Genomic DNA, 72,089 nt, shown 5'->3' with positions numbered 1-72,089 from the left:
CATTACCCTCCCCACACACACTCATCCCAGCCGCACACACACATTACCCTCCCCACACACACTCATCCCAGCCGCACATACACATTACACTCCCCACACACACTCATCCCAGCCGCACACACACATTACCCTCCCCACACACACTCATCCCAGCCTCACACACACATTACACTCCCCACACACACTCATCCCAGCCGCACACACACATTACCCTCCCCACACACACTCATCCCAGCCGCACGCACACATTACACTCCCCACACACACACATCCCAGCCGCACACACACATTACCCTCCCCACACACACTCATCCCAGCCGCACACACACATTACACTCCCCACACACACTCAACCCAGCCGCACACACACATTACACTCCCCACACACACTCATCCCAGCCGCACGCACACATTACACTCCCCACACACACTCATCCCAGCCGCACACACACATTACCCTCCCCACACACACTCATCCCAGCCGCACACACACATTACACTCCCCACACACACTCATCCCAGCCGCACACACACATTACACTCCCCACACACACTCATCCCAGCCGCACATACACATTACACTCCCCACACACACTCATCCCAGCCGCACATACACATTACACTCCCCACACACACTCATCCCAGCCGCACATACACATTACACTCCCCACACACACTCATCCCAGCCGCACACACACATTACCCTCCCCACACACACTCATCCCAGCCGCACATACACATTACACTCCCCACACACACTCATCCCAGCCGCACATACACATTACACTCCCCACACACACTCATCCCAGCCCCACACACACATTACACTCCCCACACACACTCAACCCAGCTGCACACACACATTACACTCCACACACACACTCATCCCAGCTGCACACACACATTACACTCCCCACACACACTCATCCCAGCCGCACGCACACATTACACTCCCCACACACACTCATCCCAGCCGCACATACACATTACTCTCCCCACACACACTCATCCCAGCCGCACATACACATTACACTCCCCACACACACTCATCCCAGCCCCACACACACATTACACTCCCCACACACACTCAACCCAGCTGCACACACACATTACACTCCCCACACACTCATCCCAGCCGCACATACACATTACACTCCCCACACACACTCATCCCAGCCGCACACACACATTACACTCCCCACACACACTCATCCCAGCCGCACATACACATTACACTCCCCACACACACTCATCCCAGCCGCACACACATTACACTCCCCACACACACTCATCCCAGCCGCACACACACATTACACTCCCCACACACACTCATCCCAGCCGCTCACACACATTACACTCCCCACACACACTCATCCCAGCCACACACACACATTACACTCCCCACACACACTCATCCCAGCCGCACACACATTACACTCCCCACACACACTCACCCTAGCCGCACACACACATTACACTCCCCACACACACTCATCCCAGCCGCTCACACACATTACACTCCCCACACACACTCATCCCAGCCTCACACACACATTACACTCCCCACACACACTCATCCCAGCCGCACACACACATTACACTCCCCACACACACTCATCCCAGCCGCACACACACATTACACTCCCCACACACACTCATCCCAGCCTCATACACGCATTACACTCCCCACACACACTCATCCCAGCCGCACACACACATTACACTCCCCACACACACTCATCCCAGCCAACACACTCCCCACACACACTCATCCCAGCCCCACACACACATTACACTCCCCACACACACTCATCCCAGCCGCACACACACATTACACTCCCCACACACACTCATCCCAGCCGCACACACACATTACACTCCCCACACACACTCATCCCAGCCGCACACACACATTACACTCCCCACACACACTCATCCCAGCCCCACACACACATTACACTCTCCACACACACTCATCCCAGCCGCACATACACATTACACTCCCCACACACACTCAGCCCAGCCAACACACTCCCCACACACACTCATCCCAGCCCCACACACACATTACACTCCCCACACACACTCAGCCCAGCCGCACACACACATTACACTCCCCACACACACTCATCCCAGCCTCACACACACATTACACTCCCCACACATACTCATCCCAGCCACACACACACATTACACTCCCCACACACACTCATCCCAGCCGTACACACACATTACACTCCACACACACACTCATCCCAGCCGCACATACACATTACTCTCCCCACACACACTCATCCCAGCCGCACACACACATTACACTGCCCAAACACACTCATCCCAGCCAACACGCACACATTACACTCCCCACACACACTCATCCCAGCCGCACACACACATTACACTCCCCACACACACTCATGCCAGCCTCACACACACATTACACTCCCCACACATACTCATCCCAGCCACACACACACATTACACTCCCCACACACACTCATCCCAGCCGTACACACACATTACACTCCACACACACACTCAGCCCAGCCGCACACACACATTACACTCCCCACACACACTCATCCCAGCCGCACACACACATTACACTCCCCACACACACTCATCTCAGCCGCACACACACATTACACTCCCCACACACACTCATCCCAGCCGCACACACACATTACACTCCCCACACACACTCATCCCAGCCGCACACACACATTACACTCCCCACACACACTCATCCCAGCCTCACACACACATTACACTCCCCATACACACTCATCTCAGCCAACAACATGGCACTGGTTGTGCTGGAGGGCACCCATACAGCTGATGGGTCGCCTGGTCAGAGGGCTGGGGGGGGGGACACCTAATCGATCCGTGGCCCTAAGTTCACAGTGAGCTGTCAGCGATGTGCGCAGCTGCGTGGCTGCCTTTCCGGCTGCGGCAATGGTGTTCTGTGCCCGTCCACCCCGACCCCACAGCCCATCTCCTGGTCGCCCCCCACTGCTCCCCCTGGCAGAAACCCCCCCGGCCAGCAAAACTGTCAGCAAACTATAGCGATGTTGGACACTTTCTGTACCCCCCCCCCCCTCTCTCTCCCTCAGCAGCCGCAACGCCGGTTTCACGATTTTTAAAAGCACAAGTGAACTACGTCGTCAGGAAGTCGGCCCATCGGAGATGGAGCATCGCGGAGGCTGGGGAGAATTCCAGGTAGGGCCCGCTAATGATATGCAAACGGTGTTTACTGTAGCTGCGTTGCGGACCGCATTGACGCCGCTGCCAAGGCGATGGAGAATTACAATTTGGCATCAAATCGGCGCCTGCCGCAATTTTGATGTCAGAACCTATTCTCCACCAAATCGCCTTACCCGATTTCGGCATCGGCCAACGGGGAATCCCACCCAAGAAGTTTGACACCATCCAAGACAAAGCAGCCCCGCTTGATTCCTCCTCCTTCCACAAACATTCAAACCCTCCACCACCACCGACGAACAGCGGCAGCCGTGTGTACCATCTACAAGATGCACTGCAGTAACTCGCCAAGGGTCCTTTGGCAGCACCTTCCAAACCCACAAACACTACCATCTGGAGGACAAGGGCAGCAGATACCTGGGGACCCCACCACCTGGAGGTTCTCCTCCAAGTCACTCACCACCCAGACCATGGATATCGCCGTTCCTTCACTGTCACTGGGTAAAAACCCTGGAACTGCCTCGCTAACAGCACTGTGGGTGTACCTACACCTCATGCACCGCAAAGATTCAAGAGTGCAGCTCACCACCACCTTCTGAAGGGCAACTAGGAATGCGCAATAAATGCTGGCCTAACCAACGACGCCCACATCCTGATAATGAATTTTAAAAAACTATTCCCTGCAGCCCACCATCACCATCCCAGAGCTGATATGTGACAAGGAATATTCACACCACAAAGTGTCAGGAAAATGGCCATAATCAACGCGACAGTATCTGATTATCACCTCGTGACATTCAACAGCGTGAGCTGGAGCATAAACACCAGCCGAGACCAACGAGGTCGAATGGTCCGTTACTGTGCTGTATACTGGGGGGGGGCGGGATTCTCTCAGCCCAGGGCCGGGCCGGAGAATCCCCGCGGCCAGCGCGAATCGCACAACGCCGCCACGCCGCCCTGACTCTGGGATGCGATTCTCCGCTCCGCGTGATTGGCGCGGTGCTGGCCTGGGCCGTTCTACCCGGCCCCCCAGCCGATTCTTGGCCGGGATGGGCTGAGCGGCTGTAACAAAAATCTCAAAGCCTGCCGGCGCCGTTCTAATCTGCTCTCAGCCGGCAGGACCTCGGTGTGGAAGGGTCCGGGGGTGGCCTGTAGGGTGGGATCGTCCCCGGGGGGCCTCCGTTGTGGCCTGGCCCGCGATCGGGACCTCCTGATCGGCGGGCCGGCCTCTCTGGCTGGGGGCCTCCTTTCTTCTGCACCAGCCCCTGTAGGGGCTGGTTTAGCACACTGAGCTAAATCGCTGGCTTTTAAAGTAGACCAAGGCAGGCCAGCAGCACGGTTCGATTCCCGTACCAGCCTCCCCGGACAGGCGCCGGAATGTGGCGACTAGGGGCTTTTCACAGTAACTTCATTTGAAGCCTACTCGTGACAATAAGCGATTTTCATTTCTGTAGCTCTACGCCATGTTGCGTCGGGGCTGGAACGGAGAAGGGAGCCACTGCACAGGCGCGGACCCGACGGCGCCCAGTTTCAGAGAATTTACAGTGCAGAAGGAGGCCACTCGGCCCATCGAGTCTGCACCGGCTCTTGGAAAGAGCACCCTACCCAAGGTCAACACCTCCACTCTTTCCCAATAACCCAGTAACCCCACCCAACACTAAGGGCAATTTTGGACACTAAGGGCAATTTATCATGGCCAATCCACCTAACCTGCACATCTTTGGACTGTGGGAGGAAACCGGAGCACCTGGAGGAAACCCACGCAGACACGGGGAGAACGTGCAGACTCCGCACAGACAGTGACCCAAGCCGGTAATTGAACCTGGGACCCTGGAGCTGTGAAGCAATTGTGCTAACCGCTATGCTACCGTGCTGCCGGGATCAGCAGCTTGAGCGGCGTGGGCCGCTCCAGTGCCGTGCTGGCCTCCTGTCGGGGCCAGAATTGCTGACCCTGAGGCCATGTTGACGCCGTCAGAGAATCCCACCCTGGATGTGAACAAAGTGAGTTTGTGTCTTTATCCTGGGCCTTGCAGCTCTGTGTAACTTGCCTTCACGCTGGGCTGCCCATTCTGCTACTGAGCCATTGAGGGGCTGCCAAAAGTCTAACGGTATTGTCAACGTTTGCGGCCTTTAGCAGGTGGAGTGACTCGGTTGTCTTGCGAGGTTCGCTGTCCCTCCTTATGTTGCCCTCGTGAGGGTGGAGCACATTTGTGGCTCCGTTTCCTCACAGACTGGGAACAGTTGCTGTGTGGTTGCCCGAGCAACCAAAACATCAAAGAGTCTAGCTAACGTGCACACAAAGCTCATAATAACACCCCTGATCCTTACCCAAAACCATTGTACACCCAAAAATAACTCCCAGCAAAAGAGAGCGATCCCACCCTCTAACCGATCCATTATTGGATGCGCGCACAAACCAGTATAAGGGCCACCAATTCTCCCCTTGAAGTGGCGTACTGTGGCGGGGAGACACTGAAGAGGTTTTGTGACCGTTTTTATCGGCCTGTCCAATGGACACACATCACAACAGGTTTAACAGCGCGCAACAAAATCTCGCACCCCAAATTGCTTTGACCTCAGCTATTTTCAGAAACCCTGAATAAGGATCCTGAGGAAAGGTGACAGAACTGAAATGTTAACTATGATTCTCTCTCCGCACATACTGCCTGGAATGTCCACAGCATTTTCAGTTTTAATTTCAGACTTCCAACATCTGCAATATTTTGCTTTTGTCCTTAGATCAGGAGACACTTTCACTTTTCGCACATAATCGCCAGGACTAAATCTTCATAAAACACTGGTTAGGCCCCAGCTAGTGTATTCCTCCCACAGTCCAAAGATGTGCCGGTTAGGTGTGGTTACGGGGGTAAAGCGGGGGAGTGGGCCTCGGTGGGGCGCTCTTTCAGAAGGTCACTGTCGACTCGAGGGGCCGAATGGCCCTTTTATGCACTGGGGAAAATAGCTTGGGCGGGATTCTCTGACCCCCTGCCGAGTCGGAGAATCCTGGGGTGGGGGGGGCGCGAATCCTGCCCCCCCACCCTGACGCCGGCTGCCGTATTCTCCGGCGCCGGTTTTCGGGCGGGGGCGGGTCCACGCCACGCCGGTCGGGGGCCATTGCAGCGCCCCCCCCCCCCCCTCGGCAATTCTCTGGGCCCCAGTGGGCCGGGCGGCCGTCGGTTTCTGGCCAGTCCCACGAGCGTGGATTAGACATGGTCCCATATGGCGGGACCTGGCAGGTAAGTCGGTGAGGGTGGTCCTCGGGGGGGCTCAGGGGGATCTGACCCCGGGGGGAGGGGGGGGGGGGCACCACGTTGGCCTGGACCGCGATCAGGACCACCGATCAGCGGGCGGGCCTGTGCAATGGGGGCACTCCTTCCCCCCCCGGCCCCTGTTGGGCTCCGCCATGGCTGGTGCGGAGAAGACACCCCCCCCCCTGAGCACGCACCAGAATTTTCTGGCGGTTCCGTGCATGCGTGGGATCACGCCGGCCCTTTGCGCATCCGCGGACTCACGCAGTCCGTTCGGTGCCGGCTGGCATGGCGCCAACCCCTCCAGCATCCACCTCGCCTCTGGAAGTGCGGAGGATTCTGCTACTTCCAGTCGGCCCGACGCCGGAGTAGTTTGCGTCGTTTTTGATGCTGGCGTCGGGCCTTTACGCCGATTCCGGAGTATCCCGCCTCACGTCTTTGGACTGTGAGAGGAAACCAGAGCACCCGGAGGAAACCCACGCAGACACGGGGAGAATGTGCAAACTCTACACAGACAGTGTCCCAAGCCGGGAATCGAACCTGGGATCCTAGCACTGTGAAGTCACAGTGCTAACCACCGTGCTACCGTGCTGCCCCGGTACTTCAGAGGGAAGCTTGCTGAAGGTGAGATGGAGAATTGCAGCAAGGAACATCAAGTAGAGCATGGTTGTGAGATGACACAGTGTTGCTTGATCCCTGTCTGAAGATGAATTGGGGCTGTGGTGGATCTGCTGGTCAGGAACATAGCCGGATAAACAGAAAGCACCAGGCTTTTCTGATCCCGAAACGGCAACCCAGCTCGAGAGCACAGATGCAGCTCTGCAGACCACTGGAGACTGAGGTTCAGGAAAAAAAACTGCAACCTAAAGAAGAGATGGTGGGTGTGGAAAGCTCAGGAGATCCAGCAGTTAGTCAACAACCATGACATGCAAGGTTTCTTTCGCACAATCAAGACCCCTGCAGCCCAAGCTCTCAAGGCCCCACCTCTCTGCTGGCCAAGAATGGACAGGTGCTCATCTGGAGCAGAGAGGCCGTTAGTACCCACTGGAAGGAGCACTTCAAAGACTTTCTTCACACAAGCCAGAATCGAACCTGGGACCCTGGAGCTGTCCACAATGCTATCGTGCTATTGTGTAATGAGAAAGGAATAATTGGCAATCTAGTTTTGTGAGACCCCTTGAGGAGGAGCGACCATAATATGATAGAATTCTTCATGAAAATGGAGAGTGACATAGTTGATTCTGAGATTAAGGTCCAGAATCTAAATAAAAGAACGACATTGGTAAGAGGCGCGAGTTGGCTATGATGGATTGTGGAACGTTACTTAAAGGGATGATGGTGGATAGGCAATGGTAAACAGAGCGCCTGAGTGAACTGCAACACTTGTTACATTCTGTCAGACCCAAAAGCAAAATGTGAAAGGTGGCCAAACCATGCCTGAGGAGGGAAATTAGAAATAGTATTAGATCCAAGGAAGAGGCATACAAATTGGCCATTTGGGAGCAGTGAGAGTAAGATTGCGGGGAACATAAATACTGACTGTAAAAGCTTCTATATGTGTGCGAAGAGAAAAAGATTGGTAAAGGCTCCCCTGCAGTTAGAAATAGGGGAATTTACAATGGAGAACAAAGAAATGGATGGCCAACTAAATACATACTTTGGATCTGTCTTCACAAAGGAAGCCACAAATAACACAGCAGAAATGTTGGGGAACATTTTAGTTTAGTGAAAGGGAGGAACAGAAGTAATTCAATATTAGTAGGGAATTGGTGTTGGGGAGATTGATAGGGTTGAAGGCCGATATATCCCCAGGGTTTGATAATCTCAGAGTATTTAAGCAAGTGGCCCGAGAATTAGTGGATACATTGCTGGTCATCTTCCAAGATTCTACAGGCAATTCCGACAGATTGGAGGACAGTTAATATAACCCCACTATTTGAAAAAGGAAGCAGAGAGAAAACGGATTTATGACCAGTCACCCTGACATTGGTAGTAGGGATAATGCTGGAGTCCATTATCAAAGATTTACCAGCAGAGCACTTAGAAAACAGTGGCAGGATCGGACAGAGTCAGCCTGGAATTCTTTGGGGATGTAACGAGTAAAGTTGATGAAGGGGGCCCAGAGGTTGTGATTTATTTCAGAAGGCTTTCACACATAATAGCGGGATTCTCCGTTTCTGAGACTAAGTGTTGACGCCAACACCAAATTTGTGGACTCTCACGACACATCAACGGGCGCCGCGCCTGGTCCGATTCAGCGGCCGTTAAGGGGCTAACACCGGTGCCATGTGGAACGCAAGCGATTCCAATGAAAAACGATGTGGGTTCGCCGGGTCTGTGATAGATACTCGGGAGGCTGACAAGCTGCAGGCTCACATACACACTTCACTACCCACACACACTCATCCCAGCCAACAGGATGGCACTGGTTGCACTGGAGCACGCCCACACAGCTGATGGGTTGGCAGGGGCCAGAGGGCAGCTGGGGGGGGGGGGGGGGGGGTGGCCTGGGGGGACACCTATACGACCCGTGGCCCTAAGTTCTTAATGGGTTGTCAGCGGTGTGCCCAGCTGCGTGGCCGCCTTGCCGGCTTGGCAATGTTGTTCTGTGCCCCTCCACCCGAACCCCACAGCCCACCGCCTAGCCACGCCGCTAGGTCCCCCCAGCACTGACAGAAGCCTCCCGGTCAGCGGCACAATTGTCAGCACACTATGGTGATATTGGACACTTTCCATGTCCCCCCCCCCCCCCCCCCCCCCCCCTCTCCCTCAGCAGCCGCCGCGCCGGTTTCACAATTTTTAGAAGCACAAGTGAACCGCGGCATTGTGAACTCGGCCCATCGGAGGCATAGAATGGCGGAGGCCCCGGGAATACCGAGTCGGGCCCGCTAGTGATATGCAAATGGTGTTTACTGTACCTGCGTTCCGGTACGCATTGACGCCGCTGGCGAGAGGATGGAGAATTGCAATGAGGCGTCAAATCAACATCTGCCGCGATCTTGGCTTCGAAACCGATTCTCCGCCCAATCGTCTTTCCCGATTTCGGAGTCGGCCAACGGAGATTCCCGTCACAGAGATTAGTGTGTAAAATTAATGCTCATGGGATTAGGGGTAGTGTATTGAGATGGATAGAAAACTGGTTGACAGACAAGAAACAAAGAATAGGAATGAAGGGGCCTTTTTTCCAAGTGGCAGGCAGTGACTAGTGGGCTTCTGCCGGGATCAATGCTCGGACCCCAGATATTCATAATGTATATTAATGATTTAGATGTGGGAGCAAAATGTAATATTTTCTAATTTGCAGATGATACAATGCTGGGTGGGTGGGTGAGCTGTGAGGAGGATGCAGAGATCCTTCAGGGTGATTTGGATAAGTTGAGTTAGTGGGCAGATGCAGTATAATGTGGATAAATGTGAGGTTATCCACTATGGTCGCAAAAACAAAAAGGCAGATTAATAACTGAATGGCTATCGATTGAGAGAGGGAAATGTGCAACGAGATCTGGGTGTCCTCGTACACCAGTCGCTGAAGGTAAGCATGCAGGTGCAGCAGGCGGTAAAGAAGGCAAATGGTATGCTGGCCTTGATAGCGAGAGGATTCGAGTACAGGAGCAGAGATGTCTTGTTGCAATTATACAGGGCCTTGGTGAGGCCACACCTGGAATATTGCGTGCAGTTTTGGTCTCCTTATCTGAGGAAGGATGTTCTTGCTATGGAGGGTAGTGAAGGTTTACCAAACTGATTCCTGGGATAGCATCCTGGGAGAGATTGAGTCAGCTAGGATTGTATTTACTGGAGCTCAGAAGGATGAGGGGGGATCGCATTGAAACTTAAAAATTCTAACAGGGTAGATGCAGGAAGGATGTTCCCGATGGTGAGAGAGACCAGAACCAGGGGTCGCAGTCTGAGGATATGGAATAGACCATTGAGGGTTGAGATGAGGAGAGAGTGGTGAGCATGTGGAATTCGTTACCAGAGAAAGCAGTTGAGACAAAAACACTGTGGGCGAGATTCTCCGCAAATGCGGAGAGTCGTAAAGGCTGCCGTGAAACTGGCCGTGTTTCACAGCAGCCTTCACGCCCGTTCCCGGGACCCGATTCTCCCCCCACCCATCGGGGCTAGGAGCGGGACCCCGGGAATCACGGCGTTGCGGCCTTTACGACAGTCGTTAAGGCTGCGCGCCAAGGTGACGCACGGCTGGCGTCTGTATGATGTCAGCCGCGCATGCGCAGGTTGGAGCCGGCTCCAACCCGCGCATGCGCGGCTGACATCATCACGCCATTGACGGAACCCGCGCATGCGCGGTTCCGCATTTCTCCACCGCCGCCCGACAGGATGTGGCGGCTTGATCTTGTTGGGCGGCGGAGGGGAAATAGTGCGTCCCTTTTGGACCCAGGCCCAATGATCGGTGGGCACCGATCGCGGGCCTGTCCCCTCCCGAGCACAACGGTGGTGCTCCCGCCCCAAACGGGCATCCAGCGCCCGTTTTTACAACGGCAGCAAGCAGGTGTGTTTGCTGCCGTGGAAAAACAGGCGTAAAGGCCCGGCCACTCGTCCCATCGGCTGCGGAGAATCGCCGCTCGATGTAAAGAACGGCGAGCGGCGATTCGTGACGTGGGTTGGGTGAGGGGGGGGGGGGGGGAATAGCGGGAGGGCGCAAAAAAATGTCGGGAGGCCCTCCCGCTATTCTCCCAACCGGCGTGGGCAGCGGAGAATCGCGCCCTGTATGTTTTCACGATGCAGTTAGATATAGCAATTGAGGCTCAAGGGATCAGGAGGAAAGGGGGAACAAGTTAATGAGTGGAAAATGTTGGAAAAGTATCCGTGAAACTGAAAGGGAAAGTCTATCAGACAGTTTGGAACTGGCCTCGTTATAAAGTGCAGAGATGAACACTATCAGAGTGGAGACTAATGAGATGCAGACGCTGAGGTGAATGTGTGGAGCAACGAGGCTGGACAGAATCGGGAACCAGCACATCAGTGACAATTGTGGGAATATTGAAGAAAGTACCTGGGAAGGGCCTGACATGATGGTCATCTGTCAAGGAGAGAGAGAGAGAGAGAGAGAGAGGAAATATGATGATGTGAGTGATGGAGATGGGAGGAAGGATAAGAGAAAGCCTGAATTCCAGCTGGAAATTGTTATTATTATGCATCTTCTTATTTAAATCCATTGCTGATATCATCAGTAAGTGCTGTGATAACATTAGTTGTTATTACCTGCGTACACTCATATTTAATTGTTGCCAGTCCTAATTATATTCAGTTATTGTTTTTTGATGTTTAATTGCTGCTCATTTTTCTGAGTCCCGGGCGGCACGGTGGCGCAGTGGTTAGCACTGCTGCCCCACGGCGCCGAGGTCCCGGGTTCGTTCCCGGCTCTGGGTCACTGTCCGTGTGGAGTTTGCACATTCTTCCCGTGTTTGCGTGGGTCTCGCCCCCCACAATCCAAAGATGTGCAGGGTAGGTGGATTGGCCATGCTAAATTGCCCCTTAATTGGAAAAAATTAATTGGGTACTCTAAATTTAAAAAAAATAATTTTTTTTGAGTCCTTGCTGTATGTTAAATATGATTATTTTATATACTATAGAGATTCTGGTTTAGCACACTGGGCTAAATAGCTGGCTTTTAAAGCAGACCAAGGCAGGCCAGCAGCGCGGTTCAATTCCCGTACCGGCCTCCCCGAACAGGCGCCGGAATGTGGCGACTAGGGGATTGTCACAGTAACTTCATTGAAGCCTACTCGTGACAATAAGCGGTTTTCATTTCGTCTCATCTTTCCGACTACCCTCTTGAGGTGACATTCCCACAGAAACCTATGGTGGCGAGAAATTTAATGCAATGGGATTGGAAAAGGAATGGGTGACAGACAGGAGGAGTAGGGAGAAGGAAGGTCAAACAGTATTGTGGCTTCCCAAGTAAAATGGGAGAAACCCAGAGATGGAGGAGATAGGAATGACTTGCGCATGAGTTGAGGCTCACTCGTATTCCCACTCCTTGCTAATCCATTGGTGCTACCACGCTGCATAACTCATTCACTTTCAACAAGGTTCCTATCTCTCTTCCCACAAAAAAGTGACATAAAGTAATCGACTCAGGCAAACCTCCTGATGATCTCAGAAGATCTGCCTGTGTGTGCCCAGTCTCGCTGCCCTTGTTGTGTGTTGGGTTCAGTCTGCACATCAGAGGGTTTCCCCCCAGGAGCCTAACAACTACAGAGTGAGGAAGTAGGGGACTTGTAGTTCCAATGCCCTGGAACAGAACAAACTGGAATAGGAGACGGGGAGATGAGACAGGAGATGTCAATGTAGTAATGGCGTGGGGAATATCAGATATTAGAGCTCAAGCAAGAACAACAACAACCTGCATTTGTACAGCACCTTTAACATAGTAAGAATTTCCAAGATGCTATAAGGCAAAGCGGGATGTATTAACATAGAATTAACATAGAATTGACAGTGCAGAAGGAGGCCATTCGGCCCATCGAGTCTGCACCAGCTCTTGGAAAGAGCACCCGACCCAAGTTCCACACCTCCACCCTATCCCCATAACCCAGTAACCCCACCCAACACTAAGGGCAATTTAGCATAGCCAATCCACCTAACGTGCACATCTTTGGACTGTGGGAGGAAACCGGAGCACCCGGAGGAAACCCACGCACACACGGGGAGGATGTGCAGACTCCGCACAGACAGTGACCCAAGCTGGAATCGAACCTGGGACCCTGGAGCTGTGAAGCAATTGTGCTATCCACAATACTACCGTGCTGCCCCACGGTAGCACAAGTTACCAAAGTTTTGGCCAAAGGGGGGCAGCATGGTGGTGCTGCCTCACAGCGCCGAGGACCCGGGTTCGATCCCGGCCCTGGGTCCCTGTCCGTGTGGAGTTTGCACATTCTCCCCGTGTCTGTGTGAGTTTTGCCCCCCACAACCCAAAGATGTGCAGGCTTGGTGGATTGGCCGCGCCAAATTGCCCCTTAATTGTACAAAATGAATTGGGTGCTCTAAAATTTTTTAAAAATAGGTTTGGTCAAAGGGAAAGATTTAAAGGAATGTCTTAAAGGAGGAGGGAGGGGCAGCACGGTGGTGCAGTGGGTTAGCCCTGCTGCCTCACGGCGCTGAGGTCCCAGGTTCGATCCCGGCTCTGGGTCACTATTCCTGTGGAGTTTGCACATTCTCCCCGTGTTTGCATGGGGTTCGCCCCCACAACCCAAAGATGTGCAGGGTAGGTCAATTGGCCATGCTAAATTGCCCCTTAATTGGAGAAAATGAATCGGGTACTGTAAATTTTTTTAAAAAGAAGAAAAAAAAAGGAGGGAGAGCTGGAGACACTAAGGGCGGAAATTCCGGTGCAAGAAGCTGAAGGTATAGCCGCCAATGATGGAGCGATGGGAATTGAGACGGGCTAGGACGGGTAAGTGGAGTTAAGAATCTAGAATCATAGTATCCTAACAGCGCAGAAGGAGGCCATTCAGCCCATCGGGTCTGCACCGAAGCTCAGATGTGATTTTATTTAATATTGTAGCAGATTCGAAAGGCTATGCAGCCTAATCCTTCCCCTATTTCTTATGTCTTTATGCAAGAGGCCGGAATTGGCAGGGCGCAGAGACCTCGGAGTGTCGTGGGACTTGGAAAAAGGAAGGACCAATAGAAACTTCCAGGCACCAATAAACATAGACAGAGTACAGAATCGTGATAGCATTGCCAAGAATGGATGTGCACGTTTTGCCTCTTTCGGGGTGAAGAATGACAGACAGACCCAATGCTTCATTGCCAATGGTCTGCCTCATGCATTCAATAATAAACACTAAGCGGTGGAGATTTCCAGCTCCAAACTTGGAGCAAAGACAAAAGCTGCCGATATTAAGTGTATATTTTTTCCAGTGTTCCAAACCTTGCTTTATTCAGTATAATTGGAAACAGCCATGTTGCCATATCTTGGAACAGGAAACCTGCTCTGCTCAGTAATTTTGCTCTACTTGCCGGTAAATATTTGGAAGCAGGACTGACCATGTCACAATTATGTGTGTGTGAGGTGTGTGCGCGTGTTATTGCTTTCACAGATTGCCTTTCCCTTTAATTCTCCTCCCTCAGGAACATTGTTGGGAGGCAGTTTCACAAAGGCTGCCTGCCCTCCCGTGCCTTGGCCAATTTTTTTCTTATTCATTAAAGGGGTGCGGGCGTCGCTGGTTCAACCCAGCATTTATTGCCCATCCCTAAATGCCCTTGAGAAGGTGGTGGTGAGCTGCCTTCTTGAACCGATGCAGTCCTTGAGGTGCAGGTGCACCCACCGTGCTGTTAGGGAGGGACCTCCAGGATGTTGTCCCAGTCACAGTGAAGGAACGGCGATACATTTCCAAGTCAGGGTGGTGAGTGACTTGGAGGGGAACCTCCAGGCGGTGGGGTTCCCAGGTATCTGCTGTTCTTGCCCTTCTAGATGGTAGAGGTCGTGGGTTTGGAAGGTGCTGTCGAAGGAGCCTTGGTGAGTTGTTGCTTGTGGGTGGCACACACGGCTGCCAACGCACATTGGTACTGGAGGGAGTGACTGTTTTATGGCTGGGATGCTAATCCAGTGGACTGCTTTGTCCTGGATGATGTCGAACGTCTTGGAGCAGCACTCATCAGATTATTCCATCAGACTGCTGACTTGTGCCTTGAGTCTGTATATGTGGTTTGTGGAACCCACCTCTTCACTCACCCGAGGAAGGAGCTGTGCTCCGAAAGCTAGTGATTCGAAACAAACCTGTTGGACTTTAACCTGGTGTTGTAAGACTTCTTATTGTGCCTTGCAGATGGCGGACAGACTTCGGGGAGTCAGGAGGTAAGTTACTCGCTGCAGGATTCTTGGCACCTGATCTGCCCTGGTAGCTACAGTATTTATATGGCTTGTCCAGTTCAGATTCTGGTCAATGGTAACCTCCAAGGTGTTGATAGTGGGAAAATCAGCGATGGTAATGCCATTGAATGTCAAAGGGCATTTTGGTTAGATCCTCTCCTGTTGGAGCTGGTCATTGCCTGGCACTTGTGTAGTGCGAAGATTATTTGCCACTTGTCAGTCCAAGCCTGGGTATGGTCCAGGTCTTGCTGCATTTGACATGAACTGCCTCTTGATGCCGGTCTTGATGTGTTAAGTTTAGACAATGAATGTAACTGGCTATTTGATTGTGGAGGCATCACAGCTGTGACTTAGTCCTGCCCTCTGCCCATGCCTGTAGTCCTGCCCTCTGCCCATGCCTGTAGTCCTGCCCTCTGCCCATGCCTGTAGTCCTGCCCTCTGCCCATGCCTGTAGTCCTGCCCTCTGCCCATGCCTGTAGTCCTGCCCTCTGCCCATGCCTGTAGTCCTGCCCTCTGCCCATGCCTGTAGCATGCACCTCCCAATGAGGGTCATTGGAAAATGGCCAGTAGACCTGGACTACTTTAACTCATGGTCAGGGAGGGAGGGGGGGGGGGGGGGGTAGTGGGTGATGCTGTGCAGAATTGTTAAGATTCCTTGTAAGTGAGGTAGCAGACAGTTGTGGCACATATGAATCCATGTCTAAGTGTGCGTTAGTTAGACTAAATGGCTAAAACATAATGGGGGGTGGGGGGGGTAATTCCCCCACCCCCACCACCACCAATGCTGTAACAGGAATCCCGACGACAAACTTCGGGATCCTTGTGCAGGTGGTTGGGCCTGTGTTCTTGAGAGTTTAGACAAATGAGCGATGACATCATTGAAGCATCCAGTATTCTCATTGGGCTCGACAGGGTCAATGCAGGATGGATGTTTCCCCTTTCCCCTGGCTGGGGACAGGGAGGGGGCGGTGGGGAGGAGGGGGAGGGGACGGGGGGTAGGGAGGGGGAGGGGTTGGGGGCTAGAACCAGGAAACAGTCTCGGAATTATAGATAGAGACTTTGGGACTGAGATGTGTGTGGGTTCCCGTGTCCGTGCCGGCCCCCGGGCAATATGGCAAAGCCCTACACGGGCCCGGCGCGGAGGAACATAGGCCCTCATGGAACCAGGCCACCCACTGATCGGTAGGCCCTGATCGTGGGCCAGGTCGCCATGGAGACGCTCGCGTGGTCGGATCCCACCACCCACCCCCCTCTAGGACGGCCCCCCGCACACTTCCCGTGTGGGACCTGAATAACCCATGCTGGTGGGACACGGCGAAACTCAGTGGCCACTCGGCCCATCGGGGCCCAGAGAAGCGCTGGGGGGGGGGGCGGTTTCAACCGCCCTCGACCGGCGGGGCACCGATCCCGCGGGCGCCGGAGAATTGGTAAGGCGGTGTCGAGGTGGCGGGGCGTGATTCTCGCGTTCCCCCCGTGGGGATTCTCTGACCCGGCACAGGGTCGGTGAATCCCGGTCAATCTGTTTAATACCATTGAGAGCAGTGAAACTCAACACTTGTGAATACGGTTCCATTGTCTGATGTCATCCAGGGAACCCGTGAGTTGAAAACCATCGGTGCAATCCTTCGATGGTAGCTTGCGATGTGGGTGACTTCACCTCAAAATGGTCCATCCATTTAGCGTGTGCGTCAATCATGAGAAAAACATTGTGCCCAGGAATGGACCAAGACAATCGATATGGATTCGTACCCAAGGCTGACCAGGCCATTCCTGAGGATGCAATGGGGCTGGAGAAGGCAATTGTTGCAGTTGGCACTATTGGCATAGCATCTCGATACCCGCATCAATACCAGGTCACCACATATAACTCCTGGCAGCCTCTCCACCTTAGAGACGGCAGGATGAGCACAACGTCATTCAGTTCGGAGCATCTCTCTCCTCGGTACAGGAACAACTATTTTTCCTCCCCAGAGTACAATGCCACCTGTTCTGTGCTGTATTTCTCTATGTTCTATGTTCTAACAAATCAATTAATTTGTTGCGGGTAAGGAATGGTTTCATTTCCTTGGAAACGGGCTCATTGACCCATTTTCTCGGTATTTTGGCCGGGATTCACCGAGCCTCCGTGCCAAAATGGCACTCGGCGTGGGGGCATGGGGCGGAGAATGGGGCGTCAGACCCACGATCGGGTCCAATGCCGGGACGCGAACCTTCGGCGACTGGAGAATCGGCGGCAGTCGCGCGGGTGCGATCGATGCGACGCCGGTCGGGGGCCATTGAAAGAGGCCCCCGTGGCGATTCTCCGCGGTCGACTGGCCAAATTCCCGCCGGCGTGCTTCACGTATGGTTGTACTCGGCGGGAGCGCGCCGTTTCGGCTACCGAGAGGGTTCTTGACACAAACCTAATGGCCTTTCAGAGCAGTTGTCCTCAGGCCGTCCCGATGACATGCGGCGTACTGTTTTGGAGGGGGCGGAGCATCGCAAAAGCGGGGCCACCCCCCCGGTTTCGGCGACAATGTGGATTCTCTGGCCGATCGCCGAACGCCATTTCGGAGACCGGAGACCGGAGAATCCCGTTCAGGGTCCATCTTGATTTTAGATTGAACAAGGAGTGAATAAGTGAATACCAGAATCACCGGGGTTAAGTTCTTCCACACTGTATACTTGTAACATCTTGGTTGATCAATTACTCAGTAACCTTGACTTAGCTCTGCACAGCTTTATCACATGTCCTCTCTGTGATGGTAGAATCACTCGGCCTCCTTAAACCACATGATTCAGGAGCGTGATTATCTCCACATCGGTAACATTCCATTTTAAGCATTACTGACTGATTGTCTACTCTGTACCTTTTTGTTTAGTTCACGGCTGATGTTACTTCCCGATTCACGGCTGCTTCAGTGGTTTCGCTGCCATGCCTGGCTGCAGGTTCCTGCCCTGACTGGTGAAAGGCACCATTTTGTGTGCTCTGCAGCCCTTGTACACTTCTCTTCAGTGCTTTCCAAGGTCAGCACTTTCTCCAGTGCTCGTTTCAAAAACGTGTCGACCTCCGCAAGCGATCTGCGTTGAACAGCATCGTTGTTCACGCCACAGACTAACCTATCCTGCAACATGTTGTTTAGGGTGGCTCCAAAATCACAATGCTGCGATAATTGCTTCCGCTTAGTGAAGTAGATCACGATCGATTCGCGTGGGACTCTCAACCTTAAATTTGAATCTCTGAAGAATGACTGGTGGTTGAGGTTGCAATTGAGCCATCACTAAACACACAAGTTCACGAAATGATTGGGAATCCGGCAGGTTTGGGGCTGTAAGACTGAGTTCCACAAACAGTTTGGAGAAGTGCTTTGCATTTTGCCTCCTCACCTGCTTTGTTTCCTTGGAAATAATATCCAAGGTGCTCATCGTATTGGGTCCAGTCCTCAGACTGTGATTGAAACAGGATGCTCACAGCTGTCGACGCAGGGGCAGTGTCAGGATAATTTATCCTCGTCGCCAGATGTAAAAATGGCCTTTCACAGACCTCAGCCGGGATTCTCCACTACCCGGCGGGGCGGGGGGTCCCGGCGTGATGGAGTGGCATGAACCACTCCGGGGTCGGGCCGCCCCAAAGGCGTGGAAGTCTCCGTACCTTTAGGGGCCAAGCCCTCACATTGAGGGGCTAGGCCCGCGCCGGAGTGGTTCCCGCTCCGCCGGCTGGCATGAACGGCCTTTGGCACCCCGCCAGCCAGGGCCGAAGGGACTTCGCCGGCCGGCAGAAGTTCGCGCATGCGCCGGAGCATCAGCGGCTGCTGACTTCATCCCTGCGCATGCGCAGGGGAGGAGGTCACTTCCGCCTCCGCCATGGTGAAGACCACGACGAAGGCGGAAGGAAAAGAGTGCCCCCACGGCACAGGCCCGCCCGCCGATCGGTGGGCCCCGATCGCGGGCCAGGCCACCGTGGGGGCACCCCCTGGGGCCAGATCGCTCTGCGCCCCCCAGGACTCTGGAGCCCGCCCGCGCTGCCTGCTCCCGCCGGTAAGGTAGGTGGTTTGATCCACGCCGGCGGGTGAAGCATGACAGCGGCGGGACTTCGGCCCATCGTGGGCCGGAGAATCGCCGGGACGGGGCACGCCGACCGGCGCAGAGCGATTCCTGCCCCCGCCGAATCTCCGGTGCGGGAGAAGAATCTCCGGTGCGGGAGAATTCGGGACATGGCGGGGGCGGGATTGACGCCGGCCCCTGGCGATTCTCCGGTCCGGCGGGGGGTCGGAGAATCCCGCCCCTCATTAGTGAACACAAAAGGTATTTATTAATAAGCATTTTACAAGGGGCAGCATGGCGGTAATTCGCTCCCAAAATATCTCTGCCTAGGAGCCTCTCTCACCATGGCGGTGATTCCACACTCTGAGTCCCGATTGGTCACCCTGGCCAGGTGACTCTTAATCTGCTGTGTTGCCCTTTGAGGGACAATCAGCAGACCATATCTCTCTTGGAGTATTGTTCTATCGGTGCCAAGGGGCCTTGAATGTAGCACTGAAGTGGCTGGTGTGGGCCTCAGTGATGTTGGCAGAAGGTTTACTAATGAGGGCATAATGGGCTCATTGGCAGGGTCAGCATTTATTCGCCGTTCCCAGATGCCTTTGAGACGGTGGCGGTCAGCTGCCTTCTCGAGCCGCTGCAGCCTTGCATTTTTATAGCACCTTTCACCACCTCAAGCTGTTCCACACCGCTTTCCAGTCAAGAGACGCCGTCGTCACTGTGAGAAACATGGCGCATTGCAAATACTCATAAACAGCAACTAGGAACCGTGGGCATAACACAGCGGCTCTGAGATTGATTGGCGTCTCACAGCTCTGACTGCTGATGGGCTAACCCCGGGACCAACCTAAATCAAACCTGAAATTCACCTCACATTTGTAGCCCGGTTATTGTCCGTGTCGTCCAACTGAGCTGATAAGTGTGTTCTCGTTTAATTCCTTCTTTAAATTTGTACAAGGTGAAGAACCTTTATGTTTAATCAAGCGGAGGAATTTGCAGCCAGTTATGTTACCCAGCCACTCACTCCCAATTATGTTTTGCTAAACTGATTGCGTGCGACAGAGGGGCATTTTACCAGCCGTCTGCGTCACCAGACAGCCACCATATCTAATCTAGGGCGAGAGGTCTGGAGGCACCAGCGAGCTCATCCCCACCATGACAACGTCTGGCGCTTTTAATAGGGAAAGAAGCTGTTCTGAAAAAATCAGCAAATGTTATTAAACAGGAAAAGCTTGGAGACAGGAGAGACACGAGATAACAGCCTGCACAACACACACATACACATCAGCAGGGCAGGCAATCTCCCCCTCGTGCAGCCTCAGTGTCGCTAGTTGTGTGTAAGGATGGCAGTAAAAAGGGAACTATTCAAAAACAACAATGTTTGAAAGTTCACCAAATGTTTCTCAGACTTTTAAAAGAGGCGTCTTTTCGGGAAGATAAGCAAAGACCCGAGAGGTTTCCACCAGCCACTGGCTAATGTGGAGCCAATCGCAGTCGCTGCCGTTTCCTGAACTGCCGATTTGCTTAAGTGCTAATTAAACCTTGGCCGGGGTCTGTGAAAAATCCTCATCTTTGCACCGAGAGTTAGCCCCCATCCCAAGCTCCGAGGTGGGGCGATTCGAGGGGGCTAAAAAAACCTGTAATTTAGACATGCTTGCCAGTGACATTTGCCCAGATGTTTTGCGAATGATGCCACCTGAATGTGCAATTAAAACTCATGCCCCCTTGACCCCCCCCCCCCCCCCCTCACCCTGAGAAAGGCGGTTCTTACTCAGGCGTTGATACCCTTACAGCCTGCAGAATTCGCACAAATTAACTGCACTTCCATAAAACAGAAAATGCTAAATATATAGAACAGATGCCTCAACATCTGTAAAACGAAATAACAGGTTAATGTTCTGGGTCTGGAACATTCAGCTGAATTCTTACTGAGGCGGTGAGAATCCCAACCCAAAATGCCGCCTCGTGCATCGCCTGCTCAGATGGACAGGGACTTGACGTACTTTCAATTTGTTTTTAAATTTCAGATTTTTTTTTGTCCAAAGTTGTGCAGGATAGGTGGACTGGCCGTGCTAAAAAAATCGCCCGTAGTGTTTTAAAAAAATTCATCATGGGACTGCTCCTACAATGTAATTCTGGTAGGACAGGCCCAAAGCCGGCTGCTGAGAGATCAGTATTGATTCCTCAGATACTGAAGCAGTTCATGTCCAAATGCAGTGAGATCTGGACAACATTCAGACCACGCTGATAAGTGGTGAGTAACATTCACGCCACACAAGTGCCAGGCAATGGCCATCTCCAACAAGAGAGGATCTAACCACCGCCCCTTGACATTCAAGACATCACTATCACTGAATCAATGCCCTGGGGGCTACCATTGACCAGAAACCCAACTGGACTAGCCATATGAATACTGTGGCTGAAAGAGCAGGTCAGAGGCTAGGGACCCTGCAGTGGGCAACTTACCTCCTGGCTCCCCAAAGGTTGTCCGCCATCTACAAGGCACAAATCAGGAGTGTGATAGAATGCTCTCCACTCTCCTCGTTATGTGCAGCTCGAACAACATTCAAGAAGTAGGGGGCAGCACGGTAGCATGGTGGTTAGCATAAATGCTTCACAGCTCCAGGGTCCCAGGTTCGATTCCCGGCTGGGTCACTGTCTGTGTGGAGTCTGCACGTCCTCCCCCTGTGTGCGTGGGTTTCCTCCGGGTGCTCCGGTTTCCTCCCACAGTCCAAAGATGTGCGGGTTAGGTGGATTGGCCATTCTAAATTGCCCGTAGTGTCCTAATAAAAGTAGGGTTAAGGGGGAGGTTGTTGGGTTACGGGTATAGGGTGGATACGTGGGTTTGAGTAGGGTGATCATGGCTCGGCACAACATTGAGGGCCGAAGGGCCTGTTCTGTGCTGTACTGTTCTATGTTCTATGTTCTAAGCTTGAACAAAGGCTGTAACGAGCCACAAACTTTCATCCCCTCCACCACCGACGCTGTGTGACAGCCGTGCGCACCATCTACAAGATACACTGCAGGGGAAATCACCAAGGTTCCTGAGAAAGCACCTTCCAAACCCACGACCACTGCCATCTAGAAGGGCCATGATGTGGAGATGCCGTCGTTGGGCTGGGTCCAGGTTCACCTGAGGAAGGAGCTGCGCTCCGAAAGCTAGTGATTCGAAACAAACCTGTTGGACTTTAACCTGGTGTTGTCAGACTTCTTACTGTCTGGAAGGGCAGCAGACACATGGGAACATCATCACCTGGAGGTTCTCCTCCAAGTCACCCATCACCCTGACTCGGAAATATATTGGCCGTTCCTTCACTGTCGCTGGGGCAAAATCCTGGAACTCCCTCCCTAACAGCACTGTGGGTGTACCTACACCACACGGACTGCAGCGGTTCAAGAAGGCGGCTCACCACCACCTTCTCAAGGGCAATTAGGGATGGGCAATGAATGTTGGCCGAATGATGACACCCACATCCTGTGAGTTAATTTAAAAAATGTAGGCATTCAGACCTGCAGTTCTGGTGCAGTAATACAGCACACCGTACACCTGCACACACGAAAGGGGAAACCTCCTTGTCCCCCTCAAAGAAAAGAATGAGAAATCCCGGTTCCAAAGGGAGTGCAGCATTAAAGCCCGTGATGGTCAAGACTGGGTTTCTAGGACAGGTGACTCCAAGAAATGAGCTGAATCCAAATCTATCTGAAATCTAGAAACTAGCATTCCCATTTACGTCACTGTCTGTGCGGAGTCTGAACCTCCTCCCTGTGTCTGCGTGGGTTTCCTCCGGGTGCTCCGGTTTCCTCCCACAAGTCCCGAAAGACGTGCTTGTTAGGTGAATTGGACATTCTGAATTCTCCCTCTGTGTACCCGAACAGGCGCCGGAGTGTGGCGACTAGGGGCTTTCACAGTAACTTCATTGCACTGTTAATGTCAGCCTACTTGTGACAATAAAGATTATTATTATATCTCAGGAACATTTCAAAGTCACACACAAGCCTAAACTACAGGAATTAGCTTTGCACGACGGAGCATCTAGCAGGAATATAAATCAGCCCTTCATAACCAGCAGGTAGGAGATTGTGGGTGGCGCATTATCTTCCAGGTCTGTAAGTACACAAGGCACGTTTGCGAAGTCTACTCAATCGTGGATTGCTTCAATGCTCAGGGACTCTTCCTAGGCGGCATAGTGCAACAGCTATATTTGCACAGCAGGATCCCACATGCAGCAGTGAGGTCAGTAAGGTCTTTTGGCTATTATCGATTGATAGAGTAATGCTGTCCCAGAACATCGCGTGCTGAGGGTGGGGGTTGGGATTTGGTCGGGGGGGGGGGGGGGGGGGGGGGGGGGGGGGGGCGGTGTTCTTTCCAAATTTTAAATGGGCTAATCCCTTAAAATTATGTTCAGTCAATACTGCAATGAACCTTAAACGGTGCACTGAAAGATTGTCCGCTGGGAGAAAACCTCCCTTCAGAGATCCCTGCTATCCCCTGAAATTAAATGAAAATCGCTTATTGTCATGAGTAGGCTTCAAATGAAGTTACTGTGAAAAGCCCCGAGTCGCCACATTCCGGCGCCTGTCCGGGGAGGCTGGTACGGGAATTGAACCGTGCTGCTGGCCTGCCTTGGTCTGCTTTAAAAGCCAGCGATTTAGCCCTGTGCTAAACCAGCCCCTTGTGAGCTGTGGGTTGGGACCATTGACATCGGCCTGAGCAAGCCGGCGATGCCTCCGTTCACACTGAGGGACGGCACCTCTGACCTTGCAGCATCCCCCCCCCCCCCCCCCCCCCCCCCCCCCCCACAGACCGTCAGCCTGCTTTATGTCGAGTTCGACAACAGACGTCACAGTTCTGTGAGATGAAAGTTCCCTGAGCTGACCCAGGAAGACACGGCATTGCCCCTTTAACAGGGCAAGGCTTTATTTAACAGTCTAATTCCGTGGATTATATTTGCTTTAATCAGAAGCATACATCTCTTTTTTCCTCTGTTTTCTTGGCATATTTTTCAAACCAGCAAAATGCATAAAATTGTTAGAGCCAGGCCAAGGAAATACCCACAATATATAATTTACATTGTATCAACAAAAATCTATCCTCAGTCCTCCTCGAAAATGAATTCTTTTAGCCGCAGTAAAGAGCGGCCTCCCTGACAGTCTCGAGCACAGGAACACGCTGTAATTGTTACAATGCAGCATCAGATTTTCAACGTGTACATTCGCTAGTTGGCGTCCCGATTAAATCAACTGTAGCTGCAGTTAACTCACGCCTTGTCTTTCATGGCCGCTGGTGCGCAGTTACCAACCCTTTGCCTGCTTCTCGAGTCCGGTCTGAACTGGTGTTTCTGTCCCGCCACGGGTGGGAATGTTACTGCACCAACGCTTGATGTACCCACCAGGAAGATTCTGGTCTTCCTTCTCCGAGCGGGAAGAGGAATTTGGGGCTGGATTCACCGTTTTTGAGGCTAAGTGCGGAGGATCTGTGGCGCTTTATGTCAAAAAAAATCGGCGGCGCCCTCTCGCCGATCCTGCGACCAGTGAGGGGCTAGCAGCTGCGCCCTGTACAACCCCCGGCTCCTACGATATAAATGGCTGGAGAATGGCCGGGTCCGTGGCCGCGCATACGCACGGCGATAACCTGCAGCAGACACAGCCCGCGGCCGCCACGCTGGGCTCCGACTGCTGAGACCACACGTCATCCGCGCGGCTGGGAACTCGGCCCATCGGGGGCGGAGCATCGGGGGCGGAGCATCGGGGGCGGGCCTTCAGATGACGCGATAAAGCCGTCACAATGGCGTGCGGCGCACAATGCGATGACACCATTTTGGAGGGGCGGAGCAGACGAAACCTACGTCAAGCAGGCGGCTCCCCCGATTTTGGCGTCTAAAGGGATTCTCCGCCCAGTCACCGATTACGAAATCGGTGTGGGGGAACGGTGAATCCTGCCCCTGGTCTTTTTAAAAAATCATTTTCCAATTAATGGGCAATTTAGCGTGGCCAATCCTCCCACCCTGCGCATCTTTTGGGTTGTGGGGCTGAGACCCACGCAGTCACGGGGAGAATGTACAAACTCCTCACGGACAGTGACCCAGGGCTGGGATCGAAACTGGGTCCTCGGGGCTGTGAGACAGCAGTGCTAACCGCTGCGTCGCCGTGCCGACCGAGGAAACTGGTCTGAGGGTGTCAGCCATCCAACCTGAAATTGATCTGTGTGTTAGGAGGAAGCTACAGAGAGCCTCGGGGGGTAGATGACGACCGCGGTGGGCCAAGATTGAGTGTGATCAAGATGAGCACAATAAATGGCGGACGAAGAGGAGTGTGTGAGAAATTCTCCCAGACGTGATGTTTTAACCTTGATGATGTGGTCTGCCGTGCTCTGGCCCTCACTTTGATGGGAAAATTGATTTCTTTCCAAGAGGCTTTGTGGAGCTGCCTGACTCACTTTCTGTTACTGTGTCTCTTTTGGGTGCCTTGGTGCCCTTGATCCTTTGCTCTTCTTTGAAGCAACACTGTGGGATCCTCCACGTTGACCTGTGAGGGGAGATGTGGCCTGGGTTTTAACAGGGCAGCACGGTGGCACAAGTGGATAGCATTGTGGTTTCACAGCGCCAGGGTCCCAGGTTCAATTTCCCGCTGGGTCACTGTCTGTGCGGAGTCTGCATGTTCTCCCCGTGTCTGCGTGGGTTTCCTCCGGGTGCTCCGGTTTCCTCCCACAGTCCAAAGACGTGCAGGTTAGGTGGATTGGCCATGATAAATTGTCCTTAGTGAGCAAAAAGGTTAGGATGGGTTATTGGGTTACGGGGATAGGGTGGAAGTGAGGGCTTGGGTGGGTCGGTGCAGACTCGATGGGCCGAATGGCTTCCTTCTGCACTGTATGGTCTATGTTCATCCCGCCCAAAAGCCCACGCCTTCAGTACCGCACTGGAGTATCAGCCGAGATCTTTTTCCTGACGTGGAAGTTGAACTGACAATCTCCTTTGACTCTGTGGCAAAAAGAGCCATTCTCCGAGACGCATGTGACACATAAGAAGGAAAAGAAATGCACAATGTGAACGTGTCAGACTGAGACAAGCAGAGTGACAGAAACATACACCATAGAACAGACAGGGAGAAAGAATAAGAGATTAACAGTGATGGAAGGCGGCCTGTGAGATGTAGAGAGAGAGAGAGAGACAATAGAATAGATGGAGAAGGAAATACAAAGAATTAGTAGGAAGTAGAGATAATTTTTCTTTGTCCCCGATCAATGTCAAAATAAACTAGTCGTTTAAAAGTAAGCCTTGAATCTACACCTTGTCAAATTTATTCTGAAGGGATTAATAAAGCCGGTTTTGATCTGAGTGTATCAAAGTTCCCATCACGATGGCAGACAATGTAATTTTCAGACCTCGTCGTTTTCAAGCATTGAAACATGTTTATTTAACGAAACAAAGCACATTAAAAAAGTACCCTGTTTATTCTCAACACACACCTAAAGATTACTGTCTGTGACCTCTACCACGACATGTAAATCCTTACTTGCACAGTAGCGAAAAATATGAGGCCTAGCCGTCGAATAAGCTATAATTACGCCTCCTTCATACCATTCTGCCGCAGTACTCAACAATAATCCTGTAACCAGGAGACTGATTATACACAGGGCACAGCCTTCTCTGTGATTCTCAAGTCTGTACAGCCTTGTCAATTGCTATTTTTAAGTTTTTATGAGGCCTTAAGGACCCAATCTTACGGTATGCACCAGCTACTTATTACCAGGGCCTCTCTTAATAAGAGCGTTCATTTGAAGAATCCATTTGCTTAGACGATGATTCATTTCCCATATGCTCTTTTCCTTAAGTTTCCGTTTCCCCCTTCAGTTTTATTCCCTGTTGTCCTGCAGGCCCAGGCTCTCCTTGGACTATGGGCTTCATTCGCCCTGCATGGCAACTCCACAGCATTGCCTGTCGAGAGAAATCTGCCATCCTTACCCGGTCTGGCCTACGATGTGGTTGACTCTTGACTACTCTCTGAAATGGACGGGCGAGCTGCTCAGCTCAAGGGCAATTAGGGAGGGGCAACAAATGATAGCCTTGGCAACCATGCTCACATCCCATGAAATAATGAGGAGAGGTGCATTGTAGCCCCATCCCCCATCCCCACTCCCTTTGTCCTGACTGAGGGCAGCATCAGGCATAGGGTTGTGAAGGCCTGGGCAGTCAGCTGGACTGGCAGCATGTCCTGCCCACTCTGTCTCAGATCGTCCATGGAGACAGCGACCAGCAAAAGGTCCTTTCATGGTCGTCCCCTCAATGACTCATTTCAGGCATATGGAAATCAGCACAATTTCCCCCTGGCCCCATTCAACCATCACCCCCTGCGGTCACTGACTTACATTGGCTCCTTGTCTGACAATGCCTTGTTTTATAAGAAAAAAAGGTCACTCATGTGTTCCAATTCCTCCATTGCCTCATTCCTAACCTGCCCTCTCCAGCCCTCTTCATCTCTGTGACCTCCTCCAGCCCAACAACCCTCTGGGATCTCTGTACTCCTCCAATTTTGGCCTCATGCCCACCCCTCCCGTTGCTCCACCCCCATCGTTAGCGGCCGTGATTCAGTGCCCCGGGTCCCGAACTCTGGGAGTTCCTCCCGAAACCTCCCCGTCACTACCCCTCCCTCTTCTCTTCCAAAATGCTGCTTAAATCTAACCTCATGGATCAAGATCTTGGTTGCCTGCATGGCAGCAGAGTGGGTACCACTGTTGCTTCACAGCTCCAGGGTGGCAGGTTTGATTCCCGGCTTGGATCACTGTCTGTGCCGAATCTGCACATTCTCCCCGTGTCTGCGTGGGTTTCCTCCGGGTGCTCCGCTTTCCTCCCACAAGTCCCGTAAAACGTGCTCTTAGGTAATTTGGGAAATCTGGGCCGGGATTCTCCCCTACCCGGCGGGGCGGGGGGTCCCAGCGTAGCGGAGTGGCGCCAACCACTCCGGCGTCAGGCCTCCCCAAAGGTGCAGAATTCTCCGCACCTTTAGGGGCTAGGCCCACGCTGGTTGGCGCCACACCGACTGGCGCCAAAACCGGTGCCAACGGCCTTTGACGCCCGCCGCCCGGCGTCGGAGCTGTCTGAAAGACCTTCGCCGGTTCGCGCATGCGCCGGTGCGTCAGCTGCCGCTGACATCACCACCAGCACATGCGCGGTAGGGGGGTTCTCTTCCGCCTCCGCCATGGTGGAGGCCGTGGCGGCGGCGGAAGAAAAAGAGTGCCCCCACGGCACTGGCCCGCCTGCCGGTCGGTGGTGGGCCCCGATCGCGGGCCTGGCCACTGTGGGGGCACCCCCCCGGGGTCTGATCGCCCTGCACCCCCCCCCCCCCCCCCCCCCAGGACCTCGAGGGCCCTCTCGCGGCGCCAATCCCGCCACCACCAGAGGTGGTTGAAACCACGGCGGGGGGGAGAGGCCTCTCAGCGGCGGGACTTCGGCCCATCGCGGGCTGGAGAATCGCTGCAGGGGGCTTGCCGATCGGCCCGGCGCGATTCCCGCCCCCGCCAATTCCCGGGTGGCGGAGAATTCCGGCCACGGCGAGGGCGGGGTTTTCGCCGGCCCCGGGCGATTCTCCGACGCTGCGGGGGGTCGGAGAATTTCGCCCCTGAATTCTCCCTCTGTGTACCCGGACAGGAGCCGGAATGTGACGACTAGGGGCTTTTCACAGTAACTTAATTGCAGTGTTAATGTAAGCTTAATTGTGACAATAAAGATTATAATACCTACTTATGAGTCTCGCTGTCAGGTTTTACCTGCGAACACTCCTGTGAAGCTCCTTGGAATACCAGAGGCGCTACCCAAATGCAAATTGCTGTCTCTGTCCAGGAGTGTTCCTCAGGGCTTTGACAGTTTGTGTATGAAAATCATTTGAGTCCAACAAGGAAAAGAATTTTATTGATAAAAAGAGCAAATTAAAAAAAAAATTAAATGGGTTTGTGGATGTACAATTCAGTGTGTCACGCTGGCATTGTCAACTCGCTTAAGCCGATGTGACCAACTGCTCTCCGCTCTACCTTGTCATTAACCGCCCCAGTCTTTTTCCTATTATTATTCCGATGCTGCTCTGTTATTTTTAGAGAGAAAGAGCTTGAGACACTGAAAAAAAATGCTGCCACTGTGTCTGCCTTTCTGTTTGTGACAGGGTCCGATCACTGTTGTTATCAGGCTTTGCTCCTATCAGTAGACACGGTTAAACAAGACCATGCCTTATCTGAGGAGGGGTGGGTGTGGAAACTGTATTAATTGCAAAGTTAGATAGGGAATGGTGCAGTACCAAAATATTTGGCTTGGGAAAGTGACGCCAGTCAACAGTGCAACAGGCAGATGGATTCCTGGCTGGCGCTGAATGAGCTCAACACCCAGCCAAGGCTGAGGGGTCAGCTACACTAGATCCCGATGTGCCACTGAGCTTACAGATGGATCTGCTGCCCCAGATCACTATCTCGCGCATCCTGCTTCGGGGAATGTGCTGATGTTGAAATCTTCAATCAGTTGTGTATCCACCATTGCTGCAGCGAAGTGGGGAGAACCTCTTGAGCAAGAAGGCTTTTGAGGTCCAGGAAACTGCGGAGACTGGAACACGAGAATGCCAGCTTACTCTCCCACAATGCAGTGCTGAAGGAGCGCTGCGGGGTCAGAGGTGATGAGGCATTAAGCCAAGGCCTGTCTGCCCTGTCAGGTGGATATAAAGGATCCCATTGCACTATGTTGAAGACGAGAAGGGGCCATTATTCATTCGTCAACTAACATCACAAAGACAGATGATCTAGTCTTTATCACACAGCTCTTTGTGCGGGCTAGCTGTGCGCAAACTGGTTGTCACGTTTCCTATGCTCCAACAGCGGGGAGACGGAAAATTCAGTGAAGCGGACAGACGCCCAATGGCTGTGGGCGGGACTGGAACATCCCAACCAACGAACACTGTTTCTCTCCCCAGATACTGCCTGAGCTGTTGAAAGTTTAGCTCAGTGGGCCGGACGGCTGTTCGTGATCATAGAATTTACAGTGCAGAAGGAGGTCATTCAGCCCATCGAGTCTGCACCGGCTCTTGGAAAGAGCACCCTACCCAAGGTCAACAACTCCACCCTATCCCCATAACCCAGTATCCCCACCCAACACTAAGGGCAATTTTGGACACTAAGGGCAATCCATCACGGCCAATCCACCTAACCTGCACATCTTTGGACTGTGGGAGGAAACCAGAGCACCCGGAGGAAACCCACGGACACACAGGGAGGATGTGCAGACTCCGCACAGACAGTGACCCAAGCCGGAATCGAACCTGGGACCCTGGAGCTGTGAAGCGATTGTGCTATCCACAATGCTACTGTGCTGCCCGCAGAGTGCAGGCCAACAGGGTGGGTTCAATTCCCGTACTGGCTGAGATTATTCACGAAGGCCCTGCCTTCTCAACCTAACCCCTTGCCTGAGGTGCGGTGACCTGGGACTATGCCGACTTCACTATTTCCAACATCTTTTGGTTGAATTTCTTTTTTTAAAAATAATTTTTATTGAGATTTTCACAAAATATCAGAAACAGAAAATAACAGCAAGAAAACCGTATTGACAACAAAAAAAAAGAAAAACACACTAACCCCCAAAACCAACCCCCCCCCCCCCCCCCCCCCCCCCCGCCCCCAGTAACACACAACGAAGAAATAGATAAGAACCCGGCATATTCAATAAACGCATATACACATTTCTCCCCCCCCCCCCCCCCCCCCACCCCGCCCCGGGTTGCTTCTGCTGCCGGCCCATTTTCCTACCGTTCTGCCAGGAAGTCCAGGAAAGGCTGCCACCGCCTAAAGAACCCCTGCACTGATCCCCTCAGGGCAAATTTCACCTTCTCCAATTTGATAAACCCCGCCATATCATTGATCCAGGCCTCCACGCTTGGGGGCCTCGCATCCTTCCATTGGAGCAAGATCCTCCGCCGGGCTACTAGGGACGCAAAGGCCAGAACACCGACCTCTATCGCCTCCTGCACCCCGGCTCCACTGCAACCCCAAAAATTGCGAGTCCCCAGCCTGGCTTGACCCTGGTTCCTACCACCCTCGACACCGTCCTTGCTACCCCCTTCCAAAACTCCCCCAGCGATGGGCATGCCCAAAACATATGGGCATGGTCCGCTGGGCTCCCCGAGCACCTAGCACACCTGTTTCGCCCCTGAAAAACCTACTCATCCTCGTCCCGGTCATGTGGGCCCTATGCAGCACCTTGAACTGTATGAGGCTAAGCCTCGCACAGGAAGAGGAGGAATTCACTCTTTCCAGGGCATCCGCCCACGTCCCCTCCTCAATCTCCTCACCCAGCTCCTCCTCCCATTTACCCTTCAGCTCCTCCACCGAGGCCTCATCCACCTCCTGCATGACTTGGTACACGTCCAAAATCCTCCCCCCTCCAACCCACACCCCCGAGAGCACCCTGTCCCGTACCCCACATGGGGGCAGCAGAGGGAACCCCTCCACCTGCCGCCTGGCAAACGCCCTAACCTGCATATACCTAAACATGTTCCCCGGGGGGAGCCCAAACTTCCCCTCTAACTCACCCAGGCTCGCAAACCTCCCATCCACAAACAGGTCCCTCAACCTCCTAATACCTACCCTGTGCCAGCCAAGAAACCTGCCATTGATGCTCCCTGGAACAAACCAGTGGTTCCCCCGTATCGGGGACTCCATCGAGCCCCCCACCTCCCCCCTATGCCGTCTCCATTGCCCCCAGATTTTGAGGGTAGCCGCCACCACCGGGCTCGTGGTATATCTCGTTGGAGGGAGCAGCAACGGCGCCGTTACCAGCGCCTCCAGGCTCGTGTCCACACAGGACGCCATCTCCATCCTCTTCCATGCTGCCCCTTCCCTGTCCATTACCCACTTACGCACCATCACTGCGTTAGCAGCCCAATAGTACCCACAGAGGTTGGGCAGCGCCAGCCCCCCCCATCCCTGCCCCGCTCCAAAAACACCCTTCTCACCCTCGGAGTCCCATGTGCCCACACAAATCCCGTAATACTCCTGTTAACTCTCCTAAAAAAGGCCTTCGGGATAAGGATGGGGAGGCACTGGAACAGGAACAAAAACCTCGGGAGCACCGTCATCTTGACGGACTGCACCCTGCCCGCCAGCGACAGCGGTAACATGTCCCATCTTTTAAACTCCTCCTCCATTTGCTTCACCAGCCTAGTGTGGTTAAGTTTGTGTAGGGCCCCCCCAGTTCCTAGCCACCTGGACTCCCAGGTACCTAAAAATCCTCCCTGCCCTTTTCAGTGGGAGCCTACCAATCCCCTCCTCCTGATCCCCCGGGTGCACAACGAACAACTCACTCTTACCCAGGTTGAGCTTGTACCCTGAAAAGCCCCCAAATTCCCTGAGAATCTTCATCACCTCCAGCATTCCCCCCACTGGGTCCGCCACATATAGCAACACGTCATCTGCGTATAATGACACTCGGTGCTCCTCCCCACCCCGCACCAGACCCCTCCACTTCCTCGACTCCCTCAACGCCATGGCCAGGGGCTCAATTGCCAACGCAAAGAGCAAGGGGGACAGGGGACACCCCTGTCTCGTCCCCCGGTACAACCGAAAGTACTCCAGTCTCCTCCTATTCGTGGCTACGCTCGCCATCGGGGCCTCATATAACAGCCTCACCCAACTGACAAACCCCTCCCTGAACCCAAACCTTTCCAGCACCTCCCACAAGTACCCCCACTCAACCCTATCAAAGACCTTCTCCGCGTCTAATGCTACCACTATCTCCGCCTCTCCTTCTACCGCCGGCATCATTATAACATTCAGAAGCTTGCGTATATTGGTGTTCAGCTGCCTTCCCTTCACAAACCCTGTCTGGTCTTCATGAATGACCCCCGGCACACAATCCTCTATCCTTGTGGCCAAGATCTTCGCCAACAGCTTGGCATCCACATTTAACAGCGCGATCGGCCTATATGATCCACACTGTAAGGGGTCCTTGTCCCGTTTAAGGATCAAGGAAATCAGCGCCCGTGACATAGTCTGGGGCAAAGCCCCCCCCTCCCTTGCCTCGTTAAAGGTCCTAACCAACAGGGGGCCCAGCAGGTCTGCATACATTTTATAAAATTCGGCCGGAAACCCATCCGGCCCCGGCGCCTTCCCCGACTGCATGCTCCCTATCCCTTTAACCAGCTCCTCCAGCTCAATCGGCGCCCCCAGCCCCTCCACCTGCCCTTCCTCCACCTTCGGAAATCTCAGCCTGTCCAAAAAGCGACCCCATCCCCCCCCCCCTCCACCGGGGGCTCGGGCCGGTACAATTCCCCATAAAAATCCCTGAAGACCCCATCAATGTCCACCCCCCTTTGCACCACATTTCCTTCACTCCACCAATCTCCCTAGCCGCATCCCGCTTACGGAACTGATGCGCCAACATCCTACTCGCCTTCTCCCCATATTCGTACACCATTCCCTGTGCCTTCCTCCACTGAGCTTCCGCCTTTCTGGTGGTCAGTAAGTCAAGCTTGGCCTGAAGATTACGCCGCTCCCTCAGCAATCCCTCCTCTGGAGGTTTGCGTATCTCCTGTCCACCCTCACCATCTCCCCCACCAACCTCTCCCTCTCTTTTTGCTCTCCCCTCTCCCTATTGGCTCGGATGGAAATCAACTCCCCTCTAATCACCGCCTTCAATGCCTCCCAAACCGTCCCCACCCGGACCTCCCCATTACCATTGGCCTCTAAGTACCTCTTGATACACCCAAAGCCGCCCGCCCACCTTCTCATCCGCCAGCAGCCCCACCTCCAGGCACCAGAGCGGGCGCTGGTCCCTCTCCTCCCCCAGCTCAAGGTCTACCCAGTGCGGGGCATGGTCTGAAATGACTATAGCCGAATACTCGGCATCCTTCACCCTCGAAATCAGCCCCCTGCTCAGGCCAAAAAAATCGATCCAGGAATAGGCTTTATGCACGTGGGAGAAAAATGAATACTCCCTGGCCCTCGGCCTCGCGAACCTCCAAGGATCCACCCCTCCCATCTGGTCCATAAACCCCCTCAACACCTTAGCCGCCGCGGGCCTCCTGCCCGTCCTGGAAATGGATCGATCCAATGGGGGATCCAGCACTGTATTAAAGTCCCCTCCCCCAGTATCAGGCCACCCGTCTCCAGATCCGGAATGCGGCCCAACATGCGCCGCATAAAACCTGCATCGTCCCAGTTTGGATCATAGACATTCACCAGCACCACCCGCTCCCCTTGCAACTTGCCGCTCACCATCATATACCTCCCTCCACTGTCAGCCACCACCTTCGATGCCTCGAACGACATCCTTTTTCCCACCAGGATCGCCACACCCCCGATTTTTTGCTTCCAGCCCCGAATGAAACACCTGGCCCACCCAGCCCTTCCTCAGTCTAACCTGGTCCGCCACCTTCAGGTGCGTCTCCTGCAGCATGGCCACGTCCGCCTTCAGCCCCTTCAGGTGCATAAACACCTGAGCCCGTTTGACCGGCCCATTCAGCGCCCTCACATTCCAGGTTATCAGCCGGATCAGAGGGCTCCCTGCCCCCCTCCCCTGCTGACTATCCATGACCCATCCCCTGCCCGCCCCAGGCCAGCGCACCCCGCTCGGCCCATTCCTCACGGCGGCAAACCCCCACCCCAGCCCCCCCTGCATACTCCAGCTCCTTCCTGGCAATTTCAGCAGCAACCTGCCCCCCCCCCCTCCCCCCCCGATCTCCCCCCCCCCCCCCACCAAAAGCTAACACAGTTATTTACAAACCCCCGACCCTCAGTTAGAGTCCAACTTCTTGGCCTGCTCAAAGGCCCACGCCTCCTTCGGGGACTCAAAATAAAAGTGCCGGTCCTTGTAGGTGACCCACAGACGCGCCGGCTGCAACATGCCAAACTTCACACTCTTTCTGTGGAGCACCGCCTTCGTCTGGTTGTACCCGGCCCTCCGCTTAGCCACCTCCGCACTCCAGTCCTGGTAGATCCGCACCACCGTGTTCTCCCACTTGCTGCTCCGCTCCATCTTGGCCCACCGGAGCACGCACTCTCGGTCAACGAACCGGTGGAACCGCACCAGTACCGCCCGTGGCGGCTCATTCGGCTTGGGCCTCCTGGCCAGTATTCTGTGGGCCCCCTCCAGCTCCAGGGGCCCCTGGAAGGACCCAGCTCCCATCAGCGAGTTCAGCAAGATGACCACATAGGCCCCCAGGTCTGACCCCTCCAGCCCCTCCGTGAGGCCCAGGATCCACAAATTTTTCCGCCTCGACCGGTTCGCCATCTCCTCAAACCGCTCCTGCCACTTCTTATGGAGCGCCTCGTGCATCTCCACCTTTACCGCGAGGGCCGCGGCCTCATCCTCTCTTTCGGAGGCTTGTTGTCGGAGCTCCCGGATCTCCACCCCCTGGACTGTCTGCGTCGCCAGCAGCTTGTCCGTATTCGCCTTCAGCGAGTCTAGCAGCTCCACTTCCAGCTCCCGAAAACAGCGCTGGAGAGTCTCCTGCTCCTGCGCTCACTGCCTCCATTCCTCGAGGCCTCCGCCGGCCGCCATCTTGTTTTTCTTCCCCCGCTTTTTTCTAGGCGCTGCCTGGCCCCACTCCTGGTCCAGACCATAGAACACTGGGGATCTGCTGCTGACATCTTCCCACATCGGGAATCGTCGATCAAGTACCGCTGGGGGCCCTTAAAAGAGCCCAAAAGTCCGTTCCTGGCGGGAGCTGCCGAACGTGCGGCTTAGCTCCGCATAGCCGGAACCGGAAGTCCTTTTGTTTGAATTCCTATCTTAAAACTATTTTCTTCTAATAAAAAGAGCCCCAGAATTTTCCATTTTTCCTTTGTAACTATACCCTTCTACTCCAGATGTCACTCCAGCAAATCTTCACTTCACCGTTCCAAAGCTTGAATATCACTCGGAGAATTAGTGTAGGATTAAGTGCAGTACTCCCAAATGTGACTTAAGCAGCGAGTTGTGCTATTTAAACATGGATTTTGAATGAAATCGATGGGAGGGGAGCTGAGTACGGAGAGAGGAGAAGGATGTATTAATACTGTCTGGCCCTTCACTGAGATCCCTGTGTGACGAGCGAGGTTTATCACCTCGAAGCCTTGTTTCGATAAATGCTCACAAGGTGCTCTTTATGGCCAGAATTTTCCACCGCCCTTTCGGGCTGGTACAGGGGCAGACCCGCTTTCAAAAACAGCACCAGCGCATGGCGTGCCAGCGTCCTGATGCCTTCAGGACGTGTGGGCTTTTCAAAGTGAGGGTGAGGGGGCAAGGAATTGTTCACGGGTGCAATGAACTCCAATTGGCTTTATTGGTTGGCCAATTGGAGTATGAGCTCCCTCAATGATAGCTCATTGAGGGGGCCCATATAATCACCTGTGTAGGCTTTGTGAGCCAGTCTTAAGTTGACTGGACTGCTAGCAGCACTGTTTGTAGCTGCTCCTGTAATATCGTTATTGTAAATAAATATTGGAGTGGTGATGGAACTCCTGCCTCCCGTGGATTACTACAGTGGCGACGAGGTAAACTAAGAATTTTGCGGAGACCAGCTGCCGCACTCGGAGGGTAAGCCTTGCCATTTTAAAAATGCCGTTTTTTGGGAGGTTAGAGGCCTTCGACCCGGCTATTGAGGACTGGTCCCAGTATGTGGAGAGAATGTGTTACTTCTTCCGGGCAAATGATATACTGACGGACGAAAGGAGACGGCTTATCCTGCTGTCGGCGTGCGGACCCTCCGCTTTCGCCATTATACGTAGTCTGACTTATCCCGATGCGCCGGACATGAAAACTTTCCAAGAAGTAACGGAATTGGTGAAAGAGCACTACGACCCAAAACCACCCCTCATTTTGCGTAGGTATAGATTCTATGCAGCGAAGTGGGAAGACAGGGAGTCAGTCACGAATTTCTTGACCCGCCTGAGAAGGCTGGCGGAAAAATGTGAGTTCGGCCCCACGCTAAATGAAATGCTTTGGGACCGGTTAGTGTGTGGTATAAATGACCTCACAATACAGAAACGCCTGTTGGCGGAAATGGAGCTAGACTGCAGGCAGGCGTTACAGCGCGCACTGTCCCTAGAAAAGGCAGCAAGTGGGGCGCAGGAACTACAGGGCACGCCAATGGAGGTAGATACCTGTGAGAGGGACTACCACAACGGGTCCTGCTACCAGATAGCCGCTCTCAGGAAAAGCCTGAGGAATAGAGGGAAAAGGGAAAACCCAGAACTGCCCCCAAGTCTGCCAGGACTAACTGGAGACAGAGGGAAGTACCGGCTGAGGCTCCCCCAACAGAGAAGGACCGTTTCTGGCACCAGACAGAGTGGGGTAACAACGACAGAAACCTTAGAAGGAGGTGGCAAAAGAGGAATAGCAGGTGGGGACGCAGGGAAGTACACAACCTAGACGCCCCATCCTACTCCGAAGGGGAACAATTATATAATATTGCAACGAAGAAAGCAGAAGCCATTAGGATTACCCCACGGGTGAACGGGGGGCTGACAATAATGGAAATAGACACGGGTGCGGCCGTATCAGTAATGGGAGTGGCAGCATTTAGAAAAATCAAAGATGGACTCCAGCCACTAACCCTCACAAAAACATCGACGAAACTTAAAACCTACACGGGGGAACCCCTGGAAGTTCTAGGCACGACTCATGTACCCGTGGAATATGAGAAACAATTGCTCAGATTACCGTTGACTATAGTAGAGGGCTCGGGTCCGAGCTTAATTGGACGGAACTGGCTGAAAGACCTAAAATTAGATTGGATGAAAATTTTCCAGAGTGGAAGCGGGCAGTTGAGTGGAGTACTCCAAAAATACCTGGAGGTCTTCCAGGAAGGTTTGGGGGAAATCATACGCGCCAAAGCAACTTTGCACGTGGACCCAGAAGCCCTTCTGAAATTTTGTAAGGCCAGGCCGGTACCTTTTGCATTAAGGAAGAAAGTAGATGACGAAATAGAAAGGTTACGGCGCAACGGCATTATCAGACCAGTACAGTTCTCGGAATGGGCAGCGCCGGTGGTACCAATTTTGATGTCAGACGGCTCGATACGTCTCTGTGGAGATTTCAAACAGACGGTAAACAAATACGCACTACTGGACAAATACCCAATCCCGAAAATAGACGACCTATATGCCAAATTGGAAGGTGGGCTTTGTTCAAGAAACTAGACATGAGCCTGCAGTTAAAACTGGACAAGGGCTCCCAGAAGTTCGCTACGATCAACACCCTGAAGGGCCTTTTTCGTTATACTAGGCGAGCATTTAGGGACATTAAGGAACAGCTGTCATCCGAAAATGTCCTAGAGCATTATGACCCAAGGAAGGAGTTGGTGGTCACTTGTGATGCTTCCCCCTACAGGGTAGGAGCCATCTTAGCCCATAGAGGAAGGAATGGGGAAGAACGGCCAATAGCCTATGCTTCGAGGACCTTGGCGATGGCTGAGAGGAAGTACGCCCAAATCGAGAGGGAAGGACTGGCGGTGATATTCGCAGTAAGAAAATGTCACCAGTATCTGTACGGGCGGAAATTCACCATAGTGACGGACCATAAGCCGTTATTAGGGTTATTAAAAGAAGACAAGTCAATACCCCCGATTGCATCAGCTAGAATCCAACGCTGGGCGTTGCTACTGGCGGCGTATAGATACGTTCTGGAGCACAGATCGGGAACGCGAGTAGCACATGCAGATGCTTTGAGCAGACTTCCCCTCCCGGACACTCCGCCGCAAATACCAAAAGTAGAGGCGACAGTAATGACTCTAAGTTTTTTGGACACCCTACCAGTAGACGCACAACATATTCGGTTGAGGATGCGAAAAGACCCAGTTTTAGCCAAGATGAAGCATTTACTGCTAACAGGGGAACTGGAAAGACCAGTGGAGCCCCGGATGCACCCATACTGGAGCAGAAGGGACCAAATAACCATAGAAGACGGTATCCTATTATGGGGAGCCCGGGTAATCGTCCCAGCTCAGGGCCGTCAGTCAATCTTAACCGAGTTACATCACGGACACCCAGGGATGTCTAAAATGAAGATGCCAGCTCGAAGCTACGTTTGGTGGCCAAGTTTGGACACAGACATAGCAGCCTTGGTACATCGGTGCCAGGAGTGCCAACAGGGGCAAAGAGTGCCACCAGCGGCGCCATTGCACACGTGGGAATGGCCAGGCAGACCGTGGACCCGCCTGCATATTGACCACGCCGGCCCTTTCATGGGCTCAATGTTTTTGGTGATAGTGGACGTCCACTCCAAATGATTGGACGTCCACCGGGTAAACGCGGCAAGCACATCATTGACAATTGAAAAGCTCAGGGCCTTGTTTGCAACACATGGACTTCCGGAGGTATTGGTGTCGGACAACGGAACGGCATTCACAAGTGGGGAATTTGGAAAATTCCTGAAGAAAACGGAGTCCGTCACATCAAAACGGCCCCTTACCATCCAGCGACCAATGGCCTGGCAGAGAGAGCGGTCCAGACACTTAAAGTGGGACTCAAGAAGCAGCCGGCAGCGTCAATGGACACAAAGCTCTCCCGCTGGCTGTTTGATTACAGGACCACACCGCATTCCACAACGGGCATACCGCCAGCTGAACTCTTAATGGGAAGGCGGCTGCGAACGAGGCTGAGTCTCCTTTTCCCAAATTTAACGGGGAAAGTGGAGAAACAACAGGAGGCCCAACGCGGGGGGCATGATAATAGTCGGCAGCAGAGACATTTCCAGGTTGGGGCACCGGTTTGGGTCAAGAATTATGGGAATGGACCAACGTGGGTCAAAGGCACGGGTAGAGTCCCAAACAGGGCCCATATCCTATGAGGTTTCGATAGGAGGTAAGGTGCTGAAGAAACACCTAGACCAAATAAGGGCAGCGGAACCACACCTGGAGGCAGGCGAAGCAGGACCACCTCAAGCTGGGATAGCCCAGACGGAAAGGATACCACCAGCCCCGAGCAATTTCTCCAGACCCCGTCATCCAGTCATCAGAGTCGGAGATGGACACACTCGACGAGGCCGCCGCGACACCTCTCCCCGAGGAGGAGGAAGAACAACTTCCAACGAGGTCATCAAGGAAAAGACGGGCACCTATAAGGTACACCCCGCCCACTTCGGAGAACGACCCGGCGGACGACACAGAGGTGACAGACCCAGACATGAGGAGCAGGAAGAAGCTCACAGGAATGCCAGCTGGCAGGAATTCCTCAGACCTTGGGGGGTAGGGGTGTAATGAACTCCAATTGGCTTTATTGGTTGGCCAATTGGAGTATGAGTTCCCTCAATGATAGCTCATTGAGGGGGCCCATATAATCACCTGTGTAGGCTTTGTGAGCCAGTCTTAAGTTGACTGGACTGCTAGCAGCACTGTTTGTAGCTGCTCCTGTAATATCGTTATTGTAAATAAATATTGGTGTGGTGACGGAACTCCTGCCTCCCGTGGATTACTACAACGGGCCAGGGTGGGTGAGAAGGTGATTTTCAATTTGTGAATTGCTGAACCCAAACAGTTAGCTCCATGTTTGTGCAGAGCTGTCTGATTCAATGCAGGCTGAAAATGAGATTTTCCTTTATACTGAAAGATTTTGGTCCTGCTGGATCTTGCTCTTGGCACAGTGGTTAGCACTGCTGCCTCACAGATCCAGGGACCCGGGTTCAATTCCAGCCTCGCGCGACTGTCTTTATGGAGTTTGCACTTTATCCCGGTGTCTGTGTGGGTTTCCTCCGGGTGCTCCGGTTTCCTCCCACAGTCCAAAATTTGGATGTTAGGTGGATTGGCCGTGATAAATTGCCCCTTGGTGTCCAAAAGGTTAAGTGAGGGTTACTGGGTAACGGGAATAGAATGGAGGTGCGGGCTTAAGTAGGGTGCTCTTTCCAAGGGCTGGTGCAGCCTCGATGGGCTGAATGGTCTCCTTCTGCACTCTCTGATTCTCTCATTATCTTTCAGTTGGCTGTTGGCCACGTTTAGCACCAGGAGGCTGCTGGCCCTTTGGGGTCCTGCCACTTTTGTGAGTCTACCTTAGATGATTGTTCTCTGGAGGCAGCTCCCACATTCTGGGAAGGCACAACCCCACTGATTGAGTGCCAAGCCCACCACTCGCCCCATTAGAGAATTTACATTTAACAATTGTTTAGTGCGAGCTGTGACGACGCGGAGGGCTAGTGCGCTGTCAATTCCAGCCCCATTTAACCCGTAGTCACAACGCAAGTGAATGAACCAATATTTCTTAGAAAATTAGAATTAGAATTAGAACAGTACAGCACAGAACAGGCCCTTCGGCCCTCAATGTTGTGCCGAGCAATGATCACCCGACTCAAGCCCACGTATCTACCCTATACCCGTAACCCAACAACCCCCATTAAACTTATTTTTTAGGACACTAAGGGCAATTTTAGCCTGGCCAATCCACCTAACCCGCACATTGGACTGTGTGGGGGAGACCGGAGCACCCGGAGGAAACCCACGCACACAGGGGGAGGACGTGCAGACTCCGCACAGACAGTGACCCAGCCGGGAATCAAACCTGGGACCCTGGAGCTGTGAAGCATTTATGCTAACCACCAAAAATGCCCAACGACTTTGACCCTTGGCTGTTCAATAATTGTAAGTTTAAGCAAAATTACTGTTTACTTATAATAAAAACTATAATGATATATGCAGAAAATACAACTGGTTAAGTATTAACTAATTCCTAACTCCCCACTTTCACTTGCCCTCCAACCTCTACACACAAGCACACACACACACACACACACACACACACACACAAACACAAGACAGACAAACACAGAGGGGTGGAAAGGGGTAGAAATAATAAGAAAGAAGGACAAAGGGTATTAGTTTCAGAATTTTTTTTAATAGCACTTTACTCCTCCTCAAAGATTGCTTTCAGTTTGTGGTTTACTGTAGGTTCATTCCGGTCTCTGTAGTTTCAGAAAAATAGCACCCTCCACCTTTCCGGAGAGAGAGAGAGAGAGAGAAGGTCTCGCCTTTGTCTTCAGCCTGTAATGGCTTCCCTGTCAATTCACTCATTCAGGTTCTCTGCAGCCCCAGGAACACAGCCTTTCTGGAGTGAAGAGAGTAGATTCTTGTATCTAAGTTGCCAGGATTCAGACTGAAATTCCTTGGGACTCTGAAAAACATTCCACTGGGTCAGGATCCAATCACTACCCATTACCGGGCACAGCCTGGCCTTTTGAGCTCAATCATTGGCCACCAGCCAATGAATTAAACCAAGTCCCACCCCAACACTCCTCCTCGTACCAACAAGCCTGAAGCCTCCTGTAAAAACCAGCAAGAACTAGTATTCTCTCCGGTAACTTGTGAATTCTGCTGTTTGACTAAAAGACACATGGCAGGGCAGCACGGTGGCGCAGTGGGTTAGCCCTGCTGCCTCACAGTGCCGATGTCCCAGGTTCGATCCCGGCTCTGGGTCACCGTTCGTGTGGAGTTTGCCCATTCTCCCCGTGTCTGCGTGCGTCTCGCCCCCACAACCCAAAGATGTGCAGGGTAGGTGGATTGGCCATGCTAAATTGCCCCTTAATTGGAAAAAGTGAATTGGGTACTCTAAATTTATAGGAAAAATAAGACGCATGTCCATTAATCATCCATGGATCAAAAATAATAACGGCAAAACAAAAAAAAAGGGGACATAAGGGAATGAAAGGAAGGGTCCTGACAGAGTGACAGGGCGGCTCGGGGAGTTTTTATTGGCTGCCAAGTTCCTGAACTCGACTAACGTCATGAAAACAGACTATCTGATCGTTACCACACAGCTCTCTTTGGGAGCTGCCTGTGCGCAAATTGGTTGCCGTGTTTCCGACATTACAACAGTGAGTTTCTGCCATGCTGTCCAATTCAACAAGTCAATGCAAATTATCGGTCTTCCTTAAACACCAGTAGGTGGCGGGGGGGGGGGGTCCCGGGGTGGTGGTTCCCTTTGCGCATCAGAGTTAGAATGTGCGCTGTTCATAAACTCGCTTCAGATTTCACCTTGCGCTCTGAGGAAACCACCAGCCTTTTTTTATTTAACTGGAGGTGGCCTGATTTTGATCCTGTATCAGAGAACAGAGTTACTCAATTTGATCTAAAGGCTGGACGTTACAACAGCCTTTCTCTGATGTGGCTGAGAGTTTGCGAGCGCCAAATTGTTATGTCTGTGAATCTTCCTCAATCCGCTTTGCCAAAGTCCCTCAGCAACTAGCGGCCAGAGTTTAACGAGCTTGTTCCTATGTTTTATAGGCAGTTGAAGTTAGCTACAGATGTAGGTCAGATTATTCATTCGGTACCAGGCTAGGGAAGAGCAATAAACTGCAGCGATGTGCGGTCAAAATAACTTATTTTCCTTTTGTTGTTTAAATAGGGACCGTTTTAAAAATGATATTAAAAATCGATTTGCTTTTACACATCCTGCTCTTTATCTCTGAGTCTCCCCATCGCCTCCTCTTGGAATTTCGAGAACTAATTCATTCCAAAATGGTAATCTGCCACACAATTTGCCAGACAATGTAAGGGAACATTACTAATCCTCAAAATCAGTTACTTAAATTCATTTTTCAGCCCGTTAAGGTCCAGGGAAGCAAGGCCTGCTCTCCACTCTGCAATGCTGCCCTGGAGCTGAACATTATGGAGTTAGATTTCCTCCCTGCCAAGGTTTCTGGGAGAGGCGCCTCATAATTTGGGGTGCTGAGGGTGCCCACCCCTAATCCCATCACCCCCTCCCCCCATCCCCCACTTTACTCACGCCCCGCCTGAAAAAGCACCAAATGAATGGGGAATTTTAAAGGAGCCACTTAATAATAATAATCTTTATCAGTGTCACAAGTCGGCTTACATTAACACCGCAATGAAGTTACTGTGAAAAGCCTCTCGTCGCCACATTCCGTTCCTGTTCGGATACACAGAAGGCAGCACGGTAGCACAGTGGTTAGCACAATTGCTCCACAGCTCCAGGGTCCCAGGTTCAATTTCTGGCTTGGGCCACTGTCTGTGCGGAGTCTGCACGTTCTCCCCGTGTCTGCGTGGGTTTCCTCCAGGTGCTCCGGTTTCCTCCCACAGTCCAAAGATGTGCAGGTTAGGTGGATTGGCCATGCTAAATTGCCCCTTAGTGCTCAAAATTGCCCTTAGTGTTGGGTGGGGTTACTGGGTTATGGGTATAGGGTGGAGGTGTTGACCTTGGGTAGGGTGCTCTTTCCAAGAGCCGGTGTAGACTCGGTGGGCCAAATGGCCTCCTTCGGCACTGTATTCTATGATTTATGATCTAAAATTCAGAATGTCCAATTCACCTAACCAGCACGTCTTTCGGGACTTGTGGGAGGAAACCGGAGCACCCGGAGGAAAACCACGCAGACACGGGGAGAACGTGCAGACTCCACACAGACAGTGACCCAAGCCGGGAATCGAACCCGGGTCCCTGGCACTGTGAAGCAACAGTGCTAACTGCTGTGCTACCGTGACGCCCATCATCCGGCATTGGGAACTCTGCTGACTTGCAGGTAAGACTCTCGCACTCCAACATCCCGTCGAGGCCAGCCTGCTTGCTGTTTCCCGAAGGCAATAACTTTAGAAGGTGTGGCATGGTGAGGTTTTGCAATATGAAGCAAAACAAAAGTAGCAAAGAGCCAACACCATACCAGACCAAACTGCCACCTTAAACTAGACACAATGGGCAGGATTCTCCCTCAACTGGCTGGATGGTCCGACGCTGGCGGCAAGAGCGGCGTGAACCACTCCGGCGTCAGGCTGACCGGAAGGTGCAGAATCCTCGGCACTTCTGGGGGCTAGGCCGGCGGCGGAGTTGGCGCATGCGCAGAGCCGCCGGCGTGGTTCCATGCATGCCCAGACCAGCCGGCGTGGTTCCATGCATGCCCAGACCGGCCGGCGGGCTTCCTGCGCATGCGTGGGGGGGGGGTTCTTCTCCGCGCTGGCCATGGCGGAACCCTACAGAGGCCGGTGCGGAAGGAAACAGTGCCGCCACAGCAGAGGCCTGCCCGCAGATCGGTCAGCCCCGAATGTGGGCCGGATCACCTCGCTCCCCCCTGAGGACCCACCTCGCCGGCCTCCAAGCCAGGTCCTGCCGTGATGGACCATGTCCATTTCACGACGGCGGGACTGGCCAGGAAACAACGTCCATTCGGCCCATCGGGGCCCAGAGAAATTCCGGGGGAGCCACTGCCAACGGCCCCCGACCGGCGTGATGTAAACCCCGCCCGAAAACCGGCGCTGGAGAATATGGCAGCCGGCGTCGGTGCGACGGGGCGGGATTCATGCCACCTACACGGGGATTCTCCGACCCGGCGCGGGGTCAGAGAATCCCGTCCAATCAATGTTCTGCACTTATTGTGCTGAGTATAAATCCCAATAAAGAAAGGAGAACTCGCATTTATGGAGCATCTTTCACCTCGCGTTGCCCCGCCTCCCAAGCACGTTTAAACCAATGACGTACTTTAGAAGTGTAGCACTGTCTATAATGTTGGGGAACATGACAGTCAACTTGCACACAGCAAGATCCCACGAGAAACAATGAGATAAATGAGCACCTAATCTGTTATGTAGTGGTTAATTATTGGCAATGACACTGGGGAGAACCCCTCTACTCCTTTTGGAAACAGAGCAGAGGGATGGTTTATATTCACCGGAGGGGGCATATATGGGGAGTCCCAGCTTTACATCTCATCTGAACAGTGGGAACTCAACGTAACGTGACTGCAGGTGGTATTTGAAGATTTGGCTGCGAACGTAGGGATCAAGATGGGGGTATGTCCCTCTAGAGCTGTGGCATTTCCTGGCCGGCATTTGGGAATTAGTATCTGGGGCGGGATTCTCCCGTACCCGGCGGGGTGGGGGGGGGGGGGGGTCCCGGCAGGACGGAGTGGCGTGAACAACGGAGTGGTGCGGAATCCTCCGCTAGGGGCTAGGCCGGCGGCGGAGTGGTTTGCGCCCCTCCAGCTGGCGTGGAAGGCCTTTGGCGCCCCGCCAGCCGGGGCCGAAGGGAATCCGCCGGCCGGCACGGGTCCGCGCATGCGCGGGAGAGTCAGCTGCTGTTGACGTCGTCCCCGTGCATGTACGGGGGAGGGTTTCACCTACACGTCGGCCATCGCGGAGGCTGACACGGCAGGCGCGTAGGAAAAGAATGCCCCCACGGTGGGTCCCGATTGCGGGCCAGGCCACCATGGGGGCACCCCCTGGGGCCAGATCGCCCTGCGCCCCCCCCCCTCCCCCCCAGGGCCCCGGAGCCCGCCCGCGGCGCCAGGTCCTGCTGGTAAGGGACCTAGTCTAATTTACACCGGTGGGACTGGCAAAGAACCAACGGGACTTCAGCCCATTGCGGGTCGGAGAACCGCCGGCGGGGCGGGGGGGGGGGGGGGGGGGGCGCTGCAAGCGGCTGCCGACTGGCGCGGCGCGATTCCTGCCCCCGCCGAATCTCTGGTGCCGGAGAATTCAGCGGCCGGTGGGTGCGGGATTCACGCCATCCCCCGCCGATTCTCCGACCCGGCGGCGGGGGGTCAGAGAATCCTGGCCCTGGTTCTGTTAGCATTCATTTTGGAGCATTGTGTGACAAATGTAGAAATTGTTATATGTTATATTTTATATTTGTGGCAGTCATGCTATTGAAAACCCTGGTTTAAAATACATACATAATGGGAGCATGGTGGTGCAGTGGTTAGCACTGCTGCCTCATGGCGCCGAGGTCCCAGGTTCGATCCCGGCCCTGGGTCACTGTCCGTGAGGAGTTTGCACATTCTCCCCGTGTTTCATCCCCCACAAACCAAAGATGTGCAGGTTAGGTGGATTGGCCACGCTAAATTGGCCCTTAATTGGAAAAAATGACTTGGGTACTCTAAACTTATTAAAAAATACATACATAAGGGGAGCCCGGTGGTGCAGTGGTTAGCACTGCTGCCTCAAGGCGCAGAGGTCCCGGGTTCGATCCCAGCCCAGGGTCACTGTTTGTGTGGAGTTTGCACATTCTCCCCATGTTTCATGCCCCACAAACCAAAAAATGTGCAGGGTAGGTGGATTAGCCACGCTAAATTGCCCAAGATTGGAAAAATTGGATACTCTAAATTAAATTAAATAAAATTAGTGCAGGCCGTACGTCTTCTAAAACCCTCAGCCTTCCCCCTTTCCCCATCCCCCTCCACCCCACCATTTCCCACCCTCCCAGGGTCTGTGTAAGATCCCTCCAGGGTGCTGGGACTGTGTTGGCACTGCCAGCGGGTCAATGTCGAGGGCAGGGGGTGGTGATACACCCCAGAGAGCTGAGCGCCAGCGCTCCTCAATCTAGGCCGTAGTCTGACCCCTGCCTCTCTGCTGAGTGCTCGCTCACACCCATCACCCCCATGTGGAGTGCCGGGGTGTGGGGTTGCTGGGTGGTGGGGTGGGAGGGAGTGGGGGGCGGGGGGTGGGGGGAGAGGCACAGGGCCGCCACGTCCAGGGAGATTGGGAATGGGATTGGTGCTTGGGCCGCATTGCGGAAAGGAAGTGTTAGAGGCGTCATATTGGTCAACGATTTTTAATAATTAACACGTGTCCAGTCCTCTGCTGATGCCACCCCCTCTTCCCCAGCCCTCCCAGACCCTCCCCCAAACCTCCTCCCCAACAACGCACTCAACCCACCCCCCCAGTGCCGTACAGTGATCCTCGACTTGATTACCATTCCCTACTCCACCGCTGCACCTTGGTGTGTCCCCAGGATGCACGGCAGAGTTCTGCTGCCAACCACATCCCGTGGCCTCCAACACCCGGTCCGACGCCCCTGATGGTCATTCTCTTGGGGTTCTGGGGTCGGAGGGCCCCGTTGCACTTGATGGCAGCAGATTTGTGCCACCCTGTTCTGGGTGCTGACTCGGACGTGTCGTGGGTCTCGGGAGAGTTGCTGGGCACTGTGACCACTCCACAGGGTATCTCTGGGTTGGCATTCAGCGTTCCCTCCTCCTGGTCAGTGCCAATCGGGCCCTGAGGTTCACTTTGGGACGGAAGGGAAGCTGGATCGAACTCCGGCTTCTCCTGCGTCATCCGGCTCTGCCAGCCCTGTCGGTTCCCCAATGCCTGTGGCACAGTGTCGACGCCCTCGCCGATGCTCCTCAGTGACAGGGACATGTCCCGCATCACCTCGGCTATGCCAACCTGGGACTGGGAGACCTCCCCTAGTGACCAGGACATGCTCCGGAGGGTCTCGGCAATGAGAGTGGGACATGTCCCGCATCACCTCGGCTATGCCAACCTGGGACTGGGAGACCTCCCCTAGTGACCAGGACATGCTCCGGAGGGTCTCGGCAATGAGAGTGGGACATGTCTCGCATCACCTCGGCTATGCCAACCTGGGACTGGGAGACCTCCCCTAGTGACCAGGACATGCTCCGGAGGGTCTCGGCAATGAGAGTGGGACATGTCCCGCAGCGCCCCATCAAGGTCCGCCTGCGCCCGTATTCTCCGGGGCTCCTCCAATCGGCTATGGACCTGCTGAGAGTCGTTGGCATCTTGCTCTGAATCCCACGGCAGCGCCCTGGCATCTGCATCAGCTCCGGGTAATCCTGGTCCAGAGGCTCGGCATCTGACTGGGACCCATGGGGAGGGGGGTGGGATTGGGAACATGGGGGGCGGGGGGAGATTGGGGGGGTGGGGAGTGGGGGGTGTTTTCCAGGTGCAGAGGGGCTGGCACTGCTGGACCTGGGTGGGCCGGGGCATAGAACGGTGCTGGGCGGGCGCGGTGCCAGATGCATTATCTTCAGGGGGGGGGAGGTGGTGTTGCGAGTCGAGTTCTAGCCCTGCGGCCCGGTGGAGGTCGTTGATCTTCCTGCGGCACTATGTGCCAGTCCTCCTGGCCAGGGTGCCCCGAGCTGACGGCCGCTGCCTCTTCCTCCCAGGCGGCACTGGCTGTCCTGTGTGGCTGATCCTCCTGGACTCCCCGGGGGAATAGGGCATCCCATCTGGCCTTGACCGCGTCCAATAATCTGCCCAGGTCAGCATCCCCGAATCGTGGGGCTGATCTTCCCGGCGACATGGCTGTGCAGGATCGGTCTAAGTGCTGCTCTACCTTGTTACCGGGGGGGGGGGGGGGGACGACGGACGCGGTCCCGGCGAATCAGCCGGCGGGACCTTCACTTGCGGCATGAAGCCCGTAGTGCCTCGTTAAATGGCCCAATTAACGGTTTATAGCGGTGACAGCCTCGCCTGGCTGGGTATCGGGAAGCTCACGGCAATGCCCACTCGCTACCACACTTAGAAGATTCTATGATTCGTGAAGTTATATGAAATGAAAAATGAAATGAAAATCGTTTATTGTCACGAGTAGGCTTCAAACGCAGTTACTGTGAAAAGCCCCTAGTCGCCACATTCCGACGCAGTTACTGTGAAAACTAGGGGCTGGTTTAGCTCACCGGGCTAAATCGCTGGCTTTTAAAGCAGACCAAGCAGGCCAGCAGCACGGTTCGATTCCCGTACCAGCCTCCCCGGACAGGCGCCGGAATGTGGCGACTAGGGGCTTTTCACAGTAACTTCATTGAAGCCTACTTGTGACAATAAGCGATTTTCATTTTAATTTTTTCATTCAAAAGCCCCTAGTCGCCACATTCCGGCGCCTGTTCGGGGAGGCTGGTACGGGAATCAAACCGTGCTGCTGGCCTGCCTTGGTCTGCTTTCAAAGCCAGTGATTTAGCCCAGTGTGCTAAACCAGCTAGTTCTGTGTCTACAAGGAACTAACTGCATTTGTATGACACCCTTAACATAATAGAACATCCCAAGGCATCTTCAATTTAACAAACGACAACCTGACTCTGAGCTATTGAAGAGGTTTCTGAACAGATCAACAACGACCTGTTTAAAGGGGGTAGGTTTCAGCAGCGTCTTCTATAAAAAGAAACAGCTGGAGAGGGTTATGGAGGCAATTCCAGAGTTTAAGACACTTTACACTACAAATTATTTCTGAAATTGAACAACCTGCATTTGCATTGCGCACGTCACATCCAGAGGGTAATATCCAATTATTTGTTGGACAGCGTGTAAAAAATGAAATGCAATAGGTGGGGGAGAGGGATGGCAGGGTTAAACAGGGGAAAAAGCACATTGATCACCTGAAGGAGAATTTTATTGGAATGGAAATCCGAAGATCCTCCAACATGTTTGGGGGATGTTGTGGGATTCCTTAAAATTGAGAAAATTAAGGTTGCCTTTTGCTGCTCAAAGGGTGTATTTTATGTTTGTATATTTTATACAATTGTATATTTTATGTCTGCCCTATTATGTATTTTCTTTTCATGTACAGAATGATCTGTTTGAGCTGCTCGCAGAATAATAGTTTTCACTGTACCTCGGTACACGTGACAATAAACAAATCCAATCCAATCCACCTTCTGGACGAGATGGAAGTGATTTTGCCTCTATTTACAGATCTATTTATTACCAACGGATAAAAATGAGGGGTGTAGGGGAGATGGGATAAGAGAGGAGGAAAAAAGGGACTAGTTTAATAGAAATAAGACAAATAAAATCTCAAATTAGGACTTCTCCCTCTGCAACTGGATTCTCGACTTCCTGATCCATAGACCACAATCAGTAAGGATAAACAACAACAGCTCCTCCACAATAGTCCTCAATACAGGGGCCCCGGAAAGCTGCATACTTAGCCCCCACTATACACCCTGCACACACACACAACTGTGTGGCGAAATTTGGCTCTAACTCCATCTACAGGTTTGCTGATGACACGTCCATAGTGGGTCGGATCTCGAACAACGATGAGTCAGAGTGCAGGGGGGAGATAGAGAGCTTAATGGTGTGGTGTAACAACAACAATCTCTACCTCTACATCAGCAGAACTAAAGAGCTGGTCATTGACTTCAGGAAGCGAAGTATCGTACACACCCCTGTCTGCGTCAATGGTGCCAAGGTGGAGTTGGTTAGCAGTTTCAAATTCCTGAGTGTGCACACCTCCAAAAATATGTCCTGGTCCACTACGTCCAAGAAAGCACAACAGCCCCCATACTTCCTCAGGAAACTAAGGAAATTTGGCATGTCCACATTGACTCAGCAATTTTTACAGATGCACCATAGAAGGCATCCTATATGGCTGCATCACAGCCTGGTATGGCAACTGCTCGGCCCAAGACCGTAAGAAACTTCAGAGAGTCGTGAATACAGCTCAGTCCATCACACAACCCGCCTCCCATCCACTAACTCCATCTACACCTCTCGCTGCTTTTGAAAAGAGGGCAGTATAATAAAAGACCCCTCCCACTTGGCTTACTCACTCTTCCAACTTCTTCCATCGGGCAGGAGATACAAAAGTCTGAGAACACGCACTAACCGATTCAAAAACAGCTTCTCCCCTGCTGCTACCAGACTCCTGAATCACCCTCTTACGGACTGAACTAATCTCTTCACACTCTACTGAGTAGTGCTATACTTTGTATGCTTCACCTGATGTCTGTGTCTATGTATTTACATTGCGTACTTATCGTATGTCTTATGTTTCTTCATGCATGGAACATTCTGTGTGGACCATACTCAGAACAATACTTTTCACTGAACCTCGGTACACGTGACAATAAATAAAATCCAAATCCCCCCCAGAAAATCCTTACCTGAATAAGAATATGTATGTTTTTAAAATAAATCCAGTGAGGAATTCAGGAGAAGCCTCCTTACTCAGAGTGGCTAGAATGGGGAATGTGCTACCACCCAGCAGAACTGAGGTGGATGAATAAAGGGGACACTGAATAAACCACGAAGGAGAAAGGAATAGAGGGGTATGTTTGTAGTGTAGTGTGAGATGAAGATAGTAAGAGGGGGCTTGCAGCAGTGACATCACTTGAATGTTGAACTCCTGTCTTGTAAACTCTAGGTGATACTGTTATTGCTTTGTAGCCATTCCACAAATAAGTGGGAAGGAAATCGCCTCAGCTTGTTCCTGGTTGAGGGGATGACGTTGGCCAGGGGATTGCTCAAACTCTTTCCGATATGCCATCAAATCTACAAACACTGACTCCTGGTCCATAACCCACATCCTCTGACACGGAGCCTAGAATGCCACTGTGAAATAACCCCACAATATGAAGCCAGTTTCAACCATCGATAATAAGCTGCCACTGCATCTATCAGTCTAAATCGGCCCAGGACCGCAAGAAACTTCAGAGAGTCGTGAACACAGCCCAGTCCATCACACGAACCTGCCTCCCATCCACTAACTCCATCTACACCTCCCGCTGCCTGGGGAAAGCGGGCAGCATAATCAAAGACCCCTCCCACCCGGCTTACTCACTCTTCCAACTTCTTCCATTGGGCAGGAAATACAGAAGTCTGAGAACACGCACGAACAGACTCAAAAACAGCTTCTTCCCCACTGTTACCAGACTCCTAAATGACCCTCTTATGGACTGACCTCATTAACACTACACCCTGTATGCTTCATCCGTTGCCGGTGCTTATGTAGTTACATTGTATTTGCGTTGCCCTATTATGTATTTTCTTTTATTCCCTTTTCTTCCCATGTACTTAATGATCTGTTGGGCTGCTCGCGGAAAAATACTTTTCACTGTACCTCGGTACACGTGACAATAAACAAATCCAATCCAATCCAATGTCCCTGAGAGTGCCAGACCTGAGTCAGAGCAACAAAGCACAGAATGTGCATGGATGGTGTGAGGTGACCTCACTTCAAAATATGTGAATTACGACTTGCCTTCCGCTCGCAGCTTGATGTCACAATGAACTGACCAGTGTCAGAAAGCGCCCATTAAAAATCATGCACCTCCCCGATATCAGTCTGTGTTTGGATGTTATCAACCTGGATATAAGTGGATGTGTGACAATGGGCCCCTTGGGCCCCATAAAACCCTAATTCGAGGGTGATGGATGTTGGGTCAGGTTAATATTGGACTAAATTGTAATTTTTAGTCGCATCTCAATTATGTCTGATTATATGTAAATGGAGGGTGTTAATTATGGCTACACTTAAGCATGCAGGTGCTGCAGGCGGTAAAGAAGGCTAAAGGTATGTTGGCCTTCATTGCAAGAGGATTCGAGTACAGAAGCAGGGATGTGTTGCTGAAATTATACAGGGCCTTGGTGAGGCCACACCTGGAGTATTGTCTACAGTTTTGGTCTCCTTCTCTGAGGAAGGATGTTCTTGCTCTCGAGGGAGTGCAGCAAAGGTTTACCAGACTGATTCCAGGGATGGTGGGACTGTTATATGAGGAGAGATTGACTAGGTTGGGATTGTTCTCGCTGGAGTTCAGAAGAATGAGGGGGGATCTCATAGAGACTTACAAAATTCTAACAGGACTAGACAGGGTAGATGCAGGGAAGATGTTCCCGATGGTGGGTGTGTCCAGAACCAGGGGTCACAGCCTGAGGATTCAGGGTAAACCATTTCGGACAGAGATAAGGAGACATTTCTTCACATCAAGAGTGGCGAGCCTGTGGAATTCATTCCCACAGGAAGTAGTTGCTAAAAATTTGAATATATTCAAGATGCGGCTAGATGTAGCACTTGGGGAGAATGGGATCAAAGGCTATGGGGTGAAAGCAGAATTAGGCTATTGAGTTGGATGATCAGCCATAATCGTGATGAATGGTGGAGCAGGCTCGAAGGGCTAAAAGGCCTCCTCCTGCTCCTATCTTCTATGTATATATAAGAAGACACTTACTGAAACTTTGTGTGGATGGGTTAGGAGGTATATGCTTGTAATGTTTCACTCTGTAAATAAATGTAATACTGCGTGAAGGTTGGCTCCAATATCATCCTTCACTAAATGTTTTTTCTGGAATATTGCAATGATATCCTTCATGACTAAATAATTCATTGACTCTTGGCTGCTGAAATTACAGTGGTAGTTTGGAGGTAAAGCTACCTGTGTCAGAAAGCACACATCTCATGTTACATGGATTCAGTCAGAAGAATATGTGGAGATGCAAGCGGGCGCTCCATGTCAGTGAAGAGACTTTAGGAGGACCAATATGAATAACATACATTTATACTGCACCTTTGACACTGTAAAACCTCCCAAGGTACTTCACAAGAGCATCATCATCAAAATTTGCCATCAAACCAAAGAGGGAAAGGTAAGGACAGATGGTGAGAAGTTCAGATAAAGGGATTGGTTTTAAGGTGAGTCTGAAAAAATCTGAGAAAGGCTGAGAGGTTTAGGGAGAGAATTCGCAACTTAGAGTCTGGAAGGTAACTTGTAATGAGCTTGTGATGAGCTGCTGGGCGGTAGTGCCCAGGAGGGAGGGAGAAGAGAAGAATATTTGTGGACGCAGGAAGGTCCTCTTGAGTTGCAGTTGAAGCCAATGAGCGCCTGGTCTCTCAATTCACACATGTAGACTGGACACTTGAGTGAGCTTCCTGAGCTATCCGCACACCTGCTCTCCAGTCTGAGCCAGAGTCTTCGAGACAGAGGGGGCAGTAATTGGGGCGGTGGAAGGGAAATTATCCAGAATTACATGAAATCTACAGCACAGAAACAGCTCATTCAATCTTTGTGCCAGTGTCAAGGCTCCAACATGAGTCAACCTCCCACTCCTCATCTCAGACTAACAGCAGATCCTTCTATTCCTTCCTCTCTCAAGTATTCATCCAGCTTCACATGAAATGCATTTACGCTACACGCCTCACAACCACTCCGTGTGGGGGTGGGGAGGGGTGCGGGTGGTAGTTCTACGTTCTCACCACACTCTGGGTAAAAGGGTTTCTCCGGAATTCCCGATTATTAGTGACTATCTTACATTTATGGCCCTTATTTTTCATCTCCATCACAATGGAAAGCATCCTATCTGGCTCGTGCACAAGCTTAAAGGCCTCCATCAGATCCTCCCTGACCACAGGAGAGATGCCAGGGGATTGGAGGACAGCTAACGTGGTAACACTATTCAAGTAGGGTAGGAGGGAAACGTCAGGTAATTATAGGCCATGAGTCTAACATCATCGGCGGGGAAATTGTTGGAAAACATTCTGAGGGACAGAATTGATCTGCACTTGGAGTGGCAAAGATTAATCACTAAAGGTCAGCATGGCTTTGTCAGAGGGAGATCATGTCCAACAAATTTGATTGAATTGTTCAAGGAGGTGACCAGGTGTGTAGATGAGGGCAGTGTAGTTGATGTAGTCTACATGGACTTCAGAAAGGCTTTTGACAGGGTCCTGCACAGGAGACTGGTGAAGAAGGTATGAGCTCATGGGATCCAGGGCAATTTGGCAAATTGGATCCAAAATTGGCTGAGTGGCAGGAGACAGGGTGCAATGGTCTGGTTTAGCACAGGGGCTGGTTTAGCACAGGGCTAAATAGCTGGCTTTTAAAGCAGACCTTGGCAGGCCAGCAGCGCGGGTTCAATTCCCGTACCAGCCTCCCCGAACAGGTGCCGGAATGTGGCGACGAGGGGCTTTTCACAGTAACTTCATTTGAAGCCTACTTGTGACAATAAGCGATTTTCATTTCATTTCATTTCATGGTCGAAGGTTGTTTTTGTGACTGGAAGCTGTGTCCAGTGCTGCTCTGCAGGAAATGCTGCTGGGTATCTTGCTGTTTGTGGTGTACAGTAATGATCTAGATGTGAATGTAGGAGGTATGATCAGTAAGTTTGCAGATGACACAAAAATTGTTGATGTGGTAAATAGCGAGGAGGAAAGCCTGGAATTTAACCATGAGAAGTGTGAGGTGATGCAGTTTGGAGGACTAACTTGGCAAGGGGACTATACAATGAATGGTAGGATGTACAGAGGACCAGAGGGACCTTGGGGAGAATGTCCAAAGATCCCTGAAGGGAGCAGGACCGGTAGGTAAGGTGGTTAAGAAGGCCGATGGGATAGCTGCCGTTATTAGCCGAGGCATTGAATATAAGAGCAGGGAGGCTATGCTGGAGCTGTATAAAACGCTGGTTAGTCCACAGCTAGAGTACTGTGGGCAGTTCTGGCCACCACACTAAAAGGAAGGAAGTGATTGCATTAGAGAGGGTGCAGAGGAGATTTACCAGGATGTTGCCTGGGATGGAACATCTCAGCTGTAATGAGAGACTGGATAGGCTGGGGCTGTTTTCCTTAGAGCAGAGGAGGCTGAGGTCAATAAAACTTTATGAGGGATATCGATAGGGTAGATTGGAAGAAATCTTTCCCCTTAGTAGAGGGATCAATAACCGGCGGCATAGATTCAACCTAAGGAGCGGGAGATTTAGCGAGGATTTGAACATAGAACATACAGTGCAGAAGGAGGCCATTTGACCCATCGAGTCTGCACCGACCCACTTAAGCCCTCACTTTCACCCTATCCCCGCAACCCAATAACCCCTCCTAATCGTTTTGGACATTAAGGGCAATTTATCATGGCCAATCCACCTAACCTGCACATCTTTGGACTGTGGGAGGAAACCGGAGCACCCAGAGGAAACCCACGCACACAGGGGGAGAACGTGCAGACTCCACACAGACAGTGACCCAAGCCGGAATCGAACCTGGGACCCTGGCGCTGTGAAGCCACAGTGCGAACCACTGTGCTACCGTGCCTCCCAAAACCTTTTTCACCCAGAGGTGGTTGGAGTCTGGAACTCACTGCCTGAGAGGGTGGAGCCCTCACAACATTTTAGAAGCATTTAGTTGAGCACTTTGTGGTTGTCACCACTGAGGTATATATTGTATATAGAGGATGTTGGTGTCGGTGTTTTGTGGTAAGGCCCTGTACTACAGGTATGGGGGTAGTTCCGTGCCTGCTGGCTCCGCCCAGTAGGCAGAGTATAAATATGTGTGGTCCCCGTACAGCAGCCATTTCACCAGCTGCTGTAGGAGGCCACACATCTTAGTGTAATAAAACCTTGATTGCGTCCAACTCTCGTCTTTGTGTAATTGATCGTGCATCACACTTGAAATGCCGTGGTTGTACAAGGCTACGGGATTAGAATAATAACGTGGGAAAATGGGATTATAATAATAATATTAATCTTTATTAGTGTCACAAGTGGGCTTACATTAACATTGCAATAAAGTTACTGTGAAAAGCCCCTAGTCGCCACATTCCGGCGCCTGTTCGGGTACACGGAGGGAGAATTCAGAATAGCTAAGTGCTTGATGGCTGGCACAGACATGATGGGCCAAAGGGCCATTTCCTGTGCTGTAAAACTCTGTAATTCTACGAGCTCGCCATTCAGTCTTCTCTTCAGAAAGGGGCCCAGCCTGTTCAGCCTTTGCTGATAGTGATGCCCCCTCAGCTCTGGTATCATTCTTGTGAATCTTTAGTGTGAGAGAAAGAGAGAGAGTAAATAAATTGGGACATAAATTCCACTCCATACTCTTGAGCAATTTGTTAACAAAATATTCCTTGATTTAGAATAAGTCAACGCAATCCATGTGGGGATGCGAAAAATTTGAATGAAGACCGTTCGCAAACCTGAGGGCTGGATTCTCAGTTTTTGGGACTACGCCCCCACACTGTCGGGAAAACTGTGCGTCTTTTACCCCAGGAAAACTGGAGTCAAAAGGCCACAGATTCCCCGGTTTGCTGGGGGTTAGCAGGGAGCCGGCATAGAGCTTGCAGTTCTACCTGCCGATACGGCCCCCCACACATCTGAGTCAGAGGCCGCGCATGCGCAGGGCGGCGGCCTCCAGCGACCGCTCCGTGCTCCATGGCAGACTCAGCCTGCGGACGTGTAACGCCGAAATAGTGTCCCGCATCGGCCGCTCTCCTGCCCCGAACGCCCGCACACATTGCCCCCCAGCCCCGAATGAACCTTTCGCCCGCCGATCGGCCCTCCCCCCGACTGTGGCGGCCCCAAACTAAGTGCGCAGCCGCCTTGCGAGGTTCCCGTATGGCTGGGACCGTGCGAGTCCCACGCCATCAGCCTGCGGTGGTGGATACTCAGCACGGCGTACTCCACGTGTACGGCGATTTTCGGGGGACGGAGAATTGCGAAACCGGCACCGGTGCCGATTTCGTGCATCAACACGGATTCTCCGCCCCGTCGCCGAACGGGATTTTGACGTCGGAGATGCGGACAATCCACCCCCAAGACTTTCAAAGTTCTTCAGAAGCACATCTGGAGCACAGTATGAACTAAGCATTGCTCTGAATACAGTAGAGAACGAAACTGAGTCTATCACACAGCACAGCGGCTTTGGATATTATATCATATTACAGACAGATCCCTGCGGCTAACTAAAGATTCACCGCCCCCCCACCTCCCTCCCCAGACATATTTGTCGAGGCTCATATTGTTTGGAGGGATTCTGACTTCAGATTGGGCTTCATTGTTAGTATACCAGGGATGAAGGGGGGCTAAGGCCTGTGAAAGACAGTTACACAGCCTCAGTCCTTTTCCCCTCTCGCTCGCTGTACCTCTCTGAGTTATGCTCAGAAGCTATGGTGTGGACAGGGAAAGTCATTGATTACCTAGATATCTCAGTAGATCAGCGGTCCCATGGGCCTGAGCTTTGGGCAGGCCGGGGACAAGGGGCGGGATTCTCTCAGCCTGGGGCCGGGCCGGAGTATCGCCGCGGCTGGAGCGTATCGAGCCGCGCTTCCCCGATGTCGGGACGCGATTGTCAGAGCGGAGAATTGGTGGCATTGGCGCCGGAATGGCTGACACGGCCACGGGCCGCGGGCCGTTGCACGTGGCCCCCCCCCCGGCGATTTTCTGCCCGGGATGGGCCGAGCGGCCGTACCGAGAAATCTGAGTCCCACCGGCGCCGGTGTCTTACCCGGTGGGACCTCAGCGTGGAAGGGTCCGGGGCGGCCTGTGGGGTGGCGGGGGGTGGGTCCGACCCCGGGGGGGGGGGGGGGGGGGGGCCTCCGCTGTGGCCTGGCCCGTGATCGGGGCCCACCAATCGGCGGGACGGCCTCTCGGTCTGGGGGCCTCCTTTGTTCCGCGCCGGCCCCGGTAGCCCAACGCCATGTTGCATCGGGGTTGGAGCGGGGAAGGGAGCCACCGCGCATGCGCAGACCGGCGGCGCCCATCTGACACCGGGATTGGCAGCTGGAGCGGCGTGGATCACTCCAGTGCCGTGCTGGCCCCCTGTAGGGGACAGAATTGCTGATCCTGAGGCCATGTCTCGACGGCGTTTACGACGGCGTCAACACTTAGCCTCAGGATCAGAGTATCCCACTCCCAGTCTCCCCCATCAGCAATCAGAGAAGCTCCCCTAACGAATGCAGCGCAGGTGTAAGGTGCCCTCGTATCCACGCTGATTCCGCGCAGGGTGAATCGGGGTGACAGGCCAAGCTAACCCCTCGATGAAGCAGTGGAAATTCTCCCTGTTTCTGACAGCCTCAATCTGCTCCGAGTCACACCGTCTCCAGATTCAGCTGCAATCTACGCCAATGTTGCCAACACTCCAGGATTGACCCGGAATCTTCAGAAATTCAAGGTGAATTTCCTGGGCACTGCTGCCAGCAAAATAAATCATTAAAATAGTTTTAAAAAACATCTCCAATGAACACTTTGCCCATTGGTTATTACAATGTTAGAAAGAAAAAAACGATTTGACTGGGTGGGGCAGTAGGAGATGGGAGGTCATGTGATGTAACCTCCAGGAATATGTTCTCCAGAGTTGGCAGCTTTTATCAGCAGTAAAATTGCCGGCTCAGTGGTAAAGTGAAGGGTTTCACCCTCCTGCTATGTTCGTGGTATAGGTGCATTATAGGGCAGCACGGTGGCGTGGTGGTTAGCACTGCTGCCTCACAGCGCCAGGGTCCCGGGCTCGATTCTGACCTTGGGTGATGTCGGTGTGGAGTTTGCACGTTCTCCCCGTGTCTGCGTCGGTTTCCGCTGGGCTACTACAGACCCGATGGGCTGAATGACCTCATCCTGCATTGTCGGGACTCAATGGTTCTATTCGGTCCAGGAACGGGTGCCTGAGTTTGAGAGTCGGCGGGGTTTATGAAGTTTTTCCTTTAGCCTTTGACATGTTGAACCTGTCCTCATAAAGACATAAAACTTCCAATAAAGCCTGCTGAACATTTTCCCTCTTGAACCTATTTTCAAAAATCCCTTTCACCTTAACCCATCGTGAATTTTGTTAGTCCCTGGGAGTTACCAGCGAGGTTGTAGGAACAGCTTTCTGACCTTCAAATGGTATGCTGGTCTTTATTGTTTCGGGATTGAATAAGATTAGAGAGGTCTTACCGGAATGAAACAGAGCTGGAATAAATACTGAGAAGAGTGTAAATACTGAGAACAGGGTAGATATTTGGAGGTTGTTTCCCCTGCCTGGGCAAACTAGTCTCAGAATAAGAGGTTGACAAGTTGGGACTGAGGCAATGGGCCGAGTGCTAGCAAATGGGATTAGGTGGGTAGGTCAGGTGGTTGTCATAGGTTGGTGCAGACTCGATGGTCCAAAGGGCCTCTTCTTCTGCACACTATTTGCTGTGCTTCTGTGAGATGAGGAGAAATTTCTTTGAGGGAAATGAGGGACATGAATCTTTGGAATTCTGCACCCGCGAGAATTGGAGTTTTGTAAAATAAATTTAGAGTGCCCAATTATTTTTTTTCCAATTTAGGGGCAATTTAGTTTGGCCAATCTACCTACCCTGCACATCTTTGGGTCGTGGAGGGGGGTGAGACCCACGCAGACATGGGGAGAATGTGCAAACTCCACACGGACAGTGACCCGGGGCCGGGATCGAACCCGGGCCCTCACTGCCACAAGGCAGCAGTGCTAACCACTGCGCCACCATGCTGCCCTCTAAAGGGTTAGAGTTGTTCAGTCATTGACTACATTCAAGACCGAGATCGATAGATTTTCAGTCATTAAAGCTAACCCAGAGATTTAGTGTCATGGACAGTGTGATCAAATGGCCACTTACGCAGCAGGAACCTGCTCAGTGATGCTGAGTTTGGGTTCTGCCAGGGCCACTCAAACATGGACATAAGAGCTGAACTCAAGAGGCGAGTGGAGAGTGACTGCCCTTGACGTCAAGGGGGAATTTGGCTAAGTGTGACCCCCACGGAGCCCTCGCAAAACCGGAGTCAATTGGAATCGGGGGAAACTATCCACTGGTTGGAGCCATTAACAAGGCACAAGTCAGGAGTGTAATGGAATATTCTCCACTTGCCTGGATAAGTGCAGCTCCAACAACACTGAAGAAGCTCAACACCATCCAGGACAAAGAAGGCTGCTTAATCGGCAACACACCCACCAACTTAAACATTCATTCCCTCTGCCACCAACGGACATCTTACCAAGGCTCATTCAACCGCAACTTCCAAACCCGTGACCTCTGCCACCTTGAAGGACAAGAGCAGCAGATACCTGGAAACACCATCACCTGCAGATTCCTCTCCAAGTCGCTCACCGCCCTGACATGGAAATGTACCGGCCATTCCTTCGCTGCCACTGGGTCAAAATCCTGGAACTCCCTCCTGGAACTCCCTCCTGGAACTCCCTCACAGGGTTGAAATGGAGGAAAACAGAAATCTCAGAGGGCTACAGAGATGGGAAGAGGTGAGGCCACGGTGGAAGTTAAACATGAAGATGAGAATTGTAAGAATGAGCCACCACTTGACCATGGTAGGCCATTGTCCTGCTTGACACTGGAGACCACTTTAAGATGTCTCTCAGTGTTGGGAAAAATCTCAGCTACTGTTATGTCAGAAAACATACTCTTAAAAAGGACAAATGAATTTGCAAATTACGATTAAAATGTGTATTGATTATGGTGGCAAATTTTTTTTAAAGCTCTTAGTACGAAAACAGCAATCCAGCTTTTATACAGAATTGGTTACTGCAGTGATAATCTATCTTTCTGTTGGTCTCTGTCTCTCTGCTTGTCTGTCTCCCACTTTGTTATTTTCTCTGCCTCTCCCTCGTCCCCTCTCTCTGATTCCTTCGCGTTCTCACTTTATTTCTCCTTCCTCCCTACCCTCCCGCTTTCTGCCTCTTTGCGTCCCCCCCCCTTTCTCTGCCTTCCTCTTGCTTTTTGCTCCCCTTCATGCCTCCTACCCCCCCCCCCCCCCGCAGTCTCCCACTCCGTCTCTCACTTCCTCTGCCTCTCCTTTTCCCTCTTCCCACTCTTCTGTCTGTCCCCCTCCCCCGCTCTCTCTTTCTGTCTCCCCTTTCTCTTCGACGTTCCCCCATCTCTCTGTCAACCCCCCCCCCCCCCCCCCGCCCCCAGAAGCCAAAGGAAGTTCAGAATCACTGAGGATAGGCGGTGGTGGTGGTGTGGGTGGGGGGAAGGGGGGGGGGGGGGGGTAAGCGTGGTTTAGTCGCCTTCTTTATCTCTGCGGGATGGTTGGGGTGGGTGAGGTGTGGTTCCAGGGGTGGAAGTGCATCTGGTTTTAATAGGATAGCCTGTGTTGATTATAGATTTCATACATTGCGGACCGATTGGGCCTAGTCTGACCTCAAAGCCTAAACCCGGTAAAGGAAATAAATAACACACCACACTCCGAAAGACTGACTTTTTGTCGACTTACAAGATGGTGGGTATTAAGTGGGGCGGGGGGGGGAAGAGTTAAAGACAGTTATTTTACGAACTACCATTCTGCAGTCTCAAAATCAAACTGAAGAAGGCGGTGGGGGGGGGGGGGGGGGGGGTGGTGGATGGAGATCTGCACTAAGAGTGGGAACTGTCAGTTAGAATTAACCAGATTTAAGGAGATCAAAGGCTTTCTGTCCGTCTGTTGTCAGATTCAGAGTCCCGGCTATCACTACTCACTAACCTTATAGTACTTTTCTCTTTGAAGAATTAATATTTAAATAATAAAAAACATACCCCAGACAGCCGAGATCAAAAGGCCACAGTGCAGTGGGAATGCTGGGAGAGATTCTGACACTTTATCCCCTGGTATTTGAAGATGTTAAAAGTGATACGGGGTGTGTCGAAGATGGACCGACAATGTCCCATTCCTGCCAACAGATGTGTCTACTTTCCTGCGTCCATCAGAAACAATTGGTCAAATCAGCGCAGTGTTTGTGATCTTTTGACAAAAACCATTGCAAGTTAATGTGACCATGGGCTCTCCTTCAAGTGTTGCAGTATTCCCCCCCCCCCCCCCCCCCCCCCCCCACCGGAGTGCCTCCTGGCTTCTTGAGTGGTGCCCTCCACACCTCCAGCACCCTCCCCACTGCCCCCGCCCTCCCTGCCTTCCCACACCTCAATCCCCATCGCCACTCACCAACCCCGTCCTGCCCACTCTTCCCAAATCGTTTTGGTGTGGAGGCAATGGTCAGGTTGTCGTGACTGGATGGGAATCTCCCCCTGGCCTCCCCCTTACTCTCACGGTAAGAGTGTCAGCAGCTCATACTGGGAGGTGATTTCATCAACTGGGCTACGTGAGGGGTTAATCCAATATCTGAGGAGACTCTTTTGAAAATCCGTTTATTTTTTTTTATGAAGCGAAGGGGAATGTTAACAAGCGGCTCTGTAAATCCAGAATAAAGCAAAGAGAAAAAAAAATAGTCCCATAAAAAGCCCATCCAACATCTGGACCCCTTTAATGATAGGGAACCTCTGTAAGAGCTGAGCCAGTAAACACCATCCTTTGGAGATGGCAGTACAAACGTGCAGCGCAGTTCAAATAGCCACAAATATCTAATATTTCTCTGTGACAATCTCCTTTTTAAGTGGGTCCTGTATTGATAAGGATTAGCGTCCATTCAGTGGCCCGATGATATTTGGCCGATTCTCAAATCATCTTGAAACTTGGGGGCAGAACTTTACCCAGCCCTGACTCGATAACACGTGAAATCGCACGTGAAGATGTCCGGGTGGGCACCTGGATGTCACCGTGGGTCAGCAGGCCCCGACGTGGATTGGCAGAGCGCACGCCGACAATTATACCGTTTTTGCCGTGTTCCCATCCCAGGATGGGGTGCAAGGGGCAAGGGTGGGATGAGAGGGTTCGGAGTTTTTGGGAATTCGCTCAGGGTTTGTGTGGTGATATGATCTGCATACTTGCCTGCCATTGGGCCAGAACGTCGGCTTACCATTGGCCCTGGTCGGTCATGTGCCTCTCGACTGATTGGCCGAGAGGCTGACTTAACCACGCCTCTATTAACGAGGTATAAATGGTCAGACGCCTGACGATCGTCCCTTTCCATTGTAGACGATCGCAGAGCTGTGTTCTAGTCAATTAAAGCCAGACTTTGGTAAATCACTCGCCTCGCATACAATTGATGGTACATCAATTTAATAGACTACGACTTTGAAGATGGAGTTCCGGATCAAGCCCGAATGCCTCCGCATCAGCCCGCAAACTCCGAACTCTGCAGAACTTTTCCAACTCTGGCTGACTTGCCTTGAAGGGTTCCTAGCATCTACAACCACCCCCCCCACCGGGGCACAGAAGCTGCACGTCCTCCACTCCAGCGTGGGTATCGACGCTTACGCAATAATCAAAGAGGAAACGGATTATGATGACGCTATACAAAAGCTAAAAGGACAATTCATCAAAGCGGTCAACAGGGTATTCGCTCGACATCTGCTGGCCACCAGAAAGCAGGTCCCCGGTGAGTCTCTAAGCCAATATGCCCGGGCCCTCTATGCCCTGGGGAGAGGTTGCTCCTGTGTAGCGGTGTCCGCTACAGAGCACATGGAGCTACTGATCAGAGACGCTTATGTGGCTGGGATGCTGTCCCCCGTGATCCGCCAGCGGATGCTGGAAAGAGACGAACTCAGTTTAACTGAGACACTGACTCTCTCCGCCTCTCTGGAGGTCGCAGATCAAAGCGCTCGCACCTATTACCCTGGCCAGGCCGAGCGCTCGCACCTATGACCCTGGCCAGGCCTCCTGGCACGCTTCCCACCCGCCACCCGCCGCTCCCGACCTCCCTCAGGCTTGTGTCGCGGGACGCCCCGAAAAATCCGCGGGGCCCCGCTGCTACTTTTGCGGGTACGCTAAACACCCTCGCTCGCGCTGCCCAGCCCGCTCCGCCCTCTGTAAGAGCTGCGGGAAGAAGGGCCACTACTCCACGGCCTGCCAGGCCAAAATGCTGTCTGCAGCGCTTCTGGAAGCAGCACAGCACTCCCACCCCCCTGCCCCCAGGCCTCTGCGAATGGCCTGTGTGCCTCCCTCTCTCCCCCAGGGCCGCCCCAGCCGCTCCCGACTCGCGCCCCGCCGGCCGACAAGTGCACCTCCCCGGCCCCTCCAGGTCCCTGCCTGCCCGCCCCGCACGTTTCTCCCCCCCGCCCCCGGGCCCCGGCGCTCGACCGGCTCGCTTCTCCGGGCCCCCCCGGTCCCTACCTACCCGCCGCGCGAATCTGCTCCCCCCCGCCCCCGGCCTCCCGCACCCGGCCTGCACGCCTCACCTCCTCCGCTTGCAGCTGATGCACCCGACTCGCCTCCTGCACCCGGCCTGCGCGCCTCACCTCCTCCGCTCGCAGCGCCGGCAACAATAGCTCCGCCCCCAGCGGCCACGAGGGCTTCCTGGCCGCCGCCATCTTGGGACGCCGACCCCACGTGCGGGTCCTGGGCGCCGCCATCTTGGGGCCCCGACCCCACGTGCGGGTCCTGGGCGCCGCCATCTTGGGGCGCAGACCTCACATATGGATCCTGGCCACCGACTTCCAGATCTGCCACGCAAGGTCCCTCCAGCATCGACTCGGGCGGCGACGACGGATTTTCTCCACGGCTCGCGGCCGTTCAACTCGACCAGTCTCGTCCACGCACGCTCGCCAAAACGACAACGCTGATCCTCCTCAAGGGCCACGAGACGGACTGCCTGCTGGACTCCGGGAGCACGGAAAGCTTCGTTCACCCTGACACGGTAAGACGCTGCGCGCTCCCTGTCCATCCCGTAACACACAAAATCGGTTTAGCCTCAGGTTCGCACTCCGTCCACATAACCGGGTGCTGCATCGCAGACCTCACGGTCCAAGGGAAGGTTTTTAAAAATTATAAATTCCTTGTCCTCCCTGACCTTTGCGCACCGGCACTCCTAGGACTGGACTTCCAGTGCAACCTGCAGAGCTTGACCTTTCAATTCAGCGGCCCTATACCCCCCCTCACTGTCTGCAGCCTCGCGTCCCTCAAAGTGGACCCCCCCTCCCTGTTTGCTAACCTCACCCCCGATTGCAAACCCGTCGCCACACGGAGCAGACGGTACAGCGCCCAGGACCGATCCTTCATCAGGTCCGAGGTCCAGAGTTTGCTGACGGAAGGGGTCATCGAGGCCAGCAACAGTCCCTGGCGAGCCCAAGTGCTGGTGGTCCGGACGGGGGAGAAAAACCGGATGGTCATCGACTATAGCCAAACCATCAATCGGTTTACGCAACTGGACGCGTATCCTCTCCCCCGTATTTCTACCATGGTAAACGAGATCGCGACATACACGGTCTTCTCAACTGTGGACCTTAAGTCCGCTTACCACCAGCTCCCCATCTGCGTGAGTGTCCGACTGTACACCGCGTTCGAGGCTGATGGGCGCCTCTACCACTTCCTTAGGGTTCCGTTTGGTGTCACAAATGGGGTCTCGGTCTTCCAACGGGAGATGGACCGAATGGTCGACAAGTACGGATTATGGGCTACCTTCCCGTATCTCGATAATGTCACCATCTGCGGCCACGACCAGCAGGACCATGACGCCAACCTCCAGAAATTCCTCCAAACCGCAAAACTCCTTAACCTCACATACAATAAGGATAAATGCGTGTTTAGCACCGACCGCCTAGCCATCCTCGGCTACGTAGTGCGTAACGGAGTGATAGGCCCCGACCCCGAATGCATGCGCCCCCTGATGGAACTCCCTCTCCCCAATACCCCCAAATCCCTCAAACGCTGCCTGGGTTTCTTCGCTTACTATACCCAATGGGTTCCCAACTACGCTGACAGGGCCCGTCCCCTTATGCAAACCATGACCTTCCCGCCGTCGACGGAGGCCTGCCAGGCCTTTAGCCGTGTCAAAGCGGACATCGCAAAGGCCACGATGCGCGCCATCGACAAGGCTCTCCCCTTCCAGGTCGAGAGCGACACATCAGAAGTAGCTCTGGCGGCCACCCTGAACCAAGCGGGCAGACCCGTGGCCTTCTTCTCCAGAACTCTCCAGGCTTCCGAACTCCGCCACCCCTCTGTGGAAAAGGAAGCCCAGGCCATAGTCGAAGCCGTGCGACATTGGAGGCACTATTTGGCCGGCAGGAGGTTTACCCTCCTCACAGACAAACGGTCAGTGGCCTTCATGTTTGATAATGCACAAAGGGGCAAGATCAAAAATGACAAGATTTTACGGTGGCGGATCGAGTTGTCCACGTACAACTATGATATCTTGTATCGTCCTGGGAAGCTCAATGAGCCTCCTGATGCTCTGTCCCGCGGTACCTGCGCCAGCGTGCAGATAGACCGCCTCCGCTCCCTCCACGCGGACCTCTGCCATCCAGGGTGACCCGCCTACACCATTTCATTAAGGCCCGCAACCTGCCATTCTCCATCGAGGAAGTCAGGACAGTAACCCGTGACTGCCACAACTGCGCCGAGTGCAAACCGCACTTCTACCGCCCCGAGCGTGCACATCTGATCAAAGCATCCCGCCCCTTCGAACGTCTTAGCATTGACTTCAAGGGGCCCCTTCCCTCTAACAACCGCAACATTTACTTCCTGGCGGTTATCGACGAATACTCCCGCTTCCCCTTCGCCATTCCCTGTCCCGACATGACCACATCGACCGTCATTAAGGCCCTACTCTCCATCTTCTCACTGTTCGGCTACCCCACGTACATACACAGCGATCGGGGGTCTTCCTTTATAAGCGACGAGCTGCGTCAATTCCTGCTCGACAGGGGCATCGCCTCTAGCAGGACGACCAGCTATAACCCTCGGGGTAACGGACAGGTCGAGCGGGAGAATGGTACCATCTGGAAGACCATACTACTAGCCCTCCGGTCTAGAAATCTCCCTATTTCCCGATGGCAAGAGGTGCTCCCCGATGCCCTACACTCTATACGCTCCCTCCTCTGTACCGCAACTAATCAGACACCTCATGAACGTCTTCTTGTTTTCCCCAGGAAGTCATCCTCCGGATCCCCTCTCCCGACGTGGCTGGTCACCCCCGGACCCATCTTGCTCCGGAAGCATGTGCGGGTGCACAAGTCCGACCCGTTGGTGGAGCATGCCCAGTTACTCCACGCTAACCCGCAGTACGCGTATGTGGAGTACCCCGACGGTCGGCAGGACACGGTCTCCCTCCGGGACCTGGCACCCGCCGGCGTGCAGCCCCCCCCCACCACAGACCCCCCCTCCCCTTTTTCACCCCAGCACCCCACTCACCTTCCCCATCCCTCATCCATGGCGTCTCCGCGGCCAGCTCAGGTGACGGAGACTACTCGAGGTCTATCGCTCCCGGACTCCAGGACATCAGCAGGACCATCGGCCGATCCGACGACACCTCCTCCACTACGGCGCTCGGCCAGGACGTCAAGGACCACCAAAAGCCTGATCGAATCCTTCTAGAGTTCTACAGCCCCATGGACTTTTTTTTTTTGTAAATATCGTTATGTCTGGGCCAGTGGGAAGCCCCCAAATTCGATAAGGGTAAGGAGAGAAAATTTATTCTCCCGATGGCTACTCATATCACCAGTTCTTCCCCCCCCCCCACCCCACCCTGGGTCTCGTTCACAACCCCCCCCCCCCCCGCCTTCCTTCTCCGCAATGGGTGAATGTGGTGATATGATCTGCATACTTGCCTGCCATTGGGCCAGAACGTCGGCTTACCATTGGCCCTGGTCGGTCATGTGCCTCTTGACCGATTGACCGAGAGGCTGAGTTAACCACGCCTCTATTAACGAGGTATAAATGGTCAGACGACTGACGATCGTCCCTTTCCATTGTAGACGATCGCAGAGCTGTGTTCTAGTCAATTAAAGCCAGACTTTGGTAAGTCACTCGCCTCGTGTACAATTGATGGTACATTAGTTTGGATTGGAGGATTTTGTGCTTCTTTCCCCCCCCCCCCCCCCCCCCCCCACTTCCTTTGGAGGGTTCGGATAGTCTGGACTTTCAGGACATTGCTGTCCTCTGACATTGGAAATTTGGGTCACCCTCTGTGCACGGGCCAGCCGTGTATCTCTGTAGATGGGTATCGTGCACACTGCGGGGAGCAGAACCTCTGAGGAAGCGGGCAGGGGATAGAGAGGGAGGAGGCCAGGTGGTTGCAGGCATCACCTGTTCGGGGTCAACAGGGAGGGCAAGGGGGCTGTCCCTGCGGAAGATGCCACGACCCAGCTGCCAGGGTGTGCAGGCAGCCAGCCAACTACCTTAACGTGACCGAGGCCCGGTGCCGGGGGGGGGGGGGGGTTCCGGCTTTCAGATGATAGGTCCAATCGTGTGGGTGGGCACCCAGTGCCCGGGGCTCTCTTGTTTCTTGCCTCTGGATCTTTCCAGGTTTAAGTGGGTGATCCTTGAGGAGTCTGCCAATCAGGGGCACACAGACATGTCAAGCAGGTCACTGATACTCTGTACAGGTGGGTGAGAATAGTCATATATTTAAGGGTGGATCAAGTCAGCCAGGCTGAGTGGCCCACAGAGGCTTCGCTGCAATTGTGAGGGTCCCCCACATCCAGGATGCCACACGATTGCACCCATGTGGCCATCAAGTCTCCAGTTGGCTAGCCGGAACGTTCAGATAGTTTGTGACCACAGGACCGAGATTCTACAGGTTTTTGTACTGCTGAAGGTGAGGTTCCGATGTCTGGACTGTTCTGGGGGAGTCCTGCAATATCCACCAGAGCGAGTGTCGCTCATCGGCATTGTCCACTGTGCTCATCACAGCTTCATTCTCTTTGTGGAAGGAGAGGACAAAGAGGCTGGAATTAGGAACCTTGAGGGAGGCGGGAACACCAGGCAGGCCTTGATCCACCGTTATCTCAGCTGAGCTGGCACTCTCTGCCCTCCGTCCGTGCCCATCACCCAATCCTAAACACCACACACATACCCATCCATCGGCCCAATATGGCATCACACTCTTAATAATGAAGCTCGATCCCTAAATCTCTCCCAATGAACATTGATGAGGCGAACACTAATCGAACACACAGGGCACTCGTGGATTGTGAGCGAGCAGTAATTTATGGTGACCACAAAGCAACAAAGTCCATTTGGATGATTACTAAACTAAATGTTATGAAAAGAAAACATGTACCTCCAGTGTAAACCCAGTACTGAGCTCACTGTGTCTTAAGATTAAGTTTGTGGGTGCTACCGTTAGGTGTCCTCTCGCTCACTGACAGCGGCTTTAACAACAGGTTGCTGACTGTGGGCAAAGATCACCTTGGCGATCATCCTTTGGCAGGATCCGCCAGGGAGGTTACGCTTAGCGACGTGGCCGGACACTCAGTCGTCACGGACTCTGAGGATGGCGTGGTGACTGGCAGAGAGGCAGAGGAGTTGCTGCCCTTGACCGGGGCTCCGTGAGAGGAGGCCCCAGAGATGACAAACAGCTCATGTGCGTTGACCTCCCTGCTCGCCAATGAAGGATGCGTGCCCATCTGAGAGACAGGGTGCCACATCCTTCTCCCACATTGGATTGGATTTGTTGGATTGGATTTGTTTATTGTCACGTGTACCGAGGTACAGTGAAAAGTATTTTTCTGCGAGCAGCTCAACAGATCATTCAGTACACGGGAAGAAAAGGGAATTGAACAGAATTCAAGAAAATACATGAGAATACATAATAGGGCAACACAAGATATACAATGTAACTACATAAGCATTGGCATCGGATGAAGCAGACAGGGTGTAGTGTTAATGAGGACAGTCCATAAAAGGGGTCATTTAGGAGTCTGGTGACAGTGGGGAAGAAGCTGTTTTTGAGTCTGTTCGTGCGTGTTCTCAGACTTCTGAATCTCCTGCCCGATGGAAGAAGTTGGAAAAGTGAGTAAGCCGGGTGGGAGGGATCCTTGATTATGCTGCCCGCTTTCCCCCGGCAGCGGGAGGTGTAGATGGAATCAATGGATGGGAGGCAGGTTTGTGTGATGGACTGGGCGGTATTCACGACTCTCTGAAGTTCCTTGCGGTCCTGGGCCGAGCAGTTGCCATACCAGGCTGTGATGCAGCCCGATAGGATGCTCTCTATAGTGCATCTGTAAAAGTTGGCAAGGGTTAATGTGGACATGCCAAATTTCTTTAGTTTCCTGGCAGTGATCTCCTAAGGTCAGCGCCTGTGTGAGGATCTCGCAGATCCACCCACAACCCCTGTGGATCCCTCATTGTGTTCCTGGAGCTGCCTCTCCATTCTCGTCGCCACTCTCTCAAAGGATGAGGCTGTGCAGTCGCAGCTCAGGATCAACACGGCCCTCATGCTCCACAAGGACCTCACCATGACAGAGACCATGGCGTGCAGACCCTCAGATATCTCCACCAGATCTCTGCGCACATCCCACTGGGCATCCAGCACTTGCCACCTGATGATGAATCAGGGGACTTATTCATCTGCCTCGGACCCGCATGGTGCTGGCATCCAGCACTCCGCCACCTGCCCTCCAAGCTCCAGGGCTCCCTATCTTGGGCAGGTATTGCCAGGGTTAGGATCTCACCACCAGTGGCAGGTCTCTCCTTGCTCGGCCGTGGCTCCGTGTCTCTGCAAGTACAGAGCCCCATTGAGTGCTCCCCCTCTCCACCTCACCTTGCCTAATCCAGGTATTGAACGTTTTCTGGCATTGGGTCCATGTGCATGGGACGAGTCAAGCACCGCTGATCTGTGCCTTCTTGGTGAGGTGGGGTACCTCTACCTTCCATACCTGGGTATGAGGATGTCCATCCGGCTAGTCACTGTCCTCCACCAGGGCGCCACCAGAGAATCGGCAGAGGTACGGTCGAATGCTGCTCACCTGAACCACTGAGCTCCTTCCGGCTCCTCTGTTGCCGCCAGCGACCTCTGAGAGGCAGTGTGCTGGGCAGCCATTGAC

General features: G+C 53.0%; 1 long non-coding RNA gene across 1 annotated transcript; it reads right to left on the bottom strand.

Moving 5' to 3' along the window:
* Positions 1-57,382: 57,382 nt before the first annotated feature.
* Positions 57,383-63,103, bottom strand: LOC119974382. Its single transcript, XR_005462500.1, has 3 exons — positions 62,970-63,103; positions 61,551-61,681; positions 57,383-57,493 (listed from the first exon to the last, which is right to left on the bottom strand). It is a non-coding gene; the product is annotated as an uncharacterized LOC119974382 (long non-coding RNA).
* Between the last annotated feature and the right edge of the window lie 8,986 nt (positions 63,104-72,089).

This window comes from Scyliorhinus canicula, chromosome 12, assembly GCF_902713615.1.
Source record: "Scyliorhinus canicula chromosome 12, sScyCan1.1, whole genome shotgun sequence".
Lineage (NCBI taxonomy): Eukaryota > Metazoa > Chordata > Chondrichthyes > Carcharhiniformes > Scyliorhinidae > Scyliorhinus > Scyliorhinus canicula.
The sequence above is the reverse complement of the archived record's forward strand: the minus strand, read 5'-3'. Positions and strand labels throughout refer to the sequence as shown.